The sequence below is a fragment of the Lepidochelys olivacea genome (assembly GCF_965140295.1).
Source record: "Lepidochelys olivacea isolate rLepOli2 genome assembly, chromosome: 1".
Taxonomy (NCBI): domain Eukaryota; kingdom Metazoa; phylum Chordata; order Testudines; family Cheloniidae; genus Lepidochelys; species Lepidochelys olivacea.
In genome coordinates this window covers 207,061,602-207,133,486 of record NC_140411.1, presented here as the reverse complement: position 1 = coordinate 207,133,486, position 71,885 = coordinate 207,061,602, and the positions used below count along the sequence as shown (strand labels likewise).

Below are 71,885 nucleotides of genomic sequence, written 5' to 3'. Positions count from 1 at the left end.
GAGGCTGGGTGAGGATTTTCATTCATCCAGAGAAAGGGATAGGGCAAAATGACAAGGGTACTCATCTCAGAGCTGCTGTAAGGCATAAACTGGTCACCTGGTTCAAGGAGGACTCCTGTTTCATGCTTTCATCAGCTTGTGGGATAACACTGCATGGATACAGGGGGCGCATTATGGAAAGGTCATCCCTTCCTCCAAAGCACCGGGCCGTCTACGTGCACCCCTGCTGGAAGCAGCATTCTATTGGTCTGTTCTGGTACGGCAGGGGACAAGGACACAGTACTGGATGGATCACTGGTCTGATCCAGCGTGGCAGGGAACCAGGATTAGGTGGGCCACTGGCAGCTTCTCTGGTGGATTTCATCCCATCTACACATTCCTTTTCTTATCCCCACATGACTGTTGCAATTTGTTTTCCCTTGGCTGGGAGCCAGTGGAATGTAAACCACGCAGGCAGCCGGAGGACTAACCTAGTCCTCCCAGCGTCCTTCATATGAATGGACTGACCTGGAACAGCGCATGCTGCTGGTGCAGGGTTTCTTTGTGACCAGAGCCATCCTGCCACTCATGTGATGGTAGACAGAGAGAATGCACGGCTCTGGGCTTTGTCAATGGAAAGGGTGCATCAGTGTTCCCTGTAAGGAACACCAGGTTACAGAAGTCTGGTATGACAGGCATTTACTAGACTGCTGCGTGGTCGGAGTTGGACTGTGTTTTGAAGCCGTTGCTCTCCTGAACTCCTTTGAATGCCCAGATTGGAGTGTCTCCACTGGACCCCTCCCATCCTGTTTGAGTGTCCCCCCTGGAAATTCCCCGCCCTTTCTGAACGTCCCAGTGGGCTGTGAATGGATATGTGTGCTGTATGACTCCACCACTAGATGGGACTCTACAGCATTTTCCCTATAAACCTGGGTAATCTCCAAGCAAATCAAAGATTCAGCTTGGAACCATTCCCCAAAATGGGGTGGGGGGGCTTATGTGACGCTTGTCTAAACTTTCCAAGCCTCCTTAATTTGCCAGACTGGGTTAGAAATGTTGTGGCAACCGGCTTTCTGGTGATCACCTAGAATAAGAAAGTCCTGGCCTAAACAGCTCACAATCCTGGTCTAATACAAAATACAATAGGAGGGTGAAACAAATGGGCAGGCAGGAAGGCTGAGGGTTTAGACTAGCTGTGCACTCAGCTTCTAGGCACTGAGGGTTTTCTGTTAGTTTGTCTCTAATTAACACAATCATAAATCTTATTTTCTTCTAAAAATCCAGGACAGGAAAACTGTACCCAAGGTTATACACACAAATCTCCTGGGCCTAATGGCCTCGTAACCCACACAGGATCCCTATCCTGGTTACCATGATGCAAACTGTATCACTTGAACTCTTTGATGTTGCTGAAGTAGTGGTGAGTGTCACCAACCTCAAGCATTCAGGAGTCAGGCCCCAAAATATCATGAGACTGACTTTAAAATAATGAGATTTTAAAAAGTAATCATTTTGGGGGGTTCTTTTTATTTGCCTCTTAGTGTTTGAGCCTTCAGGTTCATATTTTCAAGCTTTTCTGGCCTAAGTGGAAGAAGAGCATCTTCACGATCTTATGACCCACCATGTAGTTTAGTGCAGATAGCAGGAAACTACAGTCAGCCTATGCATTTAATCCACAGGGAGTGAAGCTGTTGATAGTTGCCTTTGCTGAGGAAAGAGAGAGGAGTAACTCTGACATGTACTTAGAAGGAGAGAGGAGTGTTTCCTTCCCAAAAGGGATAGAGAAAATGTGGATGCTAGTGCCTGGAAGCCAACATAAGGCCCTATCTAAACAAGCACAGCACTGTGATTCTGGTATCACTAAGTGGTAATACATAAGAGACTGTCTAGTGATTTTAACTAAGGACATTACAGAAAAGTTACAGTTAACGTTTGAGCTTCCTCTATTCCAGACAGTGCATCTGAGACAACAGTCTGAGCTACTGAAATGCCGTCACTCAGCAAGAAAGTAGTGAAAGCCTAGTGCAAGACATAGCAATGTAAACATCCCCCCGGGAAAAGAGAAGCACTGTAAAAAATGCCCTAAAGTGCACTGAGTTCCATGGGTACAAATTGGCTAGTGTGTTGAGGATGGGAGGACTACTGGAGGGCACAGTCCTCTGGTTATTTTGGGCGACAGGGACTCAGAGGTGGCCAGGATAACTGTCGTAATGTACAGCAATTCCAAGGGCTGTTCAAAATTGCACTGGGTGCTGGGCCCAGAGTTCAGGGTACACAGAAGTAGCATTAAGCCATCTTTGCCCTTCCACTGTCCAGGTTGAACCACCCGAGAGACACAATGGAGAATCCGGTCCTATGCTTCCAGCACCCTCAACATGCACATTCTAGGACCTTGTTGATATACTGATTTAGGGCTCATCTACACTTGACATGTAACATGGATTAAGGTCTAGTGTGAAGTTAAAGTGCAGAGGCCATTCCAGAATAACTCCATGTGTAGGCAAGCCCTTAGAGAGATGTAGGCTCACACCCTTGTTCCAAGATGCAACTTGCAAGCCCTTTGCAACATCACCCCTGAATTTGACTGACTGAGGCTCCAGCTACGCCACAATCAGGGGTGTCAACAACAGCTTGCGTACATGGACCGCTGCTAGCTGTGGTCTAGCTAGCGCGCTAAAAGTAGCAGCTAGGTTGCAGTGACATGAGCTTCAGAGGGGGCTGTCCAAGCCTGCTTGGCTTCCCAACAACATACATGCATTGCGAGCCAGTGCCACCATGTCCTCACTGATGTTTTTAGTGAGCTAGCTAGATTATAGCTAATGCAAGCTGCAAATTACACCCCTGGGTGCAGTGTAGATGCAGACTCACCGAAAGTCAGCTCAGCACTGGTGTAGCACTGCCTCCTGGACAGGGGGCGCAAGGGCCAGAAGAGAGGAGTGTAGCAGGAGAAACAACTGCGAGGAGGGTGAAAAGAGGTGTAAGTTTAGGAACTGTAGGGTTGGAGATCACTGCAGGGTTGGGACAGTGCTTCTGCCTTATGGTCCAATAGCTCTCGGCAGGGAGTTATTGGACCCCACCCCGCCCTATTAGCTGACAATGGTGGTACGGAAAAGCGGGATTACTCAGCCTTCTCCCTGCCTCTCCAGCTGTCACTCATTTGGAGAGACTCTGCCTCCCTGGGCGTGGAGCCGGACCAGGCTGCAGAGCTGCAGCAGGGCTCCATGCCCTCTGAGAATGGAGTCAGAAGTTGGCCTGGAGTGAGGCTGCAGCTTTGAGAAACCTGGAGCCTGTTCAAATGGCTAGAAAGGATCTGGTTTATAAGAGAAAAGGGAGGAAGAGTGCCTTCCCCAGTGACTCACTTGGGGCGTGTGCATGCCACAGAATGGCTCCAAGCTTCTTCCAGAGAGAGAGAGAAAAAAAGCAGTGTGCAAAGGAACTGGGCTCACAAACATCACCAGCCATTTGTTAGCTCTGGTTATTTGTTATGGAAAGTTGTTACATACATTATCTAGAATAATAAACCCAGTGACACACTAGTTTAATTAAAAAAAAAAAAAAAAGGAGAGTCTTTGGGGTTGGGCTGAAGAATGTAACAGACCAAGAAGGCACAGATGTCCATCCCAAATGAGCTGGTACAGTATGTTCTCCGCAGAAGTTAGATCTGCCTTGACAAGGGAGGCACCCTGCAGGTGCAGGTGCGGTCAGGTCATATACAAAAGGCCAGTCACTCCTATTAAGAGAGCTAGACTAAAAGGAGAGAAAAGCCAGGCCTCAGGTTAGAACTGGTTGGAACATTGTGAACTTTTCACGAGACAAAAAAACAAACAAACTGTTCAGGAAAACCATGGGGCTCCCCTACCGCTTCCATCCAGCTGGTGCTCAGGTAGAAAAAGCAGCTTTGAAGATGATGTCTGGGATTACATTTCCCAAAGGGTGGCTTTCTTTCTGCAGGCACCACTTGTGCCTGCAAGACTGTGTGCGGGCATTTTTTGCACCTGCAATTGAATTTCTGGCATACATTTAAGCTATCTGATTGTGAGTGCCAATTCAGGCATGAGTAGCACAAGAACGCCGCTTTCTACCTGGAGCTTGGTTTTGTGGTTTTTAAAGAAGGGAGAGTTGAAACTCTTAAAGTTTATCAAATGTCACCAAATGAAATTAATAGGCAGAAGGTTTAAAAACAAACAAAAGGAAGTATTTTTTTCACACAATGCACAGTCAACCTGTGGAACTTCTTGCCAGAGGATGTTGTGAAGGCCAAGACTATACCAGGGTTCAAAAAAGAACTAGATAAATTCATGGAGGATAGGTCCATCAATGGCTATTAGCCAGGATGGGCAGGGATGGTGTCCCTAAACTCTGTTTGCCAGAAGCTGGGAATGGGTGACAGGGGATGGATCACTTGATAATTGCCTGTTCTGTTCATTCCCTCTGGAGCACCTGGCACTGGCCCCTGTCAGAAGACAGGACACTGGGCTAGGTGGACCTTTGGTCTGACCCAGTATGGCCGATCTTATGTTCTTATCCCTTGGAATCAAGAAATTCCAGCAGCTTCTGCCTGAGAGGATGTTTGTAATTAGGGAGGCAATTAATTAAAACAACGTGGCTTCCTCAGATGGTGCATAATGTATGGATTTATGTACAGTATATCCTAAATATAAATCCCAGACAGCCAAAGACATGGCCCAGTGTTGCTGAGTCTCATGCATTTATTGGAAATCTTGTGATATTTGGTGTTTTTTTCCCAAGCTCAAGCTCCTGGTGTCATGTGATTAGATGAAAATCTCAGCTTTTAGGGTTTTAAAAAAGTTTCTAGTGCAAATGGTTTCAGAGAAACGCTTGAAAACAGGACCCAGATGTACCCCAAAGGCTCCAGAACCAGAAAGCAAAGAAGAAAAAAAGCCACCTAAATCTCATGGTTTTTTAAGCCAATTTTGTGAGTTTTGGGGCTTGGCTCATGACTTCTGAGCACTTCAGAAGGGTGGGAGGGGCAGTACTGATAGTAACAGGCAGGCCATGGTGGGAGGGACCAGAGGGAGAGGCGATTAAGGCGATGTATTTGCATTGGCTTGTAATTTACCTCTGGTCATTTTCTTGCAAAGCAGCCATGCTAACTCTGACCCCATTAGCACCTCGGAGCTGGAGGCCCTTGAGCACGGTTTACAAATATAGGTTTCAGAGTGATAGCCGTGTTAGTCTGTATCAGCAGAAAGAAGGAGGAGTCCTTGTGGCACCTTAGAGACTAACCAATTTATGTGAGCATAAACTTTCGTGGGCTAAAGCCCACTTAATCAGATGCATGGAGTGGAAAATACAGTAGGTATATACATATTAGTTTACAGGGACCCTAAATAAATTAGTTGAGAGAATAAGAGAGAGATAGAAAAAAAGTGATTGTTGCAAGACTAGGATCTAATGTAACTGGGCTAAACTTCTACTGCCCTCGTGCGGCCATTTCAAGCACCAATTTACAAATGCAGTAATGCAAAACCATAATCCATCTTCTCCCCTCAGCTTTCTTTACTTCCTGCTTAACTTGTTTCCTCACACAAAAAATAGCTTCATTTCCATTCCCTAGTGTCTAGTTCTGCTTATCTTATTCTCAGGCAGTTTGTTCTGACGTCAGTACTTGAAACCGCTGGCAACAGAGTTTCTGGCTAAGTGGATTATGGAAGAGCAAAGTAACTCAGGCTTTAACAAAGGGAAATGTCTCCAAACAGTGCTGAGGATTTCCACAGCTGCAGGAGTTTGGCTAGGAATGAACTCCACATATCCCCCCTACACTTCCACTTGCTGTTCTCATTCTACAGAATGAAGAAGATCAGGGGACCCATCCCTGCCTGCTCCCCCCACTCTCTAGTTTCAAAGGGGACATCCTCCTCCCCCCCCCAAAGTGGCACTCGTTTGACAAACTTTTCCTTTGATCTACCTCAAGGTGAGCCTGCTGGCCATCTTGGCTTCTGACAATGAAACCAACGGTTGCATGTTCTACAGGAGTTCCTGCATGTTCATGCAGAAGTAAAGAGGCCTTAGTTGATATTAGCTTAATATTCCTACCCAAACCCTCAATCTTCTCTTGCTCCCATGTTATAGCGGGAGGGCAGAAGGAAGAGGCAGACAGAAGAGGAGACTTGGTTAGGTTAGGTCTGGTTAGGTCTGAGCTACAAGACACCACACCCCAGCTTTGCTCCTGCAGCCCCTTCCCCAAGTCACTTGGAACCAGCTGGCCGGGAGTTCTGTTTTACCAAACCAGAGGTGGCTTGTCAGGCTGAGGATGGTAAAGGCTCCCACAGCTAGAGGATACTGAATGATGGCTGCAGAAAGGCAAGCTTATAACGGAAATTCAGCGGCAATCTTACGACAGAGTGACTCCATGGCTGTAATAGTTCACGGGTACAGAGGAGCACTCAGCTTTGCTAAGTCAACAATGACACAAGAGGACAAGGGAATTCCCCATGGTCTAAATGTGATGTTCATTTTCCTCCTTTAGCTTTCTGTGTAAGACAACACATAAGAAATGTCACATTTGTCCTTTTAAAAATTAATTTCCCCAAAGAAACAAAATAAAAAGGTAAGTGACCTGGCCCCCAGCTTGATCCTTGGCAACACTCCAGCAACCTTTCAACACTTTATGAATGATATATTCTGAGATATGCTCCTTTCTCACTTCCCTGCCCGAAGGTTTAGTTGGCTCTAGCTTCCAACTACTGACTCTGGCTCCCCCGATGCCTGCTCTGACCAGTGGGCCTGAAACTGCTACCTGCTCCCCCTTATCAACAGGCTCTTAGACCTGCTATATGCAGCGCATATGTTCAAAGTTAGATCTACGCCAGACCTATAACCTGGTGTGTATGTGTAAGGGACATGAGTGGAAGACTGCCTGTCATACCTGATACGGCCACTACGGCTACTTAGTCATGCCATTCAGCCTACGCAACACTCCAGCAACCTTTCAACGCTTTATGAACGATATATTCTGAGATATGCTGGATCACTTTATTACCTACCTTGAAGACATTCTGATTTTCTCCAAAGACCTGGCTCTTTACGACAAGCACATGCTTAGTGTTTTTGAAAGACTATGCCAGAATCATCTATATGCCAAGCCAGAAAAAATGCAAGTTTGACAGGGACACCCTGGAATTTCTTGGATATATTATCTCATCCAAGGGACCGGGAATGGTCCCCTGCAAGGTGATGACCATCACCAATAGGGTGGCACTGAAGAATGTCTGCAGAATCCAATGCCTCTTGGGTTTTGCTAATTTTAGTAAATGACTTATCCCAGGATTCTCTGCTTTGGCCACTCCTCTCACTGCTTTGCTGTGAATGGGAGTCCAGTTTCCATGGTCCCTAAAAGCACAGGCTGCCTTTGATCATTTGAAACAGATTCATCACCGTTCCCATCTCAACCCGCCGAGAGTCTGCCAGACCATTTACGGTGGAGGCAGATGCTTCAAACTTCACCCGGGGGAGTGTGGGGGGGAGAGAGATCAGCACCAATCCTTTCCCAAGCCGCTGCTCCCAATGATCAGCTTCACCTGTGTGCTTTTTATGTGTGAACACTCACTCCCACAGAGAGGAATTATGACATCTTGGACAAGGAACTGCTGGCCATCAAAGCAGCCTTTGAAGAATGGCACCATCTTCCAGGGAAGGAGTGGGACTAGGTTCCCAGTCCACATTCTGATGGATCACAAACATTTGCAATACCTAAAAAAGACCAGACACCTTAACCAGCAGTAGGTATGTGTCACATGATTCAAGTTTGTGGTTACCTACCAGCTGGGGACAAGAAACAGGAAGGTGGATGCATTGTTGCAAGAGGATGAGTACTACAAACCTGGTGAGGAGACTATGGCCATAATTCTCAAGAGGAGCTCAGCCAGCAGCCGCGCCCTGCTGCTTCCTCCTCCCTCGCACTGCATGGACACAGAGTGCTGTTGCCGGAGGGAGTGCTGCCCCCTTGTGGCTGGACGTCCCCACCAGAGGCCTCCCAACAAATCTGGGGAGGAGGCATGTGACCCCACCCAGAACCTTTCATTTCTGCCTCCCCCTAGGCACCAAACAACCACCAAACTTGCTAGCCATTTGCACCAAAGAGATGATTTGGCAGGGCACTTATAAGCCACATCATTTAAAGTTATGACTAGCTCAGGAGAACGCTTTGCACCAAGTTAAGGGGAAGCTTTTAGCAAACCCTGAGTTCTAAAGGTGCTTGTGTGGGAGGGAGGATTAGGAGGGTGGAGGAGGAAGAAGCAGATACCCCAACAGGCGAACCCAAACATCTGATTGACGGGAATGTGAGATGGAACAGAATGGGTTTTCCCTTCAAGAGAGTACTTGTCTCCCTCCTGGGGGACCAAACCTCATCCTCCCATACAACAGGTGGGGACATACAAGGTGCTAGAGACAAGGAAAGAGGTGGTTTTAGGGCCCACACAGAGACCTAAGAAACCAGCAAGGGCAGCTACACGGTCCCCACCAGGCAAGAGCGCTCCTTTCTCACTTCCCTGCCCAAAGGTTTAGTTGCAGCAACAGCTGCATAGCAAGGCAGGTATTGCTTCACTCATGCACACAATTTACTCCTTGGGCCATCAAGTGGCTGGACTGCACAGCATGCCCCTTGGAGTCGGGAGGGCAGCAAAGATCATGTGCTTGGTTCCTGGGAGAGCACAGAGCACAGGGCCCTGTCTTAAGCATCTTCTCCTGCTGGAGCAGTGCCCTGGGAATCAAGCTCTCAAACACTGGAGCAAGGCTCTGGGGTGTGAGCACTCGGCCCCTCTTGGAGGGAAGGGCTCTAGGGTCAGTGGGGTCACACCCTCCAGCATGGGAGAACTCTGCAATCCACAAGTGGTGTCACAGAGCACTCATCCTCCTGGCAGGGGAAGATTCTGGTCCGAGTTCAGCTCTTGGCAGTGGAGATAGCTCTGCACTCACCCCCTATGGGAAGGGAAGACTCTGCTTGCTGCGTTATTGTAATGCAGAGAGACTGCCACCATCTGAGAGTGGGATGAAGACATAATCACTATTGGGAGACACTGCCACCCAAACTACCATCCCATGCGGGATTAGACACTTTCAGCATTTCTCAAATGCAGCCACAGCCTCCTGAGCTGTGATGGCGGTGGGCAGGGGGAAGCAGTGGCCCCTCCCCCTCCCTGGTGCTCCTGGATACACCGCCTTGGTGTTGGTTGCTGGGTCCACCAGCAGGGGTTGGACCCTGCCCCACTCTGGAGACACCTCGGGCACAACACTCAAGGAGCAGCTGGTGAGTTCCCCACCTTCCAAGGAGCAGTGGTACTCAGGCTTTGGGCTTCAGTCCTGGGGTGGCGGGCTCTGGCTGTGGGGCTTCAGACTCCAGCAGTGGGCTGTAGCTGCATGGTGGCAGGTCCCAGGCTCTGTCCTTTGGCCACGGGGCTTCAGGCTCTGGCCCCCTACTGCCCAGCCCCAGCTGCCCCCCCCAAACCCCCCATCCAGGGCTTAATTTGTCCCCAAACTTACTAGGGGTGAGTAAGTCTGCTGTGAAAAGTGATACCTGTATGCAGTGATGAGCTGCCAAAATCTGAAGAACCAGTTCATAGATATTAAGATCAGAAGGGACCATTATGATCATCCAGTCTGAGCCCCTGCACAACGCAGGCCACCCATTCCTGAGATAAACCTCTCACCTATGTCTGAGCTACTGAAGTCCTCATATCATGGTTTAAAGACTTCAAGGAGCAGAGAATCCTCCAGCAAGTGACCCGTGCCACAGAGGAAGGCAAAAAACTTCCAGGGCCTCTTCCAATCTGCCCTGGAGGAAAATTCCTTCCCGACCCCAAATATGGCGATCAGCTGAACCCTGAGCATATGGGTGAGATTCACCAGCCAGATACCCAGGAAAGAATTATCTGTAGTAACTCAGATCCCACCCCATCTAACATCCCATCACAGGCCATTGGGCCTATTTACCATTGGGCCTATTAACTAGTCACTCCGGGTCTTCGGCGGCACTTCGGTGGCACGTCCTTCACTCGGTCCGGGTCTTTGGCAGCACCGAAGTACTGTCGCCGAAGTGCCGCCGAAGACCCAGAGCGCTGCTGGATGAGTGAAAATGAAAAGGGGAGCCTCCCCAGCCGGGAGCTCAGGTGGGCTGGACAGGACGGTCCTGCGGGCTGGAGTTTGCCCACCCCTTTAACAACTGGTTCTAAACCGGCTTCAAAATTTAACAACCGGTTTGTGCAAACCGGCTCCAGCTCACAACTGCTTGTATGTTTGTTAGTATCACTTTTCAGAACAGACTTGCCAGCTAGCAATAAATAAATTACAATGATTTGGAGGTGTAGATGTGCATATGTATTTGTTTTTCCCTACAGCTAATTAAGTATTTTAGGAAAAAGTGTGAGAGCGGCCACCAGCAAGAGTTGGTGGCTACACTCTGAAGCCACCAAATAATTTGTCCCAAGAACCCCTGGATTAGATACAGAACAGCAGTGCAGAGTCACTCTCCCCATCTGGGTGGATTAGAGTAAACAGCAAGGCAGAAACTGCCCTCCTGAGACAACCACAAACACAGGGAGGATGGCCTCCCCATGGCGGATTAGAGATGTTACTGCCATGCAGAAGATGCACCTGCTTAGAAGGTTAGGCACAAAGCAGTAATGCAGAGATAGGGCCACCCCTTGGTGAGACAATGACATTACAGTAACACAGAAACTGCCAACAAAATGCTGGATTAGATGTGTCACTGCAATGAAGAGACATTGCCACCCTGTGGTGAGTTAGCAAGATAACAGCTATCATACACTGTCCTTCTGTCACCACCCTTCCTGTCTGGCTAGATCCATGACAACAGTGGGGGGCTTAGAGAAATCACAGTAGTGCAAATACTCCTCCTGTGTTGTTGGATAGAGACATAAGAATGAGGCAAGTACACCATCCTCCCCCTCCCAGTTTTAGGTTAGAGACATAACAGCAATGCAGATAATGCTCCCCTCATGAGAGCATTGTGTTTGCAACCAGTTTAAGAGCTGCTTGCCAAAAACCAAATGAAGGGCACTCGTATTAGAGACATGCATGGTTAGGGCTCCCAGCAGTTCTGTATTATAAGGGATGTCCCTTATTTGTGTAAAAAATTGCCCGTCCCTTATTAAACCAGTGCAGATGTCTTTTATCCCACATGTCAAGCAGGGACTAGTAGTGCCAGAGTGGCCCAGAGAGTTGCTCTGGCAACTGAAGTCCGGGAGAAAACAGCACGCCACTTTGCAAAGTGCCGCTGGGTTGATACTCACTCCCTTGTCGCAGACTTCAGGGTCACCCATCCCAGACATCTCTGGTGCTCCTGCTTCTGGCAGCTTCCCAGGTTTTGTCAGCCCTGCTCCCTTCCCAGGGCTGCTTCCCTGTGCACCTGGCCTCTTACTCCAGGGACCCACCACCGGACTCCACTCCACTCCACTCTGGCTTCCCTTCCCCATGCAGAGCATGTCTCAATCACTCCTCCCTCCACCTCTCATTTCCTGCCCTTCATAGGCCCAGGTGCAGCCTAGCCCCCTTTAATTGGCTGGATTGGGCTCACCTGCTCTGACATACAGCACAGGGTCCAGCTCGACTTACAGGGACCGGGTTTTTTCTCTCTGTTCTTTTTACGCAACATTCTTTTTAACACTCCAGGACCCCAACGTTCCCCCAGACCAACCAAAACATTCCTCTTAGTGTTTTAACATACCACGGTTCTCCCAGTCCCAGGAACCCTAGCACAGTCCCTCCATCACAATCCCATGGCTCCCGTCACCCCGAGTCTAATACAGTGGGGGCAAAATCACATCCCCAGCCTCACCGGGCACATGCAACATGCAGTCTTATCTTTGCTGCCTGGATTCAAGGTCCCTGCATGCTTAGGCCTTTCTGTCTCTGCGCACAGAGTTTCTACCTCAGCCTCAAGTTCATGAACCATGAAGAGTAAAGGTCCTTTTTCCTCCTGGGTGTACAGAGGATCTGTGGCAAGTTGTTCTTTCTTGAACTTGAGGTATTGTAATTCATGGTCTGCTGCTTCTAATCACTCTTTAAGTTCCCTGGCCCTCCGGACAGGAGACATAAAACAGGTACCTGCTATCTCCTTCCCCATACCAGAGCCCTAGTTTCACTGCTGGCCCTTCATCTGGGCATCTATTTGTTGGTGTGGGCTGTTTGAATCCCCATGCTAGTTTGCTTAATGGGACGTCCAATCTAGGTCCTCTCAGCCCGCTGCCTTCATCCCCTCTCAAATATTCACAGGAAGGCCTCGAGGTTCTGGTCTGAGCTTTGCTAGGCCCGGAGCCAGTCACCTCACTGACCGCGTGTCCTGGTGCCTGTTGGCCCAATCATTTCTGCAGCCACTCGTAGGGTTGGAAGTGGACTTCTTGCCACCTCTGTTGTGCTGCAAATTGGGCCTCCTGCTGCTTTTCCATGAACAGCACGAGCAGGGCCCCAAGTCTGCTGTTGCTGCTGCTGCCCAGTCACTAACAGGTGCATTACCTCCTCATTCTGTTCTTTACCTCCCAGACTAGATGACGTCAGCTCAGCTTTCTTCTCCACACTTCCCTTATGTCAGGGCCAGTCTCTCCACCCATATGTCACAGCGCAGGGCTTCTCCCTGGCTTCCCAGCACTTGCTGCCACACCTACACGGTCTTCTTTAGGGAGATTTATTTTCTTAAACCAGGCAAGTAAACAAAGAGAAACTTGTAATTCAGTCCTTTTTCTCTCAGGCGTCAGGATCACTCCTTTCCCCCATCCATGTCTCTGCTGCTCCTGCTCCTGGCAGCTTCCAAGTGTTAGTCAACGCCGCTGTCTTCCTGGAGGAGCAGACCCAGGGCTGCTTCCCTGTACACCACACCTGGCCCCTTGCTCCAGGGACCCACCACTTGAGTTGACTCGACTGCCCTGCACTGTGGCTTTTACTCACAGGGACCAGCTTCCCTGTGACACTGTTTTACTCACGGGAAGCCTTTGCCAATTAGACATTCAAAGTGGAATGTCAATCCAAATATCACAGCCAAAGCATGGGTTTTTCCTGGCTTGTGCACCCTAAAGCCAGATATACGTCTGTAGCCCAGCGATCACATTGCTTTATCTTTGGCAAAGAAAAATGTTTGTGATAAACACGTGATGTATTGCGTCACTCTTTGAAAGACATGGGTGTGTTATCAATCCAGAGGAGCCCTTGTGGAAAGGCAGTAACGAGACCCATACGTATACCAGATAGACAACCTTGGCTTGTGTTTATGAGGCAGTGGATACTGCTTGAAGGCATTTGGAAATCAGACATGACATATTTAGATGATGGCTTGAAAAACACTTTTTAAAAAACGATTTATTTCAAAAGTTTTAACAAGTTTACAAATCCTTGCCTTGTAAATATCAGAAACAAAACAATCATTACAGCAGTTAGCTTTTGCTTAAAGAGGCATTACACAGGAATATAGGCATCAGAAGATCTTTCTATTAGACAGGGTGTTATATTACATAGTGAGTGTCATTTCTAGTGATTTTATTATGTTGAGTGAAATCTCAATATACACAGGTTTAACAGACCAGGCATATCTAGCGAATGTTAATATTAAAGATAAAATTGGATAGGTGTGCTGGGTTGTTGTTTTTTGTTTTTTTTGCAGGTGAATGTACTTTTCCTGAGTATTGAATAAAAGGCAACCAGATATCTAAGTATCTATCTGTCCTCTCTTTATTTTCCTGGGTATCTCCCTTTTTTTTTTTTTTTTTTAACCATTTGTCTCGCTATGGACTATTTTTTTTTTCCCAGTGAGAGGCTATCACTAGCCAAGCAGTTACCCAGGAAATTAATTCTTCATTTCCTTTTGTGTGATCATTTCCAATGGCAAACCCCAGGAGGATTACCATGGGATCATTTGGTAATAAATGTCCACTGATGTGTGATATTTGGTTACAGATTGCATCTCGATACTCTCTGACTGGACATGTCCACCAAATATGCACAAAATAGCCTCTTTCACCGTATATCCCCATTCAGTCTCTCTATATTATTTAATCTGATGGGTGTAAGGTAACACTGAAACAGTATCTTAAAAAAAACCAACACTTTTTTTATTGTGCTACAGACTCAGGTTGTTGATCATTTTTTCCAGATCATACCCCAGTCCTTTGGTACAATTTGTCTATCCACATCCTTTCCCCCAACATGTCATATATGGACATTTTTTGTTAGGAAAGCGATCTGCAAACATTGATATAAATTAGCTATAATTTTTTTGGTTTCTCAGTTGATTAGGTGCCATTTTTTTAGTAGAATGAGCTTTCTGTAGAGAACAGATTTTATAGTAATAAATAGAAACGTAATGCCTTACTTGAATGTACTGGTACTAGGGGAGAGTCAAAGTTCATTTTGATTTCTAAGTTAGAAAAATTTCTTTACTGGGTAGTTGGCCAACGATGTGTATTCCATGGCTCTGCCAATCTTCGAGGCTCTCTGCTTTGCACTTTGAGTTAAGATCAGGATTATTTGCAATCTGTGTCACTGGGGAGGGAAAAGCATTGATCTATCTGTAGTTCTATCCCAAACTCACAGAGCAGCCTTTGTTAAAGGATCTGAGTAAATTTCTGGAGGTGAGATTTTTTATTTATCTATGGTAGCCTTGTGATATTTACAGTGCCGCAATTTTCTTGTTCAATCAAGACCCAGTGTTTGTCTGGGTGAGGGCGCTCCCAGTCCACTACTGCTTTGAGCTGGCTGGCTTGATAGTACCATAGAACAGCTAGTCCACCCTGTTTAATGGATCTGTAAAAAGTATCTGCATACACTCTTGGTCTCGTCTTATTCCATACAAATTCTAACATCCTCTGTATTCCTGCTATGGTTTTATATGGGATAATCACAGAAAGATTTTGAAACAAGAACAAGATCCTTGGCATAATGGTCATTTTGAATGTGGCTTTTCCTCCTAATCAAGACATTACATATTTCCCCTCGCACTCCTAGTCTTTTTTCATTTGCTGAAACAGCGGATTGCCATTTAAATCATAGAACTCTTCTAGGATGTTTGAGAATTGAATTCCCAGATATCTTATAGAATGTGTTGCCCATTTGTATCCAAATGTTTTCTGGATGAATGCCTTCTCAGAGGCCAGCAAATGTATAGCTGGCATTTTAGATTTTGCAAAATTTATTGTACATCCAGGCACATTCCCAAAGTCCTGGATTTTCTTAGCAACTAACTCTAAGGAAATATTTGGTTTAGATAAAAATATTACATCATCTGCATATAATGCTCTTTTCTGATGTGTTCCTGCAAGTTTTATTCCTGTGATGGATCCATGGCTCCTTATCCTCTGAGGCCATTGCCAGTGCAAAAAGTAGAGAAGATATTGGACATCCCTGCCTAATCCCTCTTTAAAAAGAAAAGGAGTACTTGTGGCACCTTGGAGACTAACAAATTTATTTGAGCATAAGCTTTTGTGGGCTACAGCTCACTTCATCGGATGCATGCAGTGAGACGATTTTATATACACAGAGAACATGAAACAATGGGTGTTACCATACACAGTATAACGAGAGTGATCAGGTAAGGTGAGCTATTACCAGCAGGAGAGAAAAAACAACAACCCCTTTTGTAGTGATAATCAAGATGGGCCATTTCCAGCAGTTGACAAGAACGTGTGAGGAACAGTAGGGGGGAAATAGTTTTACTTTGTGTAATGACACATCCACTCCCAGTCTTTATTCAAGCCTAAGTTAATGGTGTCCAGTTTGCAAATTAATTCCAGTTCAGAAGTCTCTCATTGGAGTCTGTTTCTGAAGTTTTTTTGTTGAAGAATTGCAACTTTTAGGTCTGTAATCGAGTGACCAGAGAGATTGAAGTGTTCTCCAACTGGTTTTTTGAATGTTATAATTCTTGATGTCTGATTTGTGTCCATTTATTCTTTTACGTAGAGACTGTCCAGTTTGACCAATGTACATGGCAGAGGGGCATTGCTGGCACATGATGGCATATATCACATTGGTGGATGTGCAGGTGAACGAGCCTCTGATAGTGTGGCTGATGTGATTAGGCCCTATGATGGTGTCCCCTGAATAGATATGTGGACACAGTTGGCAACGGGCTTTGTTGCAAGGATAGGTTCCTGGGTTAGTGTTTTTCTTGTGTGGTTGCTGGTGAGTATTTGCTTCAGGTTGGGGGGCTGTCTGTAAGCAAGGACTGGCCTGTCTCCCAAGATCTGTGATGAGTCGTCCTTCAGGATAGGTTGTAGATCCTTGATGATGCGCTGGAGAGGTTTTAGTTGGGGGCTGAAGGTGACGGCTAGTGGTGTTCTGTTACTTTCTTTGTTGGGTCTGTCCTGTAGTAGGTGACTTCTGGGTACTCTTCTGTTTCTGTCAATCTGTTTCTTCACTTCAGCAGGTGGGTATTGTAGTTGTAAGAATGCTTGATAGAGATCTTGTAGGTGTTTGTCTCTGTCTGAGGGGTTGGAGCAAAAGCGGTTGTATCGTAGATCTTGGCTGTAGACAATGGATCGTGTGGTGTGGTCTGGATGAAAGCTGGAGGCATGTAGGTAAGTGTAGTGGTCAGTCGCAATATTACAACAAAAAATCTTCAAAAACAGGCTCCAACGAGAGACTATTGAATTGGAATTAATTTGCAAACTGGACACCATTAACTTAGGCTTGAATAAAGACTGGGAGTGGATGTGTCATTACACAAAGTAAAACTATTTCCCCCCCCCCCCGCACTGTTCTTCACACGTTCTTGTCAACTGCTGGAAATGGCCCATCTTGACTATCACTACAAAAGGGTTTTTTTTTTCCTCTCCTGCTGGTAATAGCTCACCTTAACTAAGTAACTCTCTGGTCACGCAATCACAGACATGAAGGTCGCTATCTTAAAACAAAAAAACTTCAAATCCAGACTCCAGCGAGAAACTGCTGAATTGGAATTCATTTGCAAATTGGATACTATTAATTTAGGCTTAAATAGAGACTGGGAGTGGCTAAGTCATTATGCAAGGTAGCCTGTGTCCTCTTGTTTTTTCCTACCCCCTCCCCCCCCAGATGTTCTGGTTTAACTTGGATTTAAACTTGGAGAGTGGTCAGTTTGGATGAGCTATTGCCAGCAGGAGAGTGAGTTTGTGTGTGTATGGGGGTGGGGGGGATGTGAGAAAACCTGGATTTGTGCAGGAAATAGCCCAACTTGATTGTCATACACATTGTGTAAAGAGTTGTCACTTTGGATGGGCTATCACCAGCAGGAGAGTGAATTTGTGTGTGGGGGGGGCGGAGGGTGAGAAAACCTGGATTTGTGCTGGAAATGGCCCACCTGATGATCACTTTAGATAAGCTATTACCAGCAGGACAGTGGGGTGGGAGGAGGTATTGTTTCATATTCTCTGTGTATATATAAAGTCTGCTGCAGTTTCCACGGTATGCATCTGATGAAGTGAGCTGTAGCTCACGAAAGCTCATGCTCAAATAAATTGGTTAGTCTCTAAGGTGCCACAAGTACTCCTTTTCTTTTTGCGAATACAGACTAACACGGCTGTTACTCTGAAACCTGTCACCTTAACTGCTCACTCTCATTATAGTGTGTATGGTAACACCCATTGTTTCAGGTTCTCTGTGTATATAAAATCATCCTACTGTATTTTCCACGGCATGCATCCGATGAAGTGAGCTGTAGCCCACAAAAGCTTATGCTCAAATAAATTGGTTAGTCTCTAAGGTGCCACAAGTCCTCCTGTTCTTTTTGCGGATACAGACTAACATGGCTGCTACTCTGAAATCGAATCCCTCTTTGTAGGTCAAATAGGAGAGGTTTAACCCTATTAACTGGCACAGCTGCTTTTGAGCGGTGTGAAGAGCAGTTATCCACAGAAGGAACTGTGGGGAGGGGATCAAAATCCATATGGGACAGAACCTGAAACAGAATGTTCCATTCTATTCCATCAAAGGCTTCCTCTGCATCCAGTGATAACCAAAGAAATTGATTATTTTTTTTCCATCTGGCATTACAGAGGATTCCAAGTACTCTCTGAATATTGTCTAACATTTTTCTATCCTTAATTAATCCAGTTTGATCTGGATTTATATAAACTGAGAGCACAGACTGCAGTTGGCTAGCTAGAATTTTAGCTAAAATCTTTTATGTTGTGAGTCTTCTCCATCTTTAGAAAGAACAACCACAGTAGTTGTGGAAGTGCTTTCCCTAACAGAATAGTGTTGAAGGTTCCTCTCAAGGGACCCACTAATACCTCCTTAAATACCTTGCAAATTCAGCTGGAAAGCCATCAGGTCCTGGAGTTTTACCACTCTTCACACTTGCTGTTGCCTCTCGGCTTTCGTCTTCAGTTATTTATCTGAAGTTTCTTTATCAATTTTGCTTATCTTTGGCAAGCCTGCTACTTCCAGATAGTTTTGAATAACTTCAGAGCTTGGACTACCTGCAGTGTAGAGGTTTTTATAATAAGCAGCAAAAATGGCACATATTTCATTAAGGTGTGAAATAATTGTTTGCTGATTATTCTTGACTGGTGATTGCTCTTGATTCCCTTTGTGCTTTCGAGCCAATAGCCTATCACTTCTATTTCCTTTTTCATACAACTGTTTTGTATATCAAAGGGCTTTTTCAAGTGGCATCTGTGGTCAACATATTCAGTTTCCCCCTAATATTAATTAACTGTTGACATGTTTTTTTAACCTGTGTTTTTATTATTGTCTGGTATCCTTTTTATCTCCTGTTCTAGTCCTATTTATTCTGTTTCCATTGAAGGGCTCTGCTTATTAACTGACCCCTATATCCTGCTTTACCTGCCTCCCAGAGCAGGGCTCTTTTTATACTGTCTGTACCATTTATTGTCAAGTATTGAGCAATGTCCTATTTAACTGCTGCAACCTGAGCTTTGTCTTGGAGAAGCAAACAGTTCATTTACTAAAAAAGTGATCTTTGGGACTGTAACTGTGACTTTGCGGGTCACAACTGAGAATGCCAAATTCAGGATGAACTGCTCAGAAATAGGGCAAACACAACCCAAAACTGGTGGTTATTTCTCCATAAGATATACCAAACCAGCCACAAAAGTAAACTCCTGTTTCACCACACTGGCTAACAAGAAAACATAAAGGCAGTTTCCTCAGGCATTCTAGTTCTTAGATCACCACAAAAAACACTGGATTCAGAGCTGAGTGGTTCTTTACAACCAGACTCATCAAATAATAGGTTCTTCTGATCCCAAAGGACCAGCCACACACCCAGGTCAATATATAACTGAGATCTTACCCAAAGAATCATGCGGATGCCAATCCTTTAATATCTAAAATCTAAAGATTTATTTATAAGAAGAAAGAAAAAGGTGAGAGTTAAAATTGGTTAAATGGAATCAATTACATACAGTAATGGCAAAGTTCTTGGTTCAGGCTTGTAGCAGTGATGGAATATATTGCTGGCTTAAGTCAAGTCTCTGAAGTACATCTACAGCTGGGTTGGGTCATTCAATCCTTTGTTCAGAGCTTCAGTTTGTAGCAAGATTCCTCCAGAGGTAAGAAGCAGGATTGAAGACAAAATGGAGGTGTTTCCAGGGCCTTTTATAGCTTTTGCCATGTGGAGGGCATCTCAATGTTCTTAGTGTGGAAAATTCTAGCAACAAGATGGAGTTTGGAGTCACATGTCCATGCATTTCACCTAGTCACAGCAGGAAATTTCATTAATTGTAGATATGCGTCTCCCATTGTCCATTGTCAGTTAAATGTTCTTTCCGCGGGCCACTCAATTTGAATAGTCCCTCCAAGATGCGCTGGCTAATTACTGGGCGTTACCCCAGGAGCAAACATTTGAAATCCAAGTTTAGAGCCAATACTTATAACTTCACATACAAAAATGATGCATGCATACAGATAGCAGAATCATAACCAGAAAAGTGTAACCTTTTCATGGACACCTCACTCGACAACCTTTGTACAATATTTGCTGCAAATATATAACAGTGGTTGCAACAATGATCTATATCAGAGGTGGGCAAACTATGGCCCGTGGACCACATCCAGCCCGCGGGTCCATCCTGCCTGGTCCTTGAGCTCCCGGCCAGGGAGGCTAGCCCCTCTCCCCTGCAGCCTCAGCTCGCCATGCAGCCAGTGCTGTGGGCGGCGGGTTCTGTGAGCTCCTGCCAGGCAGCGCGGCTGTGAGAGCCACCAGGGCTCTAGACTGTGTGGAGGCATGGCTGGCTCTGGCCAGGCAGCACAGCTGCCAGTTCTGGTGCTCTGAGAGGCATGGTAAGGGGGCGGGAAGCTGGGGGGTTGGATAAGGGGTAGGGGGTCCTGGGGGGCAGTCAGGGGACAGAGAGCAGAGGACGGTTGGATAGGCGTGGGAATCCCAGGGGGCCTGTCAGGGGGTGGGGGTGTGGATAGGGGTCAGGGCAGTCAGGGGACAAGGAGCAGGTGGGGTTGGATAGGGGGTGGGGTCTGGGGGTGGTGGTTAGGGGCAGGGGGTCCCAGGAGGGGGTGGTCAGGGGACAAGGAGCAGGGGTGGTTGGATGGGTCGGGAGTTCTGACGGGGGTGGATGGGGGCGGGAGCCAGGCTGTTTGGGGAGGCACAGCCTTCCCTACCCGACCCTTCATACAGTTTCGGAACCCTGATGTGGCCCTCAGGCCAAAAAGTTTGCCCACCCCTGATCTGTATGGTTATACTGTAATCTGATAACGTCACAGGGACCCATCCCAGCTATCAAAATACACTGTACCCATAAAGGCTCTTTCACATCCCTTCTCTCCTTTCTCCAGTATCCTTCATCCTTGGAATTCCCCTCTGTGTTCCCCCTTTATTCCCCTTTATTCCCTCTACATTTTGAGATACAGAACACAGCTATTACAGATCACCCCAGTTAAAGCAAATTTCATACGGTTTTCTTTATGACGTTAATATAGCTACTGGTCAACTCTTCATTCCTAGTGACTCCTTTCTGGCTAGTCTTTAGGTTCTCCTCAGGTATCATAGAATCATAGAATATTAGGGTTGAAAGAGACCTCAGGAGGTCATCTAGTCCAACCCCCTGCTCAAAGCAGGACCAACACCAACTAAATCATCCCAGCCAGGGCTTTGTCAAGATGGGCCTTAAAAACCTCTAAGGATGGAGATTCCACCACCTCCCTAGGTAACACATTCCAGTCCTTCACCACCCTCCTAGTGAAATAGTGTTTCCTAATATCCAACCTAAACCTCCCCCTCTGCAACTTGAGACCACTGCTCCTTGTTCTGTCATCTGCCACCACTGATAACAGCCTAGATCCATCCTCTTTAGAACCCCCCTTCAGGTAGTTGAAGGCTGCTATCAAATCCCCCCTCACTCTTCTCTCCTGCAGACTAAATAACCCCAGTTCCCTCAGCCTCTCCTCATAAGTCACGTGCCCCAGCCCCCTAATAATTTTCGTTGCCCTCTGCTGGACTCTCTCCAATTTGTCCACATCCCTTCTGTAGTGGGGGTCCCAAAGCTGGATGCAATATTCCAGGTGTGGCCTCACCAGTGTTGAATAGAGGGGAATAATCACTTCCCTCAATCCGCTGGCAACGCTCCTACTAATACAGCCCAATATGCCGTTAGCCTTCTTAGCAACAAGGGCACACTGTTGACTCATATCCTGCTTCTCGTCCACTGTAATCCCCAGGGCCACTGTATCCGAGGTCTCTTGTTCAGCTTCACTTCTGCCATTGCCAGTACAGTTTCTAGTCTTTTGTCTTTTCTTTCTTATCTTCTTTTTCCTGGGTTTCACTGTTTGCCACACAAATGTTTTTCAGAAGCCTATTTGAAGTCACGACTTCTGGAGGGTCTTTTTGTACAGCCAAGGTTTGAATTTCTCTCCCAAGTGAGTGGACTGGACTTTTTCCATGTTTAAAGTCTCTTACTGTAGAATACTGATTTTGGAAGCCGAATGAGAGTTTCAGTGGGAATCCCCATCTGTAGTAGATATCTGCCCTCCCGTGTGTTGCTATAATTTACTCTAGCTCTCTTCTCTTTTTTAAAGTTAGGCAAAGAGGTCAGGGAAAATGTACCGCTTGTGGCCTTTGCGTATGAGCTCCGAATGCTCTCTGGCTTTTTTCATAATTTGATTTTTCGGCGTGTATTTGTGAAATTTCACAGTTGGGTTTATAACGATGATGACGACGACGAGGCCCAGCTAGGGGAAGCAGTGCCCTGTGTGCTTTCTGCACTTTTACCTCTTCCAGGGAGCTCAGATGTAACTCCTCCACAATTAAAGTGTTTACACATCAGTTTGGGAATCCTCCTTAAGCGTTTTCAGGCCGTCCCTTGATTCTGATGTTGTTCCTTCTCGGATTGTTTTCTTGATTATCCAGTTTAAGCTACATCTCTCTCTCCTTGCTCCATCAGTGCCACGCAGCTGTTTCTCTCTCACTTGCTTCTCTTAGGCTGGTCTCTAGCAGTGACTCGCTCTTCCAAATCAGCACTTTCCTTCTTTACTGTGAGAAGTTTGGTCGTCAGCTCATCTCGCATGGCCTTCAACTCAGAGGTCATCTCCAGAATGTCTGCTTGTAGCCATTTGATTTGCCAAACGTTTCTGCCTGATTTGGCTGCCTTGTGTTCATGTGGGGTCCGAGAGGTCTCTCCATGCTGTGAGCCAGAAACACTCTTCTTAGTGAGGTATCTTTAAATTTCTGGGTTTTCTTGGAGAATCCATCCTCTGCAACTCCGCATTCTATTTTTTGGGAGAGTTTAATAGGTTTAGAGGAGGGGTGGCCAACCTGAGCCTGAGGAAGGAGCCAGAATTTACCAGTGTACATTGCCAAAGAGCCACAGTAATACGTCAGCAGCCCCCTCATCAGCGCCTCCCACCCACCAGCAGCCCCACTGATCAGCGCCTCCCTCTCCATCCCCACACCTCCCACTCAGCTGTTTTGTGTCATGCAGGACGCTCTGGGGGGGAGAGAGGGCACAGCAGGCTGAGAGGAGGGGGCGGGAAGGGGTGGAGTGGGGGGCAGAGCCTGTGGCAGAGCCAGGGGCTGAGCAGTGAGCACCCCCCCCGGCACATTGGAAAGTTGGCACCTGTACCTCTAGCCCCGGAGTCGGTGCCCATACAAGGAGCCGCATATTAACTTCTGAAGAGCCGCAAGTGGCTCCGGAGCCACAGGTTGGCCACCCCTGGGTTTAGGGGGTCAGTGGAGGCAGATTGCTTTGCTATCCCTTTGGAGCTCAGACTTCAGGCAGCCATGTTATTCTGGCCCCCTGCTGCTCCACTGAAAATCAAGAAAACACTTTTTTTATTTTAACAACAGACCGCAGCATTGGCAAGGAACAGGATGTGGAGGACGCACCCCTTAAGGTGAAAGTCCAAACAACTGGAGATTGTATGCAAATAATTTAACTTCCTCGTTTGCATATGTCATTATGTTTTTCAGCCGCCTCCCCCTTTTAAAAATTTCTTCTGCAGTTTTAATGGGCGTCACCTTCCCCTCCCCACATTTCTTTGTGACCCTGTCATGCTGCATCTCCCGCTTTTGTGTGAAACACCCACACCCACTCAGCGATCCCCATTGCACTCCAGCTGCTGCTGTTTGTATTTGCTGAGCCCCAAGTGGGGCTCTTTCCCTTTCCGTTCCACATCTGTGGCTCTTGGCTCTTTCGTGCTGCAGGGACCTTGCTGCCATTGTTCTATGCTTCTCTAAGGCCAGGGCCGTCCTTACCCATACGCAAAGTATGCAGCTCCGTAGGGCACCAGGATATTTGGGGCACCAAATTTCCTGGTGCCCTGTGCAACTGCATGCTGCTCCAGCCCCTGCCCTGCTCTTCCCCATGGCCTCCGTCCCAGCCCCACTCCTGCCTCTTCCCCAAAGCCCCTTCCCTTCCCACTCCAGCCCTGCCTCTTCCCGCCCCTGAGGACTACAGCAGGGTCGGGCCTGCACTCACCAGCGGCGGGAAGTGCAACAACCTGGCCCCAGATGCGCCGCTGGTGAGTGCTGGGTGGCGGATCCCCCCTACCCCCCAAGCCAGCCCCTCCCCCGCAGAGGCCTGGGGCCAGCCCTCCCGCCCCCAGAGGCCTGGCCCCCTCCCTGCATGGGGGGGGGGGCCTGCGTAGGGCCCCAGAATAGCTAGGGACAGCCCTGTCTAAGGCCATTGTCCATCGTGCGAGGCCTATGCTTGGGATCATTGCCTGTCCACAAGGGCGATCTAGGCAGCTAGTGGAGACCCTTCAGCAAGCACACAATGTTGGGGTGTCCCAAGAGACCGAGGCACCCAGCAGATGTTGGGGAGGGATGTGCGGGGCACCAGAGCACACAGCGACAGGGCTGGATTAACTTTTTGTGGGAATATATTTGTGGGCTCCCATGGGGCATGGTGCAGGGGGGTGGGATGCTCAGTCTCGGGAGTGAAGGGTGGGGCTGGGAGCAATGATGAGGCACAGCACGGCGGGAGCAGCCCTGCTCTGTGCAGCCCAGCAGGAGGGCACTGTTTACGAACCTGCAGCTGCCAGACGCACGCAGGCCTGCTCAGCCCTGTGCTGCCAGCATGTCCTTTCCCCAGCACCCCCTCGCCCAGAGACCTTCACTACAGATCTCTATGCCCAGCCCCCACCCCTCCCAGAGACCTCCCCCGCTGGCCTCCCACCACAACTGCACAGCACTCTGCACACCACACCGCTCGCCCAGCGCCCCCCGTCCATAGACCTTCCCACTGCCCACCACCTTCCTCACAGTCCCACCATGACAGCTGCATAGCACCCCATATTCATGAGGGGATTCTGCACCAAAAAATTAAAAATTCTGTGCACAATATTTTAAAATTCTGCAAATATTATTTGTCAATAAATAAATGTGGAGGCTCCAACATGGCAGTGGGGAGCACAGGCCACGGTTGCATGCAGGTGGGAGATTACCCTGCAGCCTCCCCCACCCCACCCCAGGACAGGGACTCGGCAGTGAGGCTGCACCTGACTCTGACACAGTGCAAGGGCCAGGCCTTCTCCAAAAATATCTTGGGGCCCTGCCCCCTGTGCCAGGCGCACCATGTGTGGGTGAACAGGCTCAGCCCAGCAGCAGGATCCAAGAGCAGAGGGACTTAGTGTGGGGGGATCCAGGTGGGGGTAAGAGAGTTCTCTGTGGGGCAGTCTGGGTGCAGGCGGCTCAGTGGAGGATCTGGATGCACAGAAGCTCATGGAGGGTTCCTGGTGCAGGGGCAATGGGACTCTGCAGGGGATCCAGGTGAAGGTGTGTGGGGCTCAGCGCACGGGGCTAGGTGCAGGGGAGGTAGGGTTCATGTGAGTGGGGGTCCAGGTGCAGGTGATTGGGGCTCAGTGGGGAGGGTGTCTGGGGGGGCTCACCGGGATGGTACAGATGCGGGGAGGTGGGGCTTGTCAGGGTGAGGGTTCGATGGGCCTGCTTAACGGGAGCCCCAGCTTCTGCCAAGGGGATGCCACATGCTGGGCTCCAGCTTCCCCCCTGCCCCCGCTTCCTGCATCCCCTTCTCTTCCCCACCCCACCCCCTTCCTTCCCCACTGCCTCTTTCCTCCTAGCCCCAGCCTGTCCCTGCCCTTCCCTTCCCCACCATAGGCACTCTCTGTTGTACAGAAAACAAGATGGCTCCCAGCAGGCAGAAAGGGAGCTCAACCAGCACTAGGACTGTCATAAATATAAAGGGAAGGGTAAACCCCTTTGAAATCCCTCCTGGCCAGGGGAAAGCTCCTCTCACCTGTAAAGGGTTAAGAAGCTAAAGGTAACCTCGCTGGCACCTGACCAAAATGACCAATGAGGAGACAAGATACTTTCAAAAGCTGGGAGGAGGGAAAGAAACAAAGGGTCTGTGGGTCTGTCTATATGCTGGTTTCTGCTGGGGACAGACCAGGAATGGAGTTTTAGAACTTTTAGTAAGTAATCTAGCTAGGTATGTGTTAGATTATGATTTCTTTAAATGGCTGAGAAAAGAATTGTGCTGAATAGAATGACTATTTCTGTCTGTGTGTCTTTTTTGTAACTTAAGGTTTTGCCTAGAGGGGTTCTCTATGTTTTTGAATCTAATTACCCTGTAAGATACCTACCATCCTGATTTTACAGGGGGGATTTCTTTATTTCTATTTACTTCTATTTTTATTAAAAGTCTTCTTGTAAGAAAACTGAATGCTTTTTCATTGTTCTCAGATCCAAGGGTTTGGGTCTGTGGTCACCTATGCAAATTGGTGAGGCTTTTTATCCAACATTTCCCAGGAAAGGGGGGGTGCAAGTGTTGGGAGGATTGTTCATTGTTGTTAAGATCCAAGGGTCTGGGTCTGTAGTCACCTAGGCAAATTGGTGAGGCTTTTTACCAAACCTTGTCCAGGAAGTGGGGTACAAGGTTTTGGGAAGTATTTAGTGGGGAAAGACGCATCCAAACAGCTCTTCCCCAGTAACCAGTATTAGTTTGGTGGTGGTAGCGGCCAGTCCAAGGACAAAGGGTGGAATATTTTGTACCTTGGGGAAGTTTTGACCTAAGCTGGTAAAGATAAGCTTAGGAGGTTTTTCATGCAGGTCCCCACATCTGTACCCTAGAGTTCAGAGTGGGGGAGGAACCTTGACAAGGACCCAGAAGGTGGCATCCTCTGAGCAGCACCCTCTTTTTTCAGGTGGGCAGCTCCGTGCTTGGAAGAATCCATTACCAGAGCCTTGGTGGGGGATTACTAGGTGAATGGGATGCCCTGGGCAGATGTTTTGAAGATCTTTCCATCCGAGGATAGGACTTCTGGGGCATTATGATAGGTCTTCCGGGGACCCTTATTTCTGGCAGCAGTAGGTTCTGTAGCACTAGATGTGTTTAATAGTTTTCAGTCAACTCAGGCAGAGGAGGCTAACGATGAAATTATAGTACAGAAATTTGAGGAGTATTGGGCTCCATGCAAAAATAAAACATCAGAGAGATGTTTTGATACGATATTCCTGCTGAATAAACTCTGAGAAGACTGAAAGTCCTGAATACTTCAAGGATAATAAATAGTCAGGAATGGATGTCTTTAAGGATTGAAGGTCACACTGAGCTGCCAAAGCAAAAAACCTTTCCCTTTGGATCTACTTGTGACTCTTGTAGAAGCCTTTCTGCTTTGAATCAAAGTATCAGAACAGCTCCTGTCTAAAGCACTTAACCAGCTAGCATCCAGGCGGTCAGATACAGAGACAAGGGGGTACAGGTGTAGGATCAGGCTCGGATTCTGTGACATAATGTTCAGGAGATCCGGAAGAGCAATGGGCAACTGAATCGATAGATGCATCTGTTCTGAATACCGGAACGGACACACCCACGCTGATGCTATCAGCATTAGTAGGGCTTTGTTCCATCTGACTTTTCTGAGGCCCTCTGGGGATTAATGGGATTGGCAGGAAGACATACATCAGGTCTGTATTCCACTAGCTCAAGAATGCATCTGTAAGGGAGCCTGGGCTCATGCTGCTTCAGAACAAAAATGTGTGGCTCTTGTGCAAATTGGTGGCTGTATGTCGGGGGACCAGTACCCCCCATCACCCTGGGGTGGGATACGTGTGTGGTAGCCCCACGGTTAAGTCAATATGGTTGTGCTCAGCCACTGGACTGCATAGTCCAATGGCCAGAGTCAACAGGACTCCCCTTAACTGCAGGGGAGTGTGGCCCAATGGCTGGAGCCAATACAACCACCCTTGACTGTAGGGAGGTGTGACCTAGTGGCTGGAATCAATATAATCATCCTTGGAGGCAGGGTAGGGTGGCGTAGCAGCCCAAGTCAATACAGCCACCCTTGGAGGCAGGGCAGGGTGACCTAGTGGCTGGTGCCTGGGAGCTGTCACTGGGGGGAAGGGGAGGTGGCCCCGGTAGGGCGGCCTGGGGCCACCCGACTCTATCGGGCCCTGACCCAGGGCCCTAACAGCAGTTGAGCAGCCCACCACTGGGTAGGCAGGGAATCCCACCGAAACATGCTGACCTCCTGAGGGTGGGAGGTACCACTCCCTTACCCTCCCTGGGACACTTCCTAGCGGCTTTCCTACAGCAGAGGTATCAGGGCCTCCAGGCTCCTCAGTGCCGGACGCTCCCTGGGGTTCTACTGGTGGCAGGCCTCCGGTTCGGGTCTCAGGGTCTTCGGCTCCTATTGGTAAGGGCTCTAACGGCTCCTGGGCTGGAGCCCCTACCAAGCGTCCTTCCTCCTCAGCAGAGTGCCCAGACTGAGCTATGCTGCTCCCTTTTATGCTGCAGCAGCAGTTGGAGCATGCCTTGGAGGGTCAAGGGGGTGTGGCTTTGGCTGCTGAGAGCACTGCTTTAACCCCTTTTGCTCCAGTGCGGGGCCAGTCTACCCAGTCACACTGTAGTAGGAAAAGAGCCTGAGACATAAGCTCTTGTATCAGAGGCCTGGTATGAGGCAGGACCTGCTCACACAATCTGGCAAGAACAGGGCTGAAATTGCAGAAATACACATTCCTAAGATGTGCTAGTCACAGGTGTTTGTGCAAACGCGTCCCAATATCAAGTGGTATCAGAACATCCCGATATCAAGGATGGTACAAAAACATTCCCCAAGGATAACAGGATCACACTGATCTCTCCTAAATGGTAAGATCAGGATGACAGTACGTAATAAAGATGTTTTGATCGAACCAACATGTACAAGGTGATGGGTGATAACTAGCATTGTTGGGAAGCAGTAACTAACTATGTCAAACGGGCAATACTAACTTGTTTGTATCAGGTGGAACAAAGCTCTGTCCTTGTCTCCGTGCGTCCCGCGTTTCCTGGTGGATTTTGCTAGCCTCAGAGGCTCACTGTGACCCTCCACGTAGCCCTTCTCTCTCTAGAGCAGTGGTTCCCAAATTTTAACAATCTGTGAACCCCTTTCATTAAAATGTCAAGTTTCACGAACCCTCTCCTAAAAATGAATATTTCCAGAAATTTTCTCCTTTACCTGAGTATAAATTATAAAAGCAGTGATCTTGGAAATATAAAATTTGTTTTTATGACATGCTTATTACACACTATTTATTAATTATGTATAATTACAGTATTTTTATTACATGATGAAAATGGCAACACTCTTCCAAGATCTCACTTTCGTAGTGTGTATCATTTTGAATAAGCCTGTTAGAAGACAAGGTTCCTATGTTTCATCAAGGAGTATCAGATGTGAAACAGCAGGACGGTATTTAAGAAGCCAACTCAAATAGTTCCTCCTACACAAGCATTCAGGTCTTGAGCAGTCCAGGCAAACAACACACGTTACAACCAAGCTTAAACTTGTTCTTCATAATAATTTTAAAAACAATACTAGCTGCCTATTTAATTTTAAAAGCAGAAAAATATCCACCTCCCTTTTTATTTTGTATAAGGACTCTTGAAGTTTAAATCTCCTCAGTGTGATAGATATGCTTGCTTTGAGCTGCTTAGCTCTTGGAAATTCAGGGCCTCTGGGCTGCTGGCCCCATGCTGCCTGCAGTCCCTAGAGACAGCTCTGTCTGCCATTAGGGAATTTTTTCCCGAGAACCCCTGTAACATTTCGCAAACCCTCAGGGGTTCACGAACCCCAGTTTGGGAACCACTGTTCTCGAGGCAAGGGTCACAGCTTACTGAGCCATTTTCATCATAAGCCAGCAAGGGAGATAAGGAGAAGCAACCCTCCCTCACACAGTCTTTGTTGTCTCCCAGCCTCAGTGATTAATCAGGGAAGGGAGGGGAGAGCCCGGGCCCGCCCTCTACTCCAGGCTCCAGCCCAGGGACCCTAATAGTAGCAGCTATGGTAGCTGACTTTTTGGAAATAGGATGTGTACAATTCTCTGGGCCACTTCCCCACGGCAGCCGCCACTCAATATCTTCTTCACCGTTACCTCAGGGCCTCCTTCCTTGCGCCAGATATGGATTTGTACTGCTTAGTTCCTCCAACAGCACGGCTTCCTCCTACAGCTCTTGACACGTGCACCTCACTGACTAACTGGGAGGCTTTTAACTAGTTCTAGCCAGCCCTTGATTGGCTTCAGGTGTCCCAATCAACCTAGCTATCTCCACTGCTTTCTAGAAGGATCTTAATTGGCCCCAGGTGTCTTGATTAACCTGGAGCATCTGCCATTTGGTTACCATGGTACCAGGGATTTGTTTAGCCTGGGGCTAACATACTTATTCCTCACTACTTTACTATAGCCATCTGGCCTTGCCCCGTCACACAGGGTATAAAGATACATCTCAGAAGGAGTATCTTTGTCCAGCCAAGGGGGGAATGGAAAGTCCCGCCATACACTGAGCTGCATCCACTGTCACTGGCATTAGGACCTGCAAAGTTCATGCTGTGGCTGCCTGGTTGACAAACTAATTTCAACTGCCCCAGAAGAGGCCAAAGATAAAGTCTGGATGTAGCAAAAGTATAAAGGGGCCACGTGGCCCAAAACCCCAAGACAGACTTTCACTGAAGTCCTTGGGTGTTCATGTAGATTTGAAATGAGTGCATTACACTGCAAAATCTGTCCTGTGGGAAATAAGCTCTCACGGGCCTTGAACTGCACCTATGAACAGTTTGAGTGGGAGTGAGAGTTGACTTGTCCTGATTGATCTGGAGGCCTGAAATGGCAAAGAGGTGGAGAACCATTCATACTGCATTGTGTTAACCAATATATGCTAGCTAGCATGTATATATATCGTATTAATAATATATATTATTTGTTCATATAAGGGATGTGAACATTGGTTAAAAAAGTTAATTGGTTAAACTATTAAAATTATATAATTTAACCAGTTAACCGAGGTCACTCTGGCGGGCTGATGCAGGACAGCAGGGGCTGCGGTCCTGCTGGCCTGGCATGGCCGGGCCTGGAGCAGCTCCAGCCCGCTCAGCATGGCTCAGCAAGGGCTAGGGCCACTCCGGCCAGGCTGAGGCTGAGGTCCTGCCAGTCTGGCCTGGTGCAGCTGGGGCTGGGGTCCCACCAGCCGACCGGCCCGACTCGGCCGGGGCTGCTAAGGCTGGGGAGCTTTTGGCCAGCCGCCAGGGTTAACGGTTAAGGTCCAGTTAACGGTAAGCCTAATGCTTAACCATTTAACCTTTTACATCCCACACACACACACACACAGTTAATAATAGTTATATAGCCCAAAGTGGCCTATACCTTTTATAATTGTGTACAATTGTGCTAAGTGTCCCATAATAACTGGCATTAGCTGAAGTAAGTTTTGGCTTAAGTAGATAGGAAAATTGTCAGAATCAGTATATATGAGTGTTTTACCATAGCAACAGCTAGAGAGTTATTCCCACAGGCCAGTACTGGAATGTCCCAAAGGAAATGGACAAGATATATGTGTTTTCTACCCTGGTACAAATCAAGGAGATGCATTCACAGACTAGTACCTGGAATGCTAGTATCCAAAACAAACAAGGAAAGGAACATAAGTCAAGGAACTGGGAGGGACTGCTGGGTTGGATTTTAGTGATGTGTCAAGAGTTTTATAACTTTTAAAATATCTTATAACTAGTCCTTGCTGCACTGTGTAACTTTGGGAGCTCACTTTCTGTGTAAGGTGAATGTAACATTGCTGTACAAGATGGCTTCCCAGAGACTGGTATCAAATAGAACTTTTTTTCTGTACAATATTATTATTGGCTTAGAGCAATAAACCTGACTGATGTTGCTTATTTGGTCTCTTGAATGTATTTCATAATGAAGCAAAGTAAGGTCGAGCAACTGACTATACAATTTATCAACAACTAAGAACACAAAGAGAGGATTAGGAAAAACCTTTTCACTAGGCGGGTGCTGAAGCACTGGAATGCGTTACCTAGGGAGTTGGTGGAATCTCCTTCCTTTGAGGTTTTTAAGCTCAGGCTTGACAAAGCCCTGGCTGGGATGATTTAGTTGGGGATTGGTCCTGCTTTGAGCAGGGAGTTGGACTAGATGACCTCCTAAAGTCCCTTCCAACTCTGATATTCTATGTTTTGCCCCAAATCAGCCAATCTTTGAGATATAAGTAAATGTGCAGTCCTTGTCTTCACAAATGAGCTGCTAAGATTGATAGGCATTCAAATAAAAACCCTTGGTGCCATGGAAAGGCCAAACTGTAATGCTCTGAGCTAAGTAGACAAGCACTTCACTGGGTAATGTACTGACTTTTAAGCATCTAATGGATGAGGCAGACAAGATTTTCATCGGGTGTCCTCTTGTTCTTGCTGTTCATCTCATTCTGTGAAGGTGCTGTGTTGTAGATACAAAACAGAAAGAAAGATGGCTGCCAAATGGGGGCGGGGGAGGAAGGGATTTATGTATCAGTCTAGGACTCTTGACTGTGGACTCAAACTTGCTCCTGAGGCCAGGTGTCATGTGATCAGCAACGGTAGGAGAGGCCGAACTTCTCCTTCTCTGGTTCCGAGGTCTTTTCTTGGGAGGTTTTAAGGACTTTTTTGGGTAATGAGATGTAAGCAGTGTCAGGATGAGCTCCACCCTGACATCTGGTGGTGAGGTGTGGCAAGTTGTGGAAAAGAACTTCAGGGGCCGATCTCATTTGCATAGGCACACCCACCACGCCTAGAATGAGACCATAGCTGCCCAAATGGTCACTTTGGCTGCTGTGGGATCCCCAGTGTCTCTGTTATTGGGGCAGGAAGAATAAATTGTTATTACCCTGATTATGGGAACTGTGCTTGGAACTGTACGTGGCCTTTTGTTACGATGGAGGGATTCACCATCATCTAAGTAGCACTCGCTAGGCAAGGGTCATGGGTTCCAAAACTGTGTGAATGGAGAGAGGCTGGGGACAAGTATTAATACTTGGTGGCATGGGTCCCTTGGTGAGGGCCTTACATGCTGATTGCACTTCCTCCTCTCTCCACTGTGGAATATCAGAGCTAATTTTGATTTCATTAGAAGTCTAGTTATAGGCTGCTGAGCTCACTTTGGGCTGACAGTGCACCAGCACTGGGGCTCCCCTACTATAAGCTGAATTCACCTAAGAGCTGAAATCACTGAGTGTTGTGTTAAGTAGTGGGGGAGCCAGAAGATATATTGTGGAGCAGTTTGCGGGACGGCTGGTGAAGCAGTTCGACATGGAGCAGTGTGTGGATGGCAGGAGCTGCTTGTGGGCCGTGGAGCTGAGCGAAGGAGTTCGTGGGGCGGCTGGCGGAGCGGAGCGCAGCTGAGCGAAGGAGTTCGTGGGGCGGCTGGCGGAGCGGAGCGCAGCTGAGCGAAGGAGTTCGTGGGGCGGCTGGCGGAGCGGAGTGCAGCTGCGCGAAGGAGTTTTGTGGGGCGGCTGGCGGAGCGGAGCGCCGCGCCGCTATGGAGCTATGGGGCGGTCAGCTTCAGATCACGTAAGGTGCCTCTTACCCCCGTCCCATTTCCACCCAGGTTGGGAGGTAAAGCTCCGCCGATAAACTTTCGAACTCTGGGGCTGCCCTGACCAGGGACAGAGACTTTTGGGGCATTGGACTTTTGGGGTTGCTGGACTCAAGAACCAAAGGGAAAAGGGCATGCCCCAATTTGCCTGGGGTGGGGTTGTTTTTGCTCATGGGTTGTGTTATGAATCCGGTTGGTGGTGTTTCCCCAACATAATGCCACATTGTTTCTCTCTGTTATTAAAAGACTTTTGCTACACTCAGACTATGTGCTTGCGAGAGGGGAAGTATTGCCTCTTGGAGGCGCCCAGCGGGGGTGGTATATATTTGTCCCAGGTCACTGGGTGGGGGCTCGAGCTGGTTTGCATTGTGTTATTGGAATGGATCCCCTAGATATTGAACCCGGCCCTTGTTGCTGCCAACTCTGACGGGCAGAAGGGTTACAGATATAAGGAGGCTGGTCTTTGCTGTGAAAGGTTTGAGGCCTAACCCACCTCTTCTGGGCTGGAGTGTAGAGGCCTAAACCCAGATACTCAAAGGTCGTGTTCAACTTCCATTGGTTTCAAGAGGAGTGGAGTGCTTTGTCAATACTGGAGTTAAAAAGATCATGACCTCCCAACGGTAGGGTCTCAACTGTGCTGTGAATCTCATTTGGTTTGCCTAATGATTGCAGGCAAGATGCCTTGTGCATGGTGACAGAAGTAGCCCTTGTCCTTGTGGCTAGGTCAAAAGCATCTAGTGCTACAGACAATACTGTCTTGGCAATCAGCTGACCTTCAGTATAAATGGACTTCAGTTCATCTTTTTGAGTCCTGTGTAAGTCTATCCACAAACTGGGAGATTTTGTCCAATCTGAGGTGATCATATTTCACTAGCAAAGCTTGATAATTTGCTATGTGAACCTGGAGGCTAGCAGAACTGATCTTCCTTCCAAATAAGGAAAGTTTCTTTGGCTATTTATCATCAGGCATCAATTTAGAAGGCTGGTACTATTTTGTTTTCTTGTGTACTGCAGCCACTAGTAGAGATCCAGGGACAGGGTGGATATAAAGACCCTTTTGGAGGGACTTGATAATTGTGATTTGTTCTTTTAGAAGTGGCTGCGATAAAGGCCAGGGTCTGACACAGATCCTGGCCAGCTCAAAGATGCCCTCATTAATGGGCTATTACTCTGCCTCCTTCACCACTAACAGGTACCACTGTGAGGGCCAAACTGTGCCCTGAGATACACAGGCCTGGGCCACCACCTCAGCTCATGTCACTTAGCATAGCTGTGTTGATTAACACCAGACATGGAGCTAATCCACCCCTGAAGCCATAACAGCACAGGTTGTAATCTGATCAAAAGTCATATACTAAGCCAAGCTGGGCTTGGTAAGATTTTGATTCACTTTCAAGAAAAGCCCAGCAGCTGCCTGCAATAGTGCTAGGAATTCCTTACTCCTCCTGCTGAGTGAGTACAGAACCACTACCCCAGAATGGAGCTTGTGGACAAGCATAATTGGCCTCTTTCAGATGTGAGGTAAAATTAGGGTCATGACCAATTGTGTTCATGGGTTATGTGACCCAGGGTGCCTGGGCAGCCCTCACTGAAAATGCCAAGGGCAGGGCAGGCTGCAAAAAGGAGAACAGATTCTCCCAAAGATGTGTGGTTAACACTGAAGTTAAATTCACCAACCAGTCACAAACTGTGCTCCTGATCCCCCACATTGGTTATCAAGAAGCACACAGGTCCAATACAGGCAGAAGTTATTTGAAACTCTGCTCACTATACAAAATGTTCTTCTGACCCCAAAAGGCCAGCTACGTAACCAGGTCAATATTAGTTTGGATCTTACCCAACATACCACGCTGCCAGCCAATCCTTTAGTGTCTAAAACTCAAGGTTTATTATAAAAGAAAGAAAGAACAAGAAGAGAGTTGTTAAATGGTAAAGCAATCACATACATAGAGACTTCAAAAGTCCATACATCAGATTCTTAGCAGCATTGGTGAGTTTGCTGGCTTGAAAGTCCCTCTGGAACACACCCACAGTTTGAAAGGGTAATTCAGTCCTTTGCAGTGGTGCAAGTAGGACCCATTTCTTACCGGTACGGGGGTGGTGGGGCACCAGCTAAAGGGGGGATGTGACCTTCCCACGTGATACTCCATGTGACTTCTCTCAGCCCGGGGCCCCCATGCTCTCCCCATCCCCTCCCCATGATTCATCCCACATCACTGGGGCGGGGGGCTCTGTCCTTCTCCTGCTGCCGGAGGAGCTGCCGGCGTTCTGCAGAACCCCCAGCCCCGCCCCCTGCCCTGCCACGGAGCTGCATCTCCTCTGGCGCCATCTGTACAGCAGCAGCCCTGCTGGAGGACAGGGCTGGGGGTTCTTCCCCTTTCCCCACTGGGAGGGGCAGCAGGGAAAGGAGCACAACTCCAGCAGCAGTACTGCCCCCAGCCTCCCCCTGCCAGCCCCGTCCTCCAGCAGGGCTGCTGCTGTACAGACGGAGGAGACGCAGCTCTGTGGAAGGGCAGGGGGCGGTACAGCCATGCCAGAGGAGCTCGGCTCCTCCTGTGTCTTTCCGGTACACCGTACCGGCTATAAATACCCTGCTGGTATGGCGTGCCAGACCGGACCACCCTACTTGCACTGCTGGTCCTCTGTTCAGAGCTTCAGTCTGCAGAAAAGTTCCTCCAGAGGTGAGAAGCAGGAATGAAGACAAAATGGCCTTTTAATATCCTTTGCCATGTAGGGTGACCAGACAGCAAATGTGAAAAATCGGGATGAGGCTGGGGGGTAATAGGAGCCTAGATAAGAAAAAGACCCAAAAATCGGGACTTTGGTCACACTATTGCCATGTGGCCTTTGTCCCAAACACAAGCCTCACAGCACGTGGCATGGAAAAGCCTTAGAGTTCTGCCCAGAGGTATGCCCCTGCTTGTCTTGATGACTCATAAGGTATAGTCCTTGGCTTTTTCAATGGGTTCATTGTACAGCTGATGACCCTTTATGGGCCATCAAACCGGCTAGGCAGAGCTGATGCCAATCTGTCTGGGGGGTGTCACCCAGAAACAAGCACAAGTCTGGAAATACAGCAATACCCTATGTATCTATAACTCAGAATACAAAGGTGATAAAAATATATAAACAAGATTATCATACTTGGCAAATTGTAACATTTTCACAGATATCTTACACAGCATATCTGGTCCGATTCCTTGCAATTTTATATTATTGGCATCAACAATATCCTGAAGTGTCTCCCATATTCCATACAGCATCACAGGTTATCCCACAGTTACTTTTCATAAGAGTAGTACAATCAAATCTCGTGTCCTGGTCAGAGTCCATTGTTCAGGATGACATTCTGCATACCTCAAATCCCCTCTGCAGTTTCAGGTGGATTCAGTATGCTTTACTTCCGGTCATAAATTACCATATGGCGGAGGTGCGTATTGGTAAACCGCTGCTGCGTACCGTAGCAGCAGAGGCTCCATATGAGTGGTGGGGGAAGAGAGAGGAGCACCACTAAGCCCTTCATCCACAAGATGTCACGTCCATCTTCTGTGGTTGGTGGTATGGTAGGTACGAGGCACCTGTCCCAGCTCCGTGGCTCTCAGAAGTCATTCCTAGCACCAGAGATGTGGGACAGGCCCTGATTCCCTCCACACAAACCCCTGCTCTGAGCTGCCTCAAGGGACACTAATATAAACCTTCCTTGACCTGGGACCAGTGCTCCCTGCACAACAAGCCTTCCAAACACAGGTTTCAGCCATGTGGCACCCAGGCAGTCTTCTAAAGGCTAATGAGTGGGGGCTGGTCGGGAACTTTTGAAAAAAATTTGGTCAGAAAATGCTGATGCATCAAAACTGGCACTTTTTGCTGAAACCTATCCGTGTCAATGCAGCTTCCATAGGGAAGGCGCCTTGGGTCCAGGGTGGAATTTCTGGTCAAAACCAGAGTTCACCTCAGAGATTAGACAATACCCTGTAATTATAAGCCTCACCTGGGAGACCTTCAAGTTCTTCCTGTCAGACAGAAGAGGGACTTGAACCTGGCTCTCTCCTAGACTGGGCTGTAGTGGGGCCAGATTGCACTGCAATGGCATACCTGCATTTTTGCTGCACGGAGAACAAAATGGCATTCTCCAAATGGCATCCTCCACTTAGCATGACCTCTCATGCACTATTCAGGACTACACCACTACTCTTATGCCAGGGGAGTGCCCTAACCAAAAGGCTATTCTGGAGTGGGGCCTAATCAATCACTCCTGTTGGAGTTGTTCCATTTTGTATAAATTAAATATTCATTGGGCCACAAAAAGCAATAGACAGACTCTGTAGTCCAATGGCTAAGGTACTCACCTGGACTGTATGAGACTCATGTTCACATCCCTGTGCTGAATCACACTCTGATGGGGTGGTGCTGGGTGTGTCTTTTTTTGAAACTTCTTGATTTCATCCCAGGGTTGAATGGAAAAAGAGTTGTGAACCTTTTTGAGAGTTCAATGGATAGGAAAAGCAGTTCCTACCCAGCTCTGAGAAAGAAGCATGGGGCAAACCTCAAAGGCTAGGGATCTGGATTTGATAAATAGCCAAACTCCCATCCCTGTGCTCTGGACCATGAGACCTGAATAAACTTAGAGATGTGTTGCTTCCATTTATAAAATCAAGGAGAGAGAAAAGGCAGACTATAGAAAAAGTATTCGTGGCCATACCACAACTTGATGCTAGAGGGTGCTGCAAGTCCACAATTACCAGTATAGGTGGAAACTTGGCATTCCCCAGCCCCTTCCATCACTTTTCAAGTTCTTTGCAGCCCTACTGTCATCTTCTCTTCATCTTCACTGTGTGGGTGACCGTAGGATGGGGGAAGAGGCCAACCTGGAGAATGGACGGGTCTCTTTATAGCCATTTTGGAAGCTCCCCATTTCCTTTTTTCTCTCCATCTGGGGACTGGGCAGAGAAGGGGTTGTAACTGAATGCAACCCCTCTCCCACCTTTACAGAATTATAAAGGGTGGTGGAGATGACAAGAGAAACAGTGAAGGAGCAGTAGTGACTGCTGTACAAGCAGAACCTGCAAGCTTCCATGAGATTTGCATACCATGCATGCTGAAGGGGGAAGGTTTGAAAAGACCCACAGGGAAGGACCTATCATGGAGATGAAACAAATTTTCCCTGAGTGCAGTGATCACATCAGGCAGAGTCATCTTTGTTGGTGCTGCTAATGGAGACCTCTTATCGAATTCATATTGAATTCCCTTCCCAGCATGAGTGCTGAGAGGAGGTGAAAGACAGGCAAGTGCTGTAGGGGAACTGCCTTAAACAAGACAGTAAGTTCTGGGGAAAGGAGGAGAGAGGGGAAAGGGGCTGGAGGTGAAAAAGAGTAGTCTGGGGCAGGAGGATGGAACTGGAGGACAGAGAATGATGGTATCCTGCTACCAACTCAGAAATGGACAGGGATACAAAAATGAGCCTATCAAGTCCACGAGACCTCCTTCGAGACAGACACTCAGGCTGTTAGCTTGGATGACACTTGTATTCCTTGTCATGTCAATAATGTTATTGAAGTTAGAGCTTAGGAGAGAGAGTATGAGAGGGCCAGACATGGGCAAAAAGCATCCTTGGATATGAGAGAGAACTGGGACAGAGATGGCCTTTGAGAAGGAGGGGCTGGAAAGACACACGGGGAGGGAGCTGGAAACAGATTATTATTATTAGTGCTGTCAAGCAATTAAAAAAAATTAGTTGTGATTAATTGCATGATTAATTGCACTGTTAAACAATAATAGAATACCACTTATTTAAATATTTTTGGATGTTTTCTACATTTTCAAATATATTGATTTCAGTTACAACACAGAATATAAAGTGTACAGTGCTCACTTTGTATTTATTTTTATTACAAATATTTGTGCTGGAAAAAAAACAAAATAAATAATATTTTTCAATTCACCTAATACAAGTACTGTAATGAAATCTCTATCATGAAAGTTGAACTTACAAATGTAGAATTATGTACAAAAAATAACTATTCAAAAATAAAACAATGTAAAACTTTAGAGAGTCTACAAGTCCACTCAGTCCTACTTCTTGTTCAGCCAGTCACTCAGAAAAACAAGTTTATTTACATTTACAGGAGATAATGCTGCCCACTTCTTGTTTACATTGTCACCTGAAAGTGAGAACAGACGTTCACATGGCACTGTTGTAGCTGGCGTTTCAAGATATTTATGTGCCAGAGGCACTAAAGATTCATATGTCCCTTCATGCTTCAACCACCATTCCGGAGAACACGCGTCCATGCTGACGACGGGTTCTGCTCGATAATGATCCAAACTGGAGTGGACCGATGCATGTTCACTTTCATCATCTGAATCAGATGCCACCGGCAGAAGGTTGATTTTCTTTTTTGATGGTTCGGATTCTGTAGTTTCCGCATCAGAGTGTTGCTTTTTTAAGACTTCTGAAAGCAGGCGCCACACCTCTCACCCCTCTCAGATTTTGGACGGCACTTCAGATTCTGAAACCTTGGGTCAATTGTTGTAGCTATCTTTAGAAATCTCACATTGGTACCTTCTTTGCATTTTGTAAAATCTGCAGTGAAAATGTTCTTAAAATGAACAACATGTGTTGAGTCATCATCCCAGATTGCTATAATATGAAATACATGGCAGAATGTGAGTAAAACAGAGTAGGAAACATGCAATTCTCCCCCAAGGAGTTCAGTCACAAATTTAATTTACACATTTTTTTAACGAGAGTCATCAGCATGGAAGCATGTCCCCTGGAATGGCTGCCAAAGAATGAAGGGCATAGGAATGTTTAGCATATCTGGCACGTAAATACCTTGTAATGCCTGCTACAAAAGTGCCCTGTGAACACCTGTTTTCACTTTCAGGTGACATTGTAAATAAGAAGCCGGCAGCAGTATCTCCCGCAAATGCAAATAAATTTGTTTGTCTTAGCGATTGGCTGAACAAGAAGTAGGATTGAGTGGACTTGTAGGCTCTAAAGTTTTACATTGTTTTGTTTTTGAATGCAGTTCTGTAACAAAAAAAAAATCTACATTTGTAAGTTGCGCTTTCATGATAAAGAGATTGCGCTACAGTATGAGGTGAATTGAAAAATACTATTTCTTTTGTTTATCCTTTTTACAGTGCAAATATTTGTAATGTGACAGGGTCAGGCCAGATGGCTACAGGAGAGTGATAGAAGACATATATTAGCCCCAGGTTGAGTAGGTCACCTTTCCCTGGGTAAGGCAACAGGGAAGGTTCCAGAACAATCAGGAACTTTCTGGAAACAATTAAGACAGACAGGTTGATTAGAACACCTGCAACCAATCAAGAAGCTGCTAGAATCAATTAAGGCTGGCTAATCAGTGCACCTGAGTTTAAAAAGGACCTCACTTCAGTTTGTGGCGTGCGCGTGAGGAGCTGGGAGCAATAGGCACTAGGAGCAGAGAGTGAGAATGCGTACTGCTGGAGGACTGAGGAGTACAAGCATTTTCAGACACCAAGAGAAAGGTCCTAGGGTGAGGATAAAGAAGGTGTTGGGAGGAGGCCATGGGGAAGTAGCCCAGGGAGTTGTAGCTGTCACACAGCTCTTCCAGGAGGCACTCTAGACAGCTGCATTCCACAGGGCCCTGGGCTAGAACCCAGAGTAGAGGGCGGGCCCAGGTTTCCCCCAAACCTCCCAACTCCTGGTCAGACACAGGGGGAGTCGACCTGGACTGTGGGTTCACGAAAACGGCCAAACTGAGGGCTGCCGTGAATCTCCGAGGCAAGCAAATCCTCCAATAAGCACAAGACCCACCAAGGTAGAGGAGGAACTTTGTGACAGTAATAAAAATAATAATATAAAGTGATCACTGTACACTTTGTACTCTGTGTTGTAATTTAAATCAATATATTGAAAAATGTAGAAAAACATCCAAAAATGATTAATAAATTTCAATGGGTATTCTATTGTGTAACAGTATGATTAAAACTGCGATTAATCATGATTACTTTTTTAATCGTGTTTAATTTTTCTTTATTTAATTGCGTGAGTTAACAGCGATTAGTCAACAGCCCTATCTATATTGTGGGAGGCCTCGCTGCCCCAGTCAAGGATCATTGTGTTGGGTGCTGTATGCACTCATCATGAAAAGACAGACCCTGCCCCAAAGAGCTTATAATCACATGAAAGGGTGTAAGGGGCTAGAGCAGAGCTCATGATGATCCCCTGGCCATGATAGCTAAGAGAAGGTGTCTTTTTAAATTATGTGAGCATGTTATAATCCAGCCAGCAATTTACGGTTCTAGAAAATAAAACACTTGATTTTAAATTTGAGTCATTTAAGAACATTAAACACAACATTCACTTTAGAACTTTTTTTGTTTCTTTTCTCAAAACACTAGCACTTTATTTTTTATATGTTATTTATATAAAGCTCTGGAATCCTCTGCAACTAGGAACCTTTGACAAATTCTCCTTCTGTCTCTAACAGCACTCAAAAATATACAGGTGCTAAAAGGTGAGAGATCAGTTCGTCCCCCAGACAGCTGGGCAGAGCCAGATGTGCTAGAGAGCTCTGTCACAGCAAACACCGCCGGGGGCTGACAGCATGGCACTATACAGGTGGCAAAGGCAAACCCGGGAAGCCTGCCCCAAGCAAAATGTGAGACAAAAAGACCACAAGGGAAAGGCAAAAAACAGTATCTGAACTATTCAACACTTATCAATTAAACTCTCTTTACCATGAGGGCGGGACCCACATTTAATTGTGGAGGGAGGTGAGAGAGACTGGCTCTAACAATAACACCTTGTGATTGTACCGAGGTCTCCATTTGAGTATCTCATTGCACTGTACAAACATTCATTCAGTCTCACAACAATGCTGTCAGGTAGGTAGGTATTAATTCCATTTTACAGATGGGCGAGGAGGCAGCATAGAGGAGTCAAGTGATGAACAGAAGGCCTCACAGCGAGTAGGTGGCAGAGTAAGGTCTCCTGATTGCTAGTCCCCTGCTCTTACCACTAGACCACTCTGCATTTTGGCCTATGAGCCATAGGACTAGTGACAAACAGTGGGGCAGTATCTAGTCTGGTTTGTTTTGGGGATCTGGATGGCAGTGGCTCCAAGACAGGCAGCTCAAGCTGTAGAAAGCAAATTGCAATGGCTGGGCATCAAGAAACCCTCTAGTTTTGTCCTCTTACTGCTCTCAGTTTGACTCTTCTCTTCCATACTGCACGTGCCACACGTCTCACGTTCAAGGTCACAGCATCTACTGAAAGGTCAGGAAGAACAACTACAGACAACAAGAAGGGCTAGGTAGTAAAACAAGATTGGGATAGCAGGTTCTCCCTGCCTCAGTCCAGGCAGAGCACGGGGTTCTCCAGGAAGACGGCGAGCTTGCCTGCCACTAGGTCCAGGTCGCTGGTGTTGGCATACTTGAGCAGGTTGGTGCCCCTGACGAAGTAATGCTTCAGGAAGTGCTGGTTCACGCACTTGTGCAGCTTCTGCACCATGCGCAAGAAGCCTTCCCGGAAGCAGAGCCAGTCCTTGGTGCGCGGGTACTTCTCGCATGTCCAGAACAGCACCATCTGCAAGAGGCAGATGGGAGGGAAGGAGGAAGGAGAGATGTTACAGGGATGCTGCCAAAGATTCACACAATTAGCGAAGGTAATTTTTCTGCTGATGAAAAGTGCTGTAGTGACCGCCCTGACGACTGAAGGCAATGGCAACGCAAGCGTCTCCTGCCACTTTACCTCCCCCCTGACACAGAGGGATCATGCTAAGTCAATCCTAGCCCTCCTCTCTAGTTACCATACCAACAAGGATACCAGTGGTTCACCAGGGGCTGGGGAGTGAGACCCACCAAATTCATTTCAGAGAGGCCACCAAACAGCCATCCATTGGGAACAATTTTCAGTCACTACTGACCTCGGCGGGCTTGGAACCAGTGACCACCACCAGCATTCACTGTGCGACCCTGGACAAGTCACTTCCCCTTTCTGTGCTTGTTTCCTACCTCTGTACTTACCTTGCTATCTCAGAGATGGTTCCGAGCATGACCGGGTAAAAACTTTGAGCTCCTCAGACAGAAGTCTCAGTAGAAATGTAAAGTGGGTTAGGTTGTAGCAGGCAAAGTAGAGTATAATATAGGATATTGGTCAAGAAATAGTGTGTGATCATGCAGTTGAAAGCTGTACTGTGATGCATATGGGGACTTAAGGTAGCACGGGCAGCCTTATCTCTGAGACTGCCTGACTTGTGTGTGTTTACCTGTAACTGTGCAACCATAATGTTCTTTTAACAAATCTTTTTGTGTGGAATGTAGACAAACAACAATTCTCACACCATGTAAGGAAAATAGATTAATGTGATGAGGGTCGTTACCTTTGGTGTTCGCTAGGGGGCACTATAGCCACTTAGGCCAATTATTGTATTGTAATTGTTGCTACAGGCCTCCTGCAGGAAAGACACTGTGGCTGCTGCTCTCTCCTGATGACAGTATATTCCCCTGCCCCGCTCAGACCTCACCACTCTTGCCTGCTATACACACCTGTAGGTGATAGGTCGTCAGGACTGGCTTATTTCCTGTACACCAGACATCCTCCTTCATTTGTCTCATGACCCGGAAGCACTTCATGCGGCAGCCACCGTCCTCGTCAAGGCCCTCTATCAGCATGCGCTCAGCTCGGGAGAAGCCCAGCTGCCAGTGGTAATTGGAGCGGGCCAGGAGATTAAAGCCAAATGACTGCAGAAGAAAGGGGGAGAAGCTACAGAAGGGGAGATACAAACTTATCTTCAGAGCAGCATGAAGGGAGGATAAGGGAAGGATCCACTGCACCTGCCTTTTACCACTTGAGATCAGGTTGTGCATTATGGACTGAGTTACAAGGGACAGCAAGTTTGGGTTTCCTAATTCCCAGTGGACGTCTGTCCACATCAAACCAGGCCAGTTCCTCACACATGGATATTACTCACTCCAGAGAGACCCAGCTCCAAAGCAGAAGGGGGAGCTGCAAGCAATGCTGCACTGGCAGAACTGTCTGGGGATGTGGTAATGGAACAGCAGGGCCCACTGCACATCAGGATGAAGAGGCAATTGAGTTACATGGGAAATCCCTGTACTAGAATAGCAAGAATCAAGCAACATTGTTCACTATGTCAGGATCGAGGTGGCCAGAGCTCTGCCAGGGGTGTAAGACCGGACTTACCATGGACAGGGCAGGACAAGATGGAGGGGCATGTGCAGAGAGGGGTGTGTGTGGGACAGTAAGAGGCAGAGTGAGAAGACCAGAACAACAAGGATGGTGCTGGTCAGGATTGAGTGGCATTCGCAGAGCTGAGGGAGAGGCCTGGGGAGTCTTGCTCAACATCTGTCTATACAGTTTCCATACATTATCAAACCTGCACAGGATTCACAAACACTAATATTAAGAAACCTAGTACACTTAAAAACATCTGAATACTTAGAAATGCTTATACTAAAGAAAGTAGCCCTTCTGGGCATTTAAGAAGCATGACTCTTTCTCAAGCTCTTTTTAGGTCTGATTTCAGGTCAGGAAGATCATTTTAGATGGATACAGAACAGGGAGACCTGAAACCTTAAGACTGACCCCCCTAGAAAGAGAATGATGCCACTAATTGGAAATCCAGTACTGGCTGCTTGGCACACCTCCTCCTCTGGGGAGCAATATCTGCAGACTATGGAAGTCAACAGAGCTCTCAGTGCCTGATGGAAAATGGTCTCTTCCTCCCCATAAAGGGCCTGGTTCTCCCATCTTGCACCTTGTGTTATTATTTACATCTGTGCCAAATGAGTGACAAGTGGGTAGAAAATGCTGCTGTTCTGATTTGGGTCAAGCCACCCTGACAACAGTGTGCCTCAACTTTTGTGCTTCTCAGAAGCATTTGACACCGATATCGTCTGAGAGTTCCAGCAGGTTTCCCAGCTCTCAGTTGGGAGAGGCTTTCGACAATATGGTAAGACCTTTCACAGCGTTACTGGCCCTTTAAGTCCCCCTCCTGTGCCAACCTGCTTTGTACCTTGATGCACTGTACTTTCTCCTGGGAAGGCCAGCGCTTGAAGCAGCGGGGCCACCGGGCTCTCTCAGGCCAGCAGGTTGGGATTTCCACAGTAGGGACCAGCTCCACCTCTACCTGGGAGTCTGGTGTCTCCACAGCAACTCGGACCACTGAGCTGAAACTCTCCAGAATGCTGACTTTACCTGGGAAGGAAAGACGAGAGGAGATGATAAAGACAGGGCTGACCTTATGCATAGGCCAAGCAAGAGGCCGTTTGGGGCTATGTATCCCTTGCAAACCCTGCCCCTCATGGACCTGCTTCCACTCTCACTTTCCAACAGTGGGACCAAAGAAAACAACTCACCACCTGGATCCCCCCCAGGGCACCAGGACAAGAGGAGGAGGGGGCAGCAACTCAACATCTTGTTTCCCCCTCAGCCTCGACCCTTTGTCTGTGTGGGGCCAAGCACATCACAAGACCAGCCCAAGATAAAGAGGAGCAGAATTGCTGCAACCTAAATGTCTTCAGCAACCCACTGGCACAAGAGGCAGCAAGGGAGCTCAGTGAGTCTGAGTGGAGAAGAGTCTCGACTGAGCCCTCGGCTTCAAAGATCCCCTCCTCTTTAGGGGAAGTCTAGATCCATGAAACTCTGTTGTGAGGCGTATCTCTGCCCCTAGTGGTTATTAAGGCTATTGGGAGAGTTAGGCATACTCTGGTCTGGCTGGGAACTCATAGGGAAGCCAACTCCTGTGGACAGTCTGACCAGTCTGAAGTGACGATGGCAAACTGAGGCACTGCAAAGCCTCCAAATCTGCTACTGCGTGGCAAAGAGGCAACAGTGAAGTCAGGGAAGTGTTCAGGTAACTTAAGCTGTCTTTGACAGAGTTTGTCCTATTTGAAACCAGTTAATCACACTGTCCTACTTCATTCCCTTTCTTCTCCCATCTATTGTGTTCCAGAGGAGTCAGCACCATATGCCCAGACATCTTTGATGAACCAAACAGTTTTGGAGCTGTTGCTTTATAGAATGCTAGGTTTTCATCCTGACCCCTTGCCTTCCACATAAGTAAAATATCTGAGGCAAGAAACCAAAACATTTGACTTTCTGCCAAGCCATAGAATCTGCTTGGTGGTGGGATTTTTTTTTCTCTTACCACTCCATCTCCCTCAATAGTAATAAATATTTGCTATAGGAGTGAGTTGCTAAATGAATTGGTTGAACACTGAGTTTGATGTTAACAGGTCTCTCCAGGATCTTGCAAGACCAAAATCCAGAGTTACATTTGGGTAGGGAAAGTGGAATCTGTGTGTTTGCAATGCCGGGATGCAGTGTCATCCCACTGAAAGGAAAAGTTGTCCTTAGAAGAGAGGCATCATGGTCTGAGGTCGGCCTTGGACAAGATACAATCGATGTGCCTCAGTTTCCCCAGCAAAAGAATGGAGATAATCATACTTACTCACATCAGAGGGTGTGGGTTTAATAAGTTGAAGCCAATAAAGTGCTTCAAAGATGACAATTGGTAAGTATGATTATTATTATTATTATTATTAAGGTGGCCTCCCATAAGCTAGCAGTTAGAGGTGTCTGCAGCCACAGCTCTAAAGGAGTGTTTAAAACACAGCACAAAGCACATCAAATCTGCAATCAATTCTTCAATTTCTTTTGTATGGAAGGCTGGGATGTAAACACATATTTTGGAGCTGCCTATGAGAGGTAGCAGCAATGTTGCTGAAAGTGACCCTGGGTGACATTACTTCGAAGCAGGATGGGGTGGGAGCAGCCTGGGCATAGCCAATATTGGTCTAAAGTCTGAATAAAGATAAAGGGTTTTGCACAAGGAGAAGATCTGCCACCCAGCCACTCAACTCTACAAGCCGCCAAGCTATGAAAGCCTGGGGCTTCTCTAGGGGAATACTCACCTCCAAGCAGTCGTGCCTGCAGCCGAACGTACATTACACACGGTGCAGGCCACTGGCAGGGGTGGCAAGTAGTCAGCGTTGGGCCCTTCCCAGGGCAGGAACAGTGCTGGCTGCCCCACCGCCCACTCAGGTTTGACCCCGCCGGCCCTGCATCATGATGGGAGGGCAGCAGTGCCAAAACAGAGTGAGCGGCATTGCAACATGGTGTACGGGGGTTGTAGCACTATTCAGGTTTGGCACCACAACCCCTGCATCCAAACCCGAGCGGCACGGCAACCCCCATGCACCAGGTCGCAATGATACTCACTCAGTTTCGGCCCTGCCGCTCTCTCGCCCCTGCCATAATTGAGCGGTCGTGGGGCCAAACCTGAAGGGGCAGCGCGGCAGCCAGCACTGCTCCTGCTCACCACTGCCATGGGGCTGGCTCCTGCACCAGGCTCCCTACCCAGCCTCACCCCACAGCAGCCCATGTCCCCTCTGCTCTGCCCACAGGATACACTGAGTGACAGCCTTGAGAGCTGGCTGGGAGTGGGCAGCAGGGAGTCTTGGGGCGTACCATGTCAAAAAATACCTGAGGGTGCCCCTGGCTCCCAGTACCATTCCCAGTCCTCTTTCCGTTCACTGTCCTAACCTTCATCCACACCAGAGAGTGTCTTTCTGGTTGGTCTAGGCCCACAAAGGAATGGACTTAAACACCAGCTGGTCATGGACACAGGTTTCAACCTCAGCTGCCTTCATTTAAAGACATTTGTAGGCAAGAGGTACCAGTTCTTGCCCTCTGCAGAGGGCACAAGGACACCCCATGGAAGCTCTGCAGCTTGGGCTGGAGAAGCCTAGAAGGCCTATCGGACCCACGTAATTTCTGGCCCAGCAGAAAGAGGTTATTTTCTGAAAATTTAGGCAAAAGAAAATGTTGATTTTTTTGGGGTGGTGCTGAGGGAGGATGGGGTCCGAATTCATAACAGAATCCAAACATCCCTGAGCACTGAGAGCTTGTAATCTGAACCTGGGTCGGGAGGTCTTACTTGTGCAAATGGACCTCATCTTCATCAAGGGCCAGTGTCTCCTCAACCCTGGCGTGTGTGAGCCAATCTCTGCTCACAAGGAGTGAGGCAAGTGGCCTAACACCCGCTAGGGGTAGTGATCACAGTCCCGTCAGAGGACTGCACTTGAGAGGCAGACTCCCTTCACATCTTTCCCGCTCAACTCACTGGAGAGGTGACAGGAGGCAATTGACTTCTCCATCAGCTCCCTGAAGATGGCAAGGACCTTGGCTGGAACGAGATCACCTTCGATGTTCACCTCTGTCTCATGCCACTGCTGCAGACTCTTTGAGAACTGCTCCATCTCCAGCCACTGCTGCAGCTCCTCTGGATCCCGTACTGGGGAAAGGAGCTTTGCTCCATGCACGGTGTAATACCGCCAGTGCCGTACCTGGCGCTCCCGGTACCCTGTCAGGCCGCGCAGTGGGACTGTGATGAGAAAGTGGCTGGGCGCTAAGACCTAGAAGAGTTCAGAGAGATTGAGAGAGGAAATGAGGGCAGATTTACAACCTGGATGCGGGAAACATGGTCACAACAGGTAGAATCACTGGGGCTTCTAAGCAAAAGGGAAAGTCACGCTGGAATGGAAGCAGCTCCGTGCAGATAGGTCCTACTCCAGGCCTATCTGGCTAGGACGCGGTCTTAGAATAAGGCTAGAATGTGGCAGCCATGTGCTATTTAGGTTCACAAAACAAGAAAACTGTCATTAGAAGGAAGCTGAAGTGACCATCACAGGCAATGCTACCAACGTCAAATTGGAACACCATTGGCTGATTTGTTACCTCTCCCTCCACCTTCCCCTCCTTACCCTTCGTTAGATCCATAATCTTCCATGGTTAGCTCTGCAATTGCAAAAGATGCAGTTACAGAGAGAGATGCTAGGATGGAAGGCAAGATGTGTAAATTATTGCCTGAGTATTCTTTCTAGAGATGGGCCAAGAGATTGCTAGTAGTAGTAATAATGTCAATGCTCACTTCTCTAGCCCCTTTCACCCAAGAATCCAAAAGTCCCTTAAAGACATTAGTAAAATAAGCCTTTTACAGCCTGCTTTGTGGTGGGGAAATATTGTCCCCATCTTACAGATGGGGAAGCTGAAACAGAGAAAAGTGAAGTGACTTTCCCAAGGCCACAGAGTGAGTCAGTGGCAGAGCCAGGAAGAAAATCCAGTAGTCTAGTCACCTATGTCACATGGAATTGTTTCTGCTCTTTGATTGGGTGACAAACTTTTAAAACATGAATGTAATAAACAAGGTGATAAATAACAAATAGCCACTAGTCTTGTTTGCATATCAATACGGTCTTCATATGAAGAACAGCCATTCTCCAATAAAAAACTCTTTGTGAATAGTGAATTAGCAGGGGAATGAACATAGTCAAACCTATTAGCTACTCAGAATTTGAACAAATGTTTCCTAACACTGTTTTTGGAGATTTTAAACCATCTCAGCTCTCTCGGTCCAAACAACGTGGCTAAAACATCCAGATGTTTACCACTCTGAACTCTGAAGCTTTTCAGCTTTGCTTATCACTAATCATAACTCACCCTGACATTATTAGAGGAAAACCTATGAGAGAAACAGAATCTAAACTGACAGCAATTGCTGGAAGGTGGTTACTCCAAGGTAAACAAAACACTATGCCATTCTCCAGTAATGGTCCAAAGCACTGTAGTAACACTTTTGGTAGCTCCACTCACTTAGGGTATTGCTACTGAACACGGTAGGATTTTTTTTAAACCGAGACTACCAGCAGGAAGCATAGAAATGGCAAATGCAACAGCGGAAACCTTTGCTTAGTCAAATCCAGTTCACCGTTTATATAAGGGCAGGAGGAGGAAAGAGGACAGTCACCACAGGAAATTTCAGAACAAAATGGACCCCACAAGAAATTTTTTTTTTGTCTCTGGATGTTGAGAAATAAGCAAAGCCAATCTAGGATCTACATGCTACACTCATTAAGAACAGAATACAGCAGTTTTCATGGGATGACGGGCTTATTTTACAGTGCATCTCCTTAAAATCACATCTGCACAGAAAAAATCATGCAGGACAGAATCCATTTTTCCCCCAGCCTTTTCCTGTTCTAAGATGTCTGCTTTTACCTGCTCACCCTGATTGTAATGTAATTGTTCGGATGTAACCTGGGAACCACAAATGCTCCCCTCCTAGTGAATTACTGGTGATCCACAGGCTAAGAAACACTAGTCCAGTGATCCGAGCCAGATCCCAGGCCCTAATGCGAACTCAGCCATTGCTTAAGCCTTGCTCAGACTGAGATTCACTTGTCACTTCGAATTACTCTTAAAGTGTTGTAAGGCCTCTCTCACTCATGATGACTGATTCTCCTGCAGTGTGTTTCAAGGAGATATTTTAAAATCTCACTTCTTCAAGCTGTCCTGGCTTGCGAGAGAATCTCTGTGTGGCCTCGGGGCAGGGCTGCTTTGTGCCACATGATCACTCCTGCCTCAAACATTGGGCTTAAAACAACAGCAGGGCCTCAGTGAATGAAATATCATTGAATCTGTGCTGGGTAACGTCATACATGAATCTCACTTTTCAGAAGGCTGGAGATGCGGTGAGCAAGCCCCAGTGTATTGAACAACCACGTTGCCATTCCCCAACTTTCAAAAATCATGAGTCGAGCCATAAGAGATCATGAGATTTAAACAAAATAGTAATATTCTGGGGGGTTCTTTATATTCACCTTCTGGTTTCTGAGCCCCGGGGGCTGCACTCAAGTCATGCTTTCAAACTTTTCTCTGCAACTGTGAGCACTAGAAATGTACTTTTTTGTTTTTCAAATGAAACCTGAGATTCTCATGGAATCACAAGACTCCTGCAGATGGGGCTTTAGCAGAAAACACCAAATATCAAAAGACTCCAGACAGAATCACGAGAGTTAGCAATAACGGAAGAGGTGCATTCACATTGCAGGCCATTGGCTAAAAAGGACTCACACCCACCTTTGTCTTTCATATGGACATTCTGTGCCTGCTGAATTTACTACAAGCCCCAGCATGCCATGTACCACTTTTATCTGAGCAAAGCCACTGGGAGCAAACTAGAACAATCTATGCTGGCACCTGTAGTCTGCTGCCCATTCTCCTGTATTAAAAACAGTTGGTACAGTTATGCAAATTAGGTGCAGCCCAGCCCTTGGGCTCCTGGCAAAATACAAAGCATTCCTTAGATGGGTACCTCAGTATAGCAAGAAGGAAGCAGTAAGTTAGAAACAAGAGTCCTGTGCTCAGAGCTCCCTTGCAAGGAGGCTGGGAAGGTCAGAGGGGAGATTAGCTATGCGGGTGAGGGATCTAGTGTTTGGAGAAGAGGAATGGTTGAGGATGAAGCAGGCATGGGGGCAACTGTTTGGAGGAGTCTGTGTGAGGTATTTGTACCTGGACAGATGGGTGAAATGGGCGTTTCCCCCGAAGCAGAGCGGACCACTTGGCCAGTAAAGCTAGCTGATCCTGAGAGAAGCAGAGAGGAAAATAAGAAGTATATGGAGAGAAAGCACGTGCCATACAGTTAGTTCTTGCAGCATTTTGGAGTTTCCGCTGAGCCGAATAATAAAGAAAAGGTTGCACAGCTATTGTCCACAGAGAAAATACACTATAGGCCTTATCAGTGCTGGTGGGAAGTGCTACAGCTCTGGAGGGGGTGCTAAGCTGCCCAGCTCTGCCTCACCAACACCCCTCAAGCTGTCCCACCTGCCCCGGATTGACCACCCCTACTGCAGGAGGGGAGTCCCATCTCTACAGCTTGTTTAATCTGTAGGATCTGTGTTGAGGCCACCAACATGGTGTCAACTGTGTGATGGTGGTTTTGCAATCTGGAATCTCTCCGCCAGGAACTGAATTGAGACCCCCTAAACTCCTTTTGTACAGGCAATAATATTTGAATCAGTGACCTATATGTGAAAGGCTTGAGACCTGATTAAATCTCTCCCTGTGTAATCTACCAACTGGACAGATATTGCCACTAGAGTACTATTTCCTGATGACAACCATGGGGTATGTTCCCTTTTCATTGGGTGTAAGAGGTATTACTTACCTGTAATTGTTGTTTTCTGAAATTCTGACCTGTATATAAATTCACATTCTTGGGCCTGTTATAGCTGCTATCTCTGAAGAACTCCCACTGGCAGGCATAGGAAATAAACAGTGCAAATACTGGGCAGGGAGATGAAAATAAAGCCCTTTTCTGAAGAATAAACCATGTCCACACTGGAGCATCTGGCTACCAGGAGCAGGTAGATTGGCTTTGGCAAGAGCCTTTGACATACTTGCACTAAACAGTTTCTGGGTAGAGCTGATCAGAAATTCTTCAACAAAATGATTTTCTGTCAAAAAATGCCAATTTGTCAAAACTAAAACTTTTTGTGAAAGGGAAAGGGTCAGTTTCGACAAATTCCTCCTCTTGACAAATTGAAAAAGTTTTGAAATTGTTGAAATGAAAAAAGTTCCATTTTTTTGGTTCAACATGGACTTTTCGTTTCCGAGTTTAAGTTAATGTATACTAAAAATAGTTTTTAAAATAAAAAAGGTCAAAATCAAAAGAAATCTTATATTTTATCAAAACAAAATGTTTCAGTTGACCTAAATTGATTTCCCCCTCCCAGGTATTTAGTTTGTGAACATTTTCAAAACGTTGACTTTTTGTCCTGATTCAGGATGAGAAATCAGAAAAAATCTTCCCAAGACAAGGAAACAATTTCTTGCCCAGCTCTATTTCTGGAAGAACACAGTTAGGAATGCCTAAAATACAACATGGATGTCTGGATCTTCCCAACAATTGGGATCCCACAATATTAAAATGATTCCTGTTCCTAAAAGCAACACCTCAAAAGTTCTACTGCAAGGACCATAAGAACGGCCATACTAGGTCAGACCAATGGGCCATCTGATCTAGTCCAAAATCCTGTCTTCCAACAGTAGAAGGTGCTTCAAAGAGAATGAACAAAACAGGCAATCACTGAGTGATCCATCCCATTGTCCACTCCCAGCATCAAACACAGACTGGCATGTGCTCTGATGTCTTTTCCACCACATTACTCTCCCAGAGGCAGTCACAGCAATAACTTTATGGGCTTTGTTTTGGAAGCAGGAGTAGCTAGTGCCCTGCGCTAACTGTCATTACCTATAAATACATCTTTTACAACTCCATTCCTACACAATATAGTTAACAAACAGATACAGTCCTTCCGTCCCCCAACTTGAATATAACATACATATTTTTAGCACTGGATTTAGTTAAATATGGATAATACACTAGCCACTTTACAGATAGTTAAGTTTTCAGAGTCTCACTTGGGCAGAGATTATTCCTGATTATTCCCTCAAAAAAGATTATCTTGCTTTTTTTGCAGGCCTCAGCAGCCATTCTGTCTTGGACTGGGATCTTGCTCAATCTTGCATGTTAAGCGGAATTCATCTAGGTCAGTATGGGGACCAGTTGAATGATGCACCAAGTGGTGTTTGTGGTTTGGAGTGTGGCACTCTTTGTGGATCAATACAGTAGTACTGTGCTGCTGGAGATGCCATATTTCAAAAATGGCCTAAGAATGACTAAGACTGCGTGCCCCAGAGCATAGCCAAATGCCAACTCGGGTAATAATGTTCTGCCTCCCCAAATACCCACTGAAGCTTCAATCACATATACTTATTTTTTTCAACTTTCTGCCCCAAACTCTTGCAAAGATTGCTCTGTGGTTTTATTCAGTTGCTTTGTTCCACCCTAGAAGTGACTGCATTTCAGTAATGGGGTCTATAATGCATAACTATAACAACACAATGCCCTTCAGGTGAAAGGGTCTGTTTAAATTTATTATTCTTTCATTATTAAACTAATTTATTTTGGACTTAAAGAGCCACATGAAATAACCAATCTTCACACTGGCAGAGTTGAGAGTGAACATTCTTATTCTGGTGGGTATCTGACAGTCTAATCCAGGGGGAAGTTTCACTTTTCCCTCCAGCAAACTCACACCCTCATGATGAAAATGGAGAAATTCCAGTTTATGAGTAAAATCTCTGAAACCTCCCCTGGTGACAGAAGTCCCTTAGTTATCCATGTTACACACGGCAGCAGTAGCAAGGCAAACTAACCAACTCTCTAATCTTGCCTTGCCAGATCCTCCTGTAGCAGTAACAAGGGAATTCAGTCACCACGGTCCCTTCAGACCTTGGCTTCTCTGCCGAGACTGCCAGTAAAGATGACAATGTGCCAGCTAGAAAAGGAGTACTTGTGGCACCTTAGAGACTAACCAATTTATTTGAGCATAAGCTTTCGTGAGCTACAGCTCACTTCATCGGATGCATACTGTGGAAAATACAGAAGATGTTCTTATACACACAAACCATGAAAAATGGGTGTTTACCACTACAAAAGGTTTTCTCTCCCCCCACCCCACTCTCCTGCTGGTAATAGCTTATCTAAAGTGATCACTCTCCTTACAATGTGTATGATAATCAAGTTGGGCCATTTCCAGCACAAATCCAGGTTTTCTCCCCACCCACCCCACAAACCCATTCTCCTGTTGGTGATAGCTATCACCAACTAAGCTATCACCAACAGGAGAGTGGGTTTGTGGGGGAGTGGAGCGGGGTGGGGAGAAAACCTGGATTTGTGCCGGAAATGGCCCAACTTGATTATCATACACATTGTAAGGAGAGTGATCACTTTAGATAAGCTATTACCAGCAGGAGAGTGGGGTGGGGGGAGAGAAAACCTTTTGTAGTGGTAAACACCCATTTTTTCATGGTTTGTATGTATAAGAACATCTTCTGTGTTTTCCACAGTATGCATCCGATGAAGTGAGCTGTAGCTCATGAAAGCTTATGCTCAAATAAATTGGTTAGTCTCTAAGGTGCCACAAGTACTCCTTTTCTTTTTGCGAATACAGACTAACACGGCTGTTACTCTGAAATGTGCCAACTATGGGTGTGTGTTTGTGATATGGACACCTGCCCACTATGAACAGGGGTGAACCACCAACTCATTGCATGCAGCTCACCAGACAGTACACTAAACCCTTCGCCCTTACCCTAAAATTCTCGTTGTGAACACCAGAGTTGGAGATGGCCTGAAATCGCGCGTCCCTGTAGCTGATTTCTGCGGTCAGCTGTTGGATGATCTTCTGCACCTCGTCCACTGTCTTAGACACCAGGTGGTGTCGCCGTTCCACCTGTAGACATCAAGCAAGTCACTTTACATCATAGTGGACTGCAAACAATTTCTGTCTCCAGCCAAGAGATCACCTAAACCTGAGGCATCTTGAAACGTGTGTGAACACATGCGTGTGTGTACAGAACTCTGGGCAATAAAGGTTTAGAGTTCTCCTCTTGATAATTGCCAGCTTACTCCATCTGGTAATAATGGAGCTCTGGCTGGAGGCTCTAAAGCAGATGAGGCCATTCAGGAGTGTACTGCAGCATGGAAGGGTAGGTAGAGAATTCATTATTTTGGAATCTCCGACACCTGGGTACACTCTCATTCTTTGGCCGATTTTGGTTTTGGCCCAAGACTATGCAGCTTTTCCTTTGTGTAGGCTAGCCAGTCACTGATCCAGGAACTGTAGCCTCCTAGGAGCTTGTGTGGCTCAGGTATTCTCTGCTGGGTCAAGCCCATTGTGACAGAAAACACTGACTCAAATTCATTCCTGGCATAGGCTGACGCAACTCAACTGACTGGTCTGAATTTGGTTCAGTGGCCCTATATGTGTGAAGCATAGGAGCAATTCCATTCCTAAAGGGTGCTGAAGTTCCTCCTCTGTGCTGATCTCAGCGGTAACCACAAGCTCTCACGAGAAGTTCATGCCTTGCTGTACCCTCCCTCCAGTCAAGCAGTATCAGCAAAATATTGATTATCACGAGTTTTAGTGGAACGGAGGAGGTGGAGGATGAACTGAGGTGCAGGATGGGCAAACCAGATAAATAAGAACCAGCATGAACTGTCCCACACCAGCACAAGTGCAAGGCTCATACAGGGATGATACAAGATACAGGCATGAGTCAATTATTTAGGGTTTAATCGAAGGAATATACAAGACCATGCCTAGTGAAGGACACTGGCATGTTCCACACATGCTCCTCACACATTTGTCAATATGGGATGCAGGCTTATCCACACCAAACCATTCTGAGGCTAGTTCATTGCTACTACTAAGTAAGTTAATTAACATATGCCTAATTACTCCTCCATCCAGGGATCGCTATGCAGGATGATGAGTGAGGACTGTTCAATGCACCTCCGTTCATCCCAGTGCCTGATCTTATATGATGAGGATAGAGGCAGTGAGGAAGAAACCCAGCAGAAACTCAACAGCCAGCGTTAGCAAAACTAATTGGGAGAAAATGAAACCCACCAGAACCTGCAACCAAAATCCCAACCAAACTATTTGCAGATCTGAAATCGCAACATTTTGAAATAACAGCACTGAGGCTCAGTGAGGGGAAGTGATTTGCCCTTAGGCCACACAGTAAGTCACTGGCAGAAACAAGAATAAAAGCCAGGTCTACTCCCAGTCACTTCCTCTGACCTCTGCACCTTAGTTGCCACTGATTCACTCTTCATTAGAGTACTGTGTCTCTGAAAACTCACCATTGCCATGGTGGTTACCACTACATCTAGTAATAGATGAACCTCAGGCCCCAGAATATCTTAGGTCTGCAGAAACAGGATGGAGGTCTTGGGAGAAGTGGCTTTCCCATGAGATCTCTGATGTTTGCCACTTCCCATCACAGTTATAAACACTGTGCTGAACAGCCTCTTTTGCCATATACTGGTGTTTCCCTTTCCAGATCCCAGCTTTGGACGTGTCAAAGCAAATGTTAAAAACTGAACACCAAAGTATTAATATTTTGAATATCAAAAATGGGTTTGGTTTGGGATCTGGAGCCAAATGTAGGTCAGGTCTAATTCGTCACTCCATCTCCATCCAGTACATATTTGGAATTTTTTCATTGCTACAGGAGTGGGTTAACAATACTGATTCAGAAAAAAAAGCAGGCAGTAGCTTACAGGCAGGCTGGTGGCTGGCTGCTGCCCTGCCTCCCTTGGGAGGAAGATCAATGACCGAGGAGTGGATAGAAAAATCCATACACTTAATAGACACAGTTGTAAAAAACCGTTCAAGTTAACATGCATAAATTATTACATGGTATCTGTGCTGGTTCATTATATGATTATAAGTTTTAACAAACAGGCTGTAAAGTGACATGCTTTAATACAAAATAATAATGATTAATAATTGGAACCTTGTCTTTCTCACTTAGGCGGATGCTAGAAGAGAGTCGCTCTCTGAGGGATGGGAAGCTTCTGGTGGAACCTAAAATTCTGGTGGCTCCGGGCCCCATTTAAACGCTACTTCTGGTGCTCGGTACCACTGCAAATGAGGCAGCACACTACCACAAATCTCTCTATGCACAACCATGCCCTCCGGTTCCTGTGTCACCCTGCAACAGAAATCTTTACAGCGAGAAGTACTAATGGGCAGAGTTGGCTGGAAATTTTCGGATGGAACATTTTTCCATTGGAAAATACCAATTTGTCAAAAGTGAAACATTTTGCAAAAACGTGTTGATGTCAGTGATCTTGAGTTTAGAAAAAATGAACAAAGTTCTGATAAGGGCAAAACATTTCCACCTTTTTGAAACAGAAGCCTTGATTTTCTGTTTAATATTACTTTTTGTTCAATTTTGGTATTTAATAAATATAAAACATAAGTTGAAATTGTAACAAAACATTTTAGTCGACCTGACATGATTTCTCTTTGTGCAGACAATTTCAATTTTTTTTTTGGTTTTGGTCCATTTCAGAATAGAAAAGAAAAAATTCAAAATCGGAGCAGTTCCCATGAAATTGAAACCTGGTTCCTGCCTAGCTCTCTTAAAAAGGTTAGATGGCTTGTTTAGATAAGCATCCAAAGTTTAGGAAAAGGATTAGTATTCTAGTATTATCCACCTCTTCCTAATTATTAAACACATGCATTATCTTTCCTAGAGACAAACTTGCTGCTATATTTTTGGTCCTGCTTCTACCAAATCTGGGTCTTTGGCTCGATAAAGATGAACCCTAGAATCTCTCCTAGTTCTAAACACAAACAACTCCAGCTGTAACCACATTTGAAATTCCAAGTTTGGAGGACAGAGCCCAAAACACAAACTGGTTCTGAAGAGGGACAGGATGACCATGTAGGGAAAAGCTAAGAGGCCACCAAACCAAATCCTTTGCTAAGGTTCTGAAAGGGAAGCATTGGAAATGTCACTAGAAATCTTATCATGATACTTAAGACCCATTTTGTCCCAAGACTCAAGACTCAGACAAGCATCCAACCCTTGATTTCTGAACTTTTCAAGACCATCCCTACTTGTGGAGACAGAGAAGAGACATACACACAAAGACTTACCTTATTCTGGATGTAAAATTCCACATCTTCTTCAGTGAATGGTTTCATGGTAGGAGTTCTTCCTTGTGCTCCAAAATTTAATGTTATTCTCTTGCTTGGTTCTGGGTGTTTGAGAACCACTTCCAGCTTTTGGTCTGCAGCCTTCCTTGCCTTGCAAACCCAAGACACCTAATTCCTCTGTGGATGGAGAAGAGGGGAGACAAGCTGGGAGGTTTGCTTGTTTTTTCCATTTTGTGTTACAGTTTGTTTCAACTTACTAGGAAAAAACATGTCCAATTATCTTTTTCAAGCTCTGGTTTTATTAATTATTATTATTATTTTCAAATGGTGATTCTTAACATATATAAAAAATATCCCAGACACTGCTTTGCCTTTGGTCTGAATTCGAAGCACCTTTCAGACTTTGTTGGGGATTCAGAGCTCTCTTGCCCAGCATTATTTGCTGATTGCCACAAACACTTCCCTGTTTTCTAACTCTTATAACTAGATCGTGTATAAACCCTTTCAAAACACAGAGAAACACTCCCTTGTTGAGGTCAATCCACCCACTTTCCTTCTGTAGCTGTACTGCTAGGTTTACGTTCAAATCACTCATTTGGGTTGCAGTCCACGGCCTCTGCTCCTTATATTTCCTCTCTCTTTCCTGCTGTATTGACAGTAAACGTCGCACCGCCTGTCCCCAGCCTGCAGTTTGCTTCGCCTTCTTTACAATAAACAGATATAAAGCTTCCTCTTATTAGCTGCCAGCTGCCCAGATAACAAACCCAACACATCGTTAGAAGGGAAAACCATTGATTGGGCCTTATTGATCTGATAAGAGTTGGTGGCTTTTAAAAAAAGGGTATGTCATCCTGGGGGAGAGTGGCAGAGCCCTGTAGAGACGTGCTGCAAACTGTCCCTGGTTAGGAAGAATGGGCTCACTGTTTAGCAAAATAGTTATTTTGGCCCAGATCCACAAAGGTATTTAGGCTCCTAAACTTCCACTGATTTCAGCGGAAGTTAGGAGCTTAAACACCTTTGAAGGTCTGGGCCTTCTCCACTCTGTGTTCTCCCAGCCCTCTTTTGTGTGTTATTACTTGTACAGTGCCAAACGCAATGGGGCTCCTGTCCTGACACTACCACAATACACTTATTATTGTTCATTATTAGCCAAATGATGATAATGTGCTTGGTGCTCTACAAGACCCAACAGAAAATATGGTTCCTGCCTCGAGGAGCTGATAGTCTAAAAATCAAACCTGCTTCTGGATCTCCCAGAGTATTTTCTATTGTCCGTTTACTTAAAGCATTAGTCTCCCAACCTTCCCGCCACTCATTCTCCTACTCCTTTTGGGGCCCTTCTTTAAGGTGATGGCCCAAAGGATTAGCAACGTTGTGAGCTTTGCAGGAGAAGTCAGATTTAAGGTGCAGAGAGAAGGGAATGTGGAACAGTGGGCTAAGGAGGGCACTGCAGGAACCAGGGATAGAATGGAAGAAGATGTAAGGAGAGGCGGGACAGGACACACTGGCAGAGCACAGGGAATGAGGGAGGGTAAGGAACATTTTAAATATTCAGACTCAATTTAAAAAAGTGTGTCCTTATTGCCCCTCTCCACCCTCTCCGTTCCTAGTTAGAGATTTCAAATCCAGGAAGGTATGAGGACACCGTAGTCATTTTTCTTCACCTCATACACCCACAAGGCTTGTATGTGTGTGGTGGATTTCAGATTCCCGTTTTCCCATGCCCACCAGCTGTCTGGTGCTATAGCAGCTATTGGACAAACAGGCATCAAGGGATCTGGTCCCAGTCATTTCACATTAAACAATAACACACAGCACTTGATGGTTCGAAAGCACTTCACAAAGAGGAATTTAATTCTCACCCCATGAGGAAGGCGAGTATAAGCAGTTTGGGCCAAGGACCCTCTTTTTGTCACATGCATGCACAGCACCTAGCACAGTGGGGGCCTGACCTTTCTTTGGCAGCCTCTAGGTGCTACTGCAGTGCAAATAATAAATCATCATTAGGATTATTACCCTCCTTTTACAGATAGGGAACGAAGACTAAGAAAGGAGAAGCGACTTGCCTGAGGAAGTGTCAAAGCTAGGATGAGAACGCAGGAATTCCTGACTCCCAGACCCCTGCTCTAACCAGTAGGTTTTGCTGCTTTATTTGCTTAACTTTAGTTAATTCCACTGGAAAACAAAAAAGCCAGGGGGCGGTGCAAGAGCTGACCCCAGCAGCTAATGGCAGACTGTGGTGTACCGGCCCATGGGGGATTCCAGTGGATTTTGACATGCCTATTTTGGAATCACAGTGTTGCTGAAGGACAGCCAGGAAATACTGTGTACAACAAAGGGAAAGCCTCTGACACAGGCAGTAAAAGTCAGGTAAGCACAAGGAGTGTCAGCAGCTCCTGCTGGAAAGTGAAAGTGTCGGGTTTGGCCAGAAGCAGCAAAGCAGCATGGGCAGCAGGTGCTTACTTGTCCCTGGCCTTGTGTCAGGATCAACAAGTCAGAGGCAAATACACCAACTTGTTGTTACAAAATACGCGAGGGAGGGAGGGAGAGCACTCTAAAGGGGGAGAGAATAAAAGAGGGTTGTGGGAGGGTAGAGAAAAATAGAGAGAGTGGGGTAGAGAAGGGAAAGAAAGCAGGGGAGAGAGAGAGCTCTGTAGAGAGAGTGGGAAGAGAACAGAGAAATGGAAGAGAATATAATCTAGGGACCCGCAATGAGCACTTCTGGGTGGGCTGTACAGCAGTTTGTTACAGCGGTGCGGTGAAGCCTCCATCAATCTTCAAGCCGTGAACCTTGATCTCCAAGCCAAATGCAGGATTTCCAGAGGCTTTTTTGACCAGCTAAACTAAAAAAGCGCACCTGAGCTCCAATCTGGCCTCCCTATGGCTGCTTCAACCCTCATCCCATTTGTAGCTGAAAATAAAACTGGAGAGGGAGCAAACACTTAAGAAGGAGGGAAAGAGAACCAAACCACAAAGGCACCTGGACTGATCAAAGCAGCGGGGTACATAACAGGGATGTGCTGCCAGAATGATAAAAACAAACTCCCACAAAAGTACTTCCCCCGAGTTTATGAGCAAGTCTGTCCCAGGAGACATGGGCATCAGAGAGAAGTGGCGAGGGAACAGGGAAATCGATTCATTTGTTTGGCTATTTGAACAAATGGCTCTCTCAAACCCCTAACCAGGGAGTGAGGCAGCACCATGCAGCAGATTCCTCATGAGTACCCTTCCTGGGAAATACTTAGACTTTGTTTCTAAAATAGAGTCTGCTCAGTACTAACTGTAGCTCTTTGAGTGAATTATCTGTATGGATCACACTCTTGCAATGGGGCGGCGTCCTGGGCCTTCCACTCAGATCTTGTTAGAAAGCAGTATCAGTCACGGCCACATGGATTCTGAGCAGGCATGGACCAATGCTGAGTGAGGATGATAAAACTTTATTTAAGTAATGGGGAAAACCAAGTTTCACTAAGGGAGTTCCCAAAGTACTAGGCCTCTGTCATAAATATAAAGGGAAGGGTAAACCCCTTTAAAATCCCTCCTGGCCAGAGGAAAAATCCTCTCACCTGTAAAGGGTTAAAAAGCTAAAGGTAATCTCGCTGGCACCTGACCAAAATGACCAATGAGGAGACAAGATACTTTCAAAAGCTGGAAGAAGGGAGAAAAACAAAGGGTCTGTGTCTGTCTGTATGCTGCTTTTGCCGGGGACAGAACAGGAATGGAGTCTTAGAATTTTTAGTAAGTAATCTAGCTAGGTATGTGTTAGATTATGATTTCTTTAAATGGCTGAGAAAAGAACTGTGCTGAATAGAATGACTATTCTTGTCTGTGTGTCTTTTTTTGTAACTTAAGGTTTTGCCTAGAGGGACTCTCTATGTTTTGAATCTATCTACCATCCTGATTTTACAGAGGTGATTCCTTTACTTCTATTAAAAGTCTTCTTGTAAGAAAACTGAATGCTTTTTCATTGTTCTAAGATCAAAGGGTTTGGGTCTGTGGTCACCTATGCAAATTGGTGAGGATTTTTACCAAACCTTCCCCAGGAAGTGGGGTGCAAGGGTTGGGAGGATTTGGGGGGGAAAGACGTGTCCAAACTACTTTTCCCAGTAAATCCAGTTAAAGTTTGGTAGTGGCAGTGGAAATTCCAAGGGTAAAGGGTAAAATTAATTTGTACCTTGGGGAAGTTTTAACCTAAGCTGGTAAAAGTAAGCTTAGGAGGTTTTCATGCAGGTCCCCACATCTGTACCCTAGAGTTCAGAGTGGGGAAGGAACCTTGACAGCCTCAAACTGGAGCAAGACTTAAGCATATGAGATGTTTCAGATGGAAAAGACCTTTTATATCACATCTAATCCACTTCCCCTTGGACACTGCAAGATTGTGCCCTACAATATTCTCTGGGGCTGTGCCAATTTTTAAATACCCCAAGCAACGAAGCTTCAACCCCTCTCTTTGGGATTCCACAGTAGAAAAGATCTCACTGTCATGATGTTTTGCCAGGTGTTCAGCCTATATTTTCCCTTTCTCAACTTCATACCAATATCCCTTAAGAAAGCAAGACAGACAGAGAGCTGGAGCTTTGTTTTGAAACAGTTTAGTTCAGGATGGCTGGGAGTAAGCAAACAAGTTCCTCCCACTGGAGTAACACATCCAGTCAGACACTAAACATAGGTACATTCTGGAATGAAAATAAGCCCTAGCACAGCTAAGTGATCAGCAATGGGGACACTGATGGCTTTGCAATATCAGGGTCACCACAGTCTAAGTAGGTTAGGCCAAGACATCCAGCTGGAAATAGACCATAGAAAAATGCCAACTGCCCCAGCGTTTCAGCCTTAGTGAGCTAGTTTGCTAGCCCATGAAACCTTCCATATTAACATTTCCTGGTAGCGCAGCTCACCAGCGTGCCACCCAAGCAGTCTTGATCATGGGTACTCTCCTGCCATTTTGTGATTGCATCAAGTCCCACATAAGAAAGGCCATATCGGGTCAGAGCAATGGTCCATCTAGCCCCGTATCTTGCCTCCTGACAGGGCAATTATCGAGTGATCCATCCCTTGTCCTCCACACCCAACTTCTGGCAGTCAGAGGTTTAGAGACACCCAGAGCACGGGGTTGTATCCCTGCCCATCCTGGCTAATAGCCATTTATGGACCCATCCCCCAAGAAGGTAGCTCATTCTTTTCTGCACCCTGTTATGCTTTTGACCTTCACAACATCAAGCAACAAGGAGAATGAAGAGACCCTTGTGTGGGGCTAGCAGGTGGAGTTAGGGATCCTTAGAAATACTGTGCAGAGTAGCTGTCTCTAGCAATGACCAACTGCTTCTCAAGCCGTTTTTTACGCAGGCTGCTCTGGGACAAGACCTGCACTTGATCGGTTTACTTTGGGCAAAAAGTTCTCTGCATTTTACTTTTTCTTTCTTTAAAAAAAGCCCAGATTTGGTCAAAAGCGATGTTTAAATAACAGTGCCCTGGGAGCGTTTAGAGGCGAGAGGAGGAAGGTTTTCTGTGAGTGCTGCTAATTCATTGTGACAGCATCGAAGTCACACACAGCTGCCACATTGACATATGCTCCCCCCATCCCCATCTATTTCCTGTCCATGGCCTCCCTTCTCCCCCCACCCTCCCCCTTACCAGGGAGCCCACAGGCCACTCGGGGCCTCGTTCAAATCGGGCACTGCATGATGTCGTCATTGGAGGGTGCCTTCACCAGCGTTCCCCCCACCCCCACCAGCACCCTTTGTTGGCTGCAGGGCATAGAGTGGCCACCCCACCCCTGGGGGCAGGGCTTGGCCCCGCTGGAGCTGGTTGCCCGCTGAGGGGAGAAGCTGGAGCCCCTCATGCAAGTGTCAACCTTGCTGGGCGGAGGCAGAAGGGGGAACCCTCCTCTGATTGGCTGCCTGCCCCACGGCCCTGTCTCCTGGGGGAGAGCAGCCACTCAGAGCTGCTGCAGGAGGCTGACAGAGCTCTTCCCCCCTCCCCTCAGGGGATGAGATAGGGCTGCCAACCTTCCAGGATTCTCCTGGAGTCTCCAGGAATTAAAAGATTATGGTCGTGTGATGAAACCTCCAGGAATACATCCAACCAAAACTGCCAACACTTGGCTGAGAGGAGGGCAGGGCAGGGAAGGAACAGTGGCACCATGCTCTCAGGACGGGAGAAGGAGCCGAAAGATCCCAGGAGCTCAGGGTGTCTCCGCTGCCCCTTCCTGTGAACAATGGGCAGGAGCACCGGGCGAGCAGAGCAAGCCCCCCAGTGCCACTCCCTGGCAGGAGCATGGGGGGTGTATGTGACAGGGGGGAGGGGAGGAAAGACTACAGGAAGAAGGGATGGGGAGGGCCCCCCACTTGCTTTGGCCCAGGGCCCCCTAAAAGCTTAATCCACCTCTGAACGCACCATGTGTGTTGAAAGGGGGGAGGTTTGTGGAGTTGCTGTGTGGTTGGGGTTGTAGTGGGCTTGCCTTAGGGCCGGGCGGCTGCCAGGTTTTTCGCACTTCAAAAGTGCTTACCCTAGCTACAGTACTTACCTAGCTCCCATCACCCTAGTATTTGAGCACTGCGTGTGATGTATTCATCCTCCCCACATCCCTCTGAGCTAGGCCGAGCCATCATCCCCATGTCACAGACGGGGAACTGAAGCACAAAGAGATTAAGTGACCCACTCAGGCTCATCACACACGGGAAGGCTGTGGCAGAACCAGGAACCGAACCTGGACTGCCCACAGCAGGTCAATGCTCTGCTTCCTCCCACCACCAGGCTTGGGAAGGACGAGAACTCCACTCCAGCTGCCCGCACCCCCTTGGGGCCTAGGAGAGGGGTGAAGAGCCCTTGGAGCTTCAGAAAGAGTCAATATGAGGGACTGGAGGAGCAGGCAGATGTGGGGCTGGGGGTGTGAAATTAATAGCTGGGCTGTGGGGGGCAACACACAGTTAGCTAATTAGACTGTTGGGGCCTGGGGAGAAGGTGGCAGCTCTGCTCCATCAGCAGCCCCGAGCGCTTCTGTAGCAGGGCCAGAATCACCTCATGCTGTACAGGCGGGGGAGCTGGCAACAGCATAACTGCCACCCCTGGGGGGTTCGAGAGACCAGGTGGGTGAGGTAATATCTTCTGTTGATGGTGGGCAGGGGGAAAGACAGGCCAGAATACTATATAGGCTTTCAAAATGTTATGCTTTGAGGGGAATAGCTCATCACTCTTGAGCATTTGGGGGATGGGAAGACCGGCAGCAGCTCCAGCTGCACAGGATCAGCCCAGATCACATGGCCAGGCTCAACATGTGTAAAAGCCCAGCCGCAGCGCTGAGCCGGCAGGCCCACAAGGCAGATTTTATAAAGTTACTTTTCACACTAGAAGCGCATTTGGGTAGTGCTCAGTATTACTTCCCCAACGGGCCAGGCCCCATGCAGAGGGAAAGCAGCCTCCTCACCAGTCGTCAAGACGTCTTCCTACAGCAACTTGGCTTTTGCTTGCAGGTTACAAAGTGTTGCCAGTGCTCATGATATTCGGTGTTTGTCTTAGAGAGCCAGGTGTTGAAATCAAGTGATTATATGAGAACCTCAGCTTTCTTTTTATAAAAGCCTCATAGGATATGGCTACAGCTATGTAAGCCCAGGGTCAAGCCTAACCCCCACTTGCGTCCACACTCCCATTGTGCTAACTTAGGGCTCAGGCCCAGGGCCCTAGGACCGTGCAGAGCTGGAGGGTCTGAGCCTGTGTTAATCTGGGACCTAGGGTCTGAGCCCTGTTGCTTTCCTGTGTGGACGAAGACCCAGCTTGACTCAGGTCCCAGAAGTCCTCCAAACGTATCCCAGAGTTCCCAGAAGCAGAGGAGCAGCACTACAGGCCGCAAGCAGGGGCTGGAAGTGCCATTGCTGCCTGGCTGAGCATGGTGCCTGTGGCAGCTCTTGCTCCAGCTCCTCCCCACTGCTGGGAAGGGTTCCCATATTTCAAGTTCCCACACGGGGTGTTTAGATGTTGCTTGTAATCATTAGAACTGGGAGCACAGGCTGTTGGGAGTCTGAAAGGACAGGAAACAGGAAGGAGGGGGAGGAGTTGAGAGGCTGGAGAAAGCTACAGAGGGTGCAGCAGCAGCTTGGTAAAGAGGTTTCCACTTTGAAAATAAAGTCCTGTTGAAGCTTGTTAGTAACTTGCCTGATTGCTACAACAGTTTGGCGACAAGGATGGATCTTCTGCCTCTGAACCCACCTGCACCCTTTCTGCAAAGCCCAGGTGAGCCTCCAATTGCTTTTACTACCTGGATCCATATGTTTGAGACTTATCTGTTTGCAATCAGTGCTACAGAGATTTCTGAAGAAAGCGTGCTCTGCTAATCCACTGCATTGGAACAGAAGGGCAACATATTTCTTACACTTTTCCCCTTGCAGATGATAAATATGAGACTGCACTCACTGCATTAAAGAACTTTTTTGTACCAAAAGTTGTAGTAGCTAATCGCTACAGATTTCGCCAGCATGAGCAGAAACCAGGGGAAACTATAATGCAGTATATTGCTTCCTTGACGAGTCTGATTGTAATTTGTGACTTTTGGAATATGGCAGATAAGATGATTAGAGACCAGCTCATTGAGAAAACCACCATGCTTCATGTAAGAGAACACTTACATCTAGAACCACAACTTACAGTAGAAGAAGCAATAACCATTGCTACTCAGATTGAGTCAGCTACAGCTGAAGCCAAAATAATGAGCATGGATACAGGAGGCACAGTCCAGGCTGTGACTCCTTTGCAGAAAACAGGTTTCAGAGTAGCAGCCGTGTTAGTCTGTATTCGCAAAAAGAAAAGGAGGACTTGTGGCACCTTAGAGACTAACCAATTTATTAGAGCATAAGCTTTCGTGAGCTACAGCTCACTTCCTCAGATGCATATCGTGGAAACTGCAGCAGGCTTTATAAGCCTGCTGCAGTTTCCACGATATGCATCTGAGGAAGTGAGCTGTAGCTCACGAAAGCTTATGCTCTAATAAATTGGTTAGTCTCTAAGGTGCCACAAGTCCTCCTTTTCTCTTTGCAGAAAAGTTCACTACCACTGCAGACACACAATTGCAAGAGGAAAACTAACGAATCAGCAAATCAAAATACAGTAAAAGCATGTTTTCGCAGTGGATCCCCACACCACCTTGCAAGCTACACAGGATGTCCAGCAAAAATAACTCAGTGCAATCATTGCAAAAAGACTGGACATTTTGCTAAAGTATATCGCAGTAGCCAGTTCAATCAACAGGTGCATGCAGTTACAATACCAGATGTTACTGTGCTGAGCGTGGGCAAAATCACTACTGCACGTATTCCAGAACAGATAAAGTGCACGGTAAACGTTTCTGCCACACCCTCAGGCAAACCACACTCTATTCAGCTAATGTTGGACACTGCCTCAGTCGTATCTATACTACCTGATTCCATCTATTTGCATTACTTTAAAGACGTGCCTCTTACTGAACCCAAACTTCACTTGGTGTGCTACTTGAAAAACCATATTCCAGTATGTGGCTGCCTGCCAGTAATAGTTACTTTTGGTGATTGCTGTGTAACTGCAGAGTTCTACATTGTCCAGAAGGTCACGCCTATCCTTGGCAGAGATTTATTGGCTGCTTTACATCTCAGGGTAGTTAATGGATGACTTGATCTTCCTCAGCAAAGCACTCTTGTGGTACACACACCAGTTTCAGCTGGGACCCAACACCAGATTGAGGAGAAACTCGGCTGTGCTTATGGGTTTCTGCATAAAGTTAAAATGCGGAATAATGTGGTACCTGTACGACAGAAGTTATGGCGCTTACCATATTCAGTCTGTTTCAGAGGAACTTAGAAAACTTGTTCAAAAGGACATTATTGAAGAGATCGACTCCTCAGAATGGGTTTCACCTATAGTCGTGATGCAGAAGGGTGGAGGCATTCACCTTTGTGTGGACTTAAGGGAGCCAAATAAAGCTATTGTGATTGACAGCCATCCTCTTCCTCACATAGAAGTATTTGCAGAACTCCATGGAGCAAAGATGTTTTCTACTCTTGATTTGCAGAGCGCATACCACCAGGTTATGTTGCATGAAGATAGCAGAGACCTCACAGCATTTATTACACGAGGGACTATTTCATTTTAAAACGTGTTCCATACCATCTCGCATCTGCCCCAAGTGCCTTTCAAAAAAATCATGTCATTGATACTGAAGAATCAACGTGGAGTTCAGTGCTATCTGGATGATATTATCGTGTTTGGAAATACTTCTGAGGAGCATGACAATAGCCTGCAGTCTGTACTAAACTGCATCAGCTCAGCAGGCCTCCAGTTTAAATAGATCCAAATGCAAATTTAGACAAACTGAACTCTTTCTGGGGCATACAATTTCACAGGCTGGCCTAAAGCCTATCCAGATCATATCCTGACAATTTCAAATGCTCCTCCTCCAACAGATTTGCAAACCTTACATTCCTTCTTGGGTCTTACCTCCTGGTATGCAAAATTCATTCCCAATTATGCTTCTGTCATTCAATCGTTACAAGAATTACTACAGGGAAGTTCAATCTTAGTGTGGACAACGGATGCACAAGCTAGTTTCAAAACAGTGAAAGACTTGATTATCCATAGTCCAGAACTTGCACTATTCAGTCCTGCATTGCCCACAATTGTAACTACTGATGCTTCTGATTATGGACTTGGGGCAGTTCTCACACAACTGCACGAGGACAACACAGAGAGGACTGCTGCATTTGCTTCAAGGACATTAAGTAATGCTGAGAGAAAATATTCGACAGTCGAAAAAGCAGCACTTGCTTGTGTCTGGGCTACTGAAAAATGGAGAACTTACCTGTGGGACCGCACGTTCAAGTTGTGCACAGATCACAGCCCTTTGACGACGTTGCTCACCACAAAAGGACTGGGAAGAGCAGGATACCATATTGCTCGATGGTCTGCAAGACTACCCTCTTTCAATTATGAGCTGGAATATAAGCCTGGAAACCAAAATGTGGTCGCTGATTGCCTTTCTCGCCTGCCTTCGCCTTCACCAGATGGTCCACCGGAGGATGAGGATGTAGTGGTTGCGCTTATTACAAGTGCTCTCACTGCAGTTACAAGAGAACAATTTCAAGCTGCTTGTTCAGCGTGTCCAATTCGACAAAAAACTACGGGAATTTCTGACAAAGAGATGGTCCAGTCACCCTAAAAACCTTGACCCAGTTTTGCTGCCTTATTTTAGGGTTTGGGATGAACTTTGTTTGATGGCCTTTTGCTATGAGGTACCCACCGGCTCCTTGTGCCAGAAGAATTACAGTCAAAACTCATACACCTGGCACACGATACTCATCGAGGAGCTGTCAGAACCAAATGACTATGGGATCTGTATTGGTGGCCAGGGATGGACTCTCAAACTGAAGCACTCATAAAATCCTGTGTCACTTGCCAAATGCATGTGAAGACAGCAGTGACATGTACCCCTCCATTACAGCCTGTTCCTCTTCCTGAATCTGCATGGGAAAAAGTGGTGATTGACATTGTTGGACCCTTTGATACTGCTCCAATTGACTGCCGTTATGCCACCACTTTAATAGACTATTTCAGTAAATGGCCTGAGGTAATGTTTACATCGCAAATCTCTTCTGCTACAGTAATTAAGTTCCTCTCTTCAGTTTTTAGCAGGGAAGGTAACCCCAAAGAACTGGTTTCAGATAATTGTAGTCAATTATTTTCCCTGGAGTTTGAAACTTTTCTAGCACAGAGGAAGATTTTACACAGAAGGTCATCCCTATATTACCCTCAAGCCAATGAGGAAATCAAACAGTTTAACAGAAGTTTGAAAGAGTTTGCAAACGGCTAAACTGGAAGGGCAATTGTGGATACCCTTCTCTACTGATTTCTTGCAAGCATACTGGGCTACACAACATGCCACAACGCAAAGATCACCCACAGAGTTACTGCATGGGAAACAGATGAATACTAAACTGAACATTGCTGGGATTGTTAAAGGCACGACCTGAGGCCCCAACCGAGGATGATGTGAGAAAAACCGTTGAACAGAACCAAGCAAAGTCTAAGGCTTTCACAGAGAAGCAGTGGGGTGCTAAGAAACCAAAGTTTGAGTGTGGTTCCTTCGTTAGAATACGAAAACCTGGAATTTTATGCAAAGGGGACCATATATTCACAGCTCCTCTTAAAATCAGAGAGATAAAGGGGCGGGTATGGAATGCTTCTTATCTTGCACCTGCCTATGCACCAAGAGGAGATTATGCCAACACCCAGTCTGCACTGGATGACTTCACCGTAGTACCAACACAACAAGACATTGCACTGGAACCAGGGCTTGAGAGACGGCCTGTCAGACCCAGACGACCACCTGTCTGGACTAGAGACTATGTTATGTAGTATCTACGTGTTTTCAATGCAATATTTCTGCCAACAGTATAGTGTCTTGTTTCATATTTGTTCCTGTGGTTAGAACAATAATGTTTATTTTAAGTGGGAGAGTTTCTTAAGAGAGGAGGGAATGTGGTGTTTAGATGTTGCTTGTAATTATTAGAATTGGGAGCACTGGCTGTTGGGAGTCTGAAAGGACAGGAAACAGGAAGGAGGCGGGAGGAGTTGAGAGGCTGGGAGAAAGCTACAGAGGGTGCAGCAGCAGCTTGGTAAAGAGGTTTCCACTTTGAAAATAAAGTCCTGTTGAAGCTTGTTAGTATCTTGCCTGGTTGATACAACACCACACAGAGGACACTGCCCACCCCCACCCCCCACTTTTCCTCAGACGTTCTTGTCAACTGCTGGAAATGGCCAACCTTGATTATCACTACAGAAGGTTTACCCCCCACCCCGCCGCTCTCCTACTGGTAGTAGCTCACCTTATCACTCTCGTTACAGTGTGTATGGTAACACCCATTGTTTCATGTTCTCTATGTATATAAATCTCCCCACTGTATTTTCCACTGAATGCATCCGATGAAGTGAGCTGTAGCTCACAAAAGCTTATGCTCAAATAAATTGGTTAGTCTCTAAGGTACCACAAGTCCTCCTTTTCTTCTTGCCAGGAGGAGAGGTAGCTGTGGGGGATGGGACTGGGGGGGGGGGCGCAGGGAGGGACACAGTTTCTACTGTACAGTTTCTTTCCACTTTGACTATCTAACATTTATAAACAAGTATAATGGCCTCAAAAATAAATGTAAATCAAATTTAAATGTACCTTTTTACATATAGTCAGCCCTTTCCTACTGCACTTCTTGGGCCCATGCACATTTCTTTGAAGAGCATATCTTGCTCAGCA

At 46.8% G+C, this 71,885-nt stretch overlaps 1 protein-coding gene across 1 annotated transcript; it reads right to left on the bottom strand.

The window, feature by feature from the left end:
• Positions 1-41,675: 41,675 nt before the first annotated feature.
• Positions 41,676-69,690, bottom strand: MAB21L3 (mab-21 like 3). Its single transcript, XM_084623838.1, has 7 exons — positions 69,444-69,690; positions 58,622-58,798; positions 55,259-55,399; positions 48,385-48,676; positions 45,274-45,455; positions 43,784-43,978; positions 41,676-42,821 (listed from the first exon to the last, which is right to left on the bottom strand). Exons 2-7 carry the CDS (start codon positions 58,667-58,669, stop codon positions 42,588-42,590), a joined length of 1,092 nt encoding a protein of 363 aa, XP_084479964.1. The 5' UTR covers positions 58,670-58,798; positions 69,444-69,690; the 3' UTR covers positions 41,676-42,587.
• Between the last annotated feature and the right edge of the window lie 2,195 nt (positions 69,691-71,885).

Coding starts and splice junctions, on each gene's coding strand:
- MAB21L3 (XM_084623838.1), bottom strand. CDS start 58,669: ATGAAACCATTCACTGAAGAAGATGTGGAATTTTACATCCAGAATAAG. Junction 45,456..48,384: donor TGCCTCCTGTCACCTCTCCA/GTGAGTTGAGCG, acceptor TTTCCTTCCCAG/GTAAAGTCAGCATTCTGGAG. Junction 43,979..45,273: donor AGAAAGTACAGTGCATCAAG/GTACAAAGCAGG, acceptor TTTCTTCTGCAG/TCATTTGGCTTTAATCTCCT.